Genomic DNA, 72,089 nt, shown 5'->3' with positions numbered 1-72,089 from the left:
AATATACTTGTTATAATACAAATATTCCTCAACAGTTTTACTGTCATCCTTTAAGAAAGAGCTGTGTTTATTTTATTTCCAAAATGTAGTTCAAAGACTCTTACTTTGCATGCTTTGTGTACATCTGGTTGTGTAGGTGGTGCATCTGTGTGCTGCAGACCTGGCAAGCTGTTGTCAACAAAGCCAAGGTGACAAAAAGAGCCCTCAGCCCTTTGGTGGCTGACATGTTTGGTCACTGTACTACCGAGCCCAGAGCTGAGGTGTGAGCAGGCTCTGCCCCACAGAACCGTGGCAATGCCATCAGAAAGTTTGGTTGCTGTACCTTGTCATTTAAAAATATCATCCATCTGAGGACAATTCATTCCAGGGACTTTATATAATATGCCAATACTGTGAAGGGAATATTTTTAATGTAGCTGCAGTTTGCTTGAGTATCAGAGAGCAACAGGAATGTCTTAATAAGCTGCTTTCCCCCACTCCTGTAGTCCTACTATAGGCACAGATAATACTATTCAAGAGGGAACAGAAGGTTGTGTGTTCATTTGGAGTTGGCAAGTGGCACATCAGTTCCAAATTTATGAAGGTGAAAAGCTGTACAAAAATAGAAAAAAAAAATCTGCCATATTTACAAGAATAAAATGCTGCTGCTAAGTGCCTTGGAAACAAAGAGAAAGAAATATCTCTGTAAAGAAATCTTTCAGGCAGCTTTTGTGCCTGCCTGTATTTCTATCTTTGCAATGAATCTCAGCAGGTCATAGATCCTTTTAAAACAACAGCAATTGCAAAAGGATCTGGAAGACCCACAAGGATCTCCCTAGACCCTCTGGTTCTTGTCCTTTAACAGTGCAGTCTCCCCCTGGGTACCTGCTACTCATCAGAGCAGGGGAGTGAAGTTGCTGGCAGGCAGGGTACTGCAGGTGCTTTGGCTAGAGCCACTTGTCATTTCCCTTCTCACTCTTTGCAAGTATTGAAGTGGTGATGGCTACAGATAACAGAAGTAATGCTGAAGCAAAACTAGCACAATGAAAGTTGAGTGCAAAAATTAATAGCAAAGTGATCATCTCAGAGTATCCCTCCCTTTTGCAAACACAGTGACACGGCTGTAAAACCACACAGTGTGTAAGATGTTTAGAAATATTGGCGTGAACTTTGTTCACCTAGCAGAAAACAAAACTTATCAGATTCTCTAGAAAGTCAAGAATTTGCTCTCTTCCCCCTTTTGTTTCTATGTAAACAAATTGATTTTTCATTAGCACTAAAATAGATTGGGGGAATTAATTTTTACTTAATTATTGTCAGGTGTGACCAAGACCAGATGCCAATTTATAGTCCTGGCCTGGATCACAAACACAAAACAGTATTGGTTAGTCATGAATGAGGTTGTTAATGGTTCAAACACACCATGAGAACTTAATTAAACTTCCACTGATTGACAAATCAGCATAAATCCATCTCAACTCAGTCCTCCCCTCTTTTGGGGGGAGGTGAGGTGTTGCTAGAAGATGTACCGCCAATGCAGGAGTACTGCAAGGCCAAACAAATGCACGCACAAGAAGAGCAAGCAAGGAGTCTGTTGATGGTAAGCCATAGGGGAGCAAGCAGATGAAGTGTCCCTCACAGACTTGAGTGATGTGCAGAACCTGATGTGGGTCTAACGACGGCACTCCTCCAAGTGCTTTATTTGCTGTGTTAAATAGTAATTGATGTAAGCAGACAATTCCTTCCTGGGGAATGTGCACAGGACGAGCTCATCAGCCCTAGGCCAGTTTCATAGCACAGTGGAGCCCTGCAGAGCCTTTTTGCTATGTCACCCCAGTGCAGGGATGCATGTGGGTGTCCTGGGCAGCCCTGGCTGAATTCCTGCATACATGGAGAGGCTGTAACCAGTGCTGCCTTGCTCACCAGAGAGCTCCTGCTGCTGAACTCCTGGCTTGTAGCTACTTCTGATGGGAAACCTTGCATGCATTGTAAATGCTGGCCAGGTCTGGAGCATCTAGGCCTTGACACTGCTCAGGGAAGTTAGAAATGATGGTTCCCAGCCACAGGGGGACTCTTTCTGACAGCGCTGCAGGTTAGGAAAGAAAAAAGAGGAGAGGTGAAAGGCAAAACAAGCCTTTGCAGCTCTCTCTGCCTAACCGCAGATTGTCCCACTTGGTTTCCATTTAAACATTGGGCAAGGCTGTGGTGAGTTGTTCAGTTCCCTAGATTTTACAGTTTTAAACTTTGCACATACAAATTTCAAGCAGTTTTTTTATCATTTTAGTTTTTTATTCTGAGTCTTGCTGAGGGAATTAGACCATGTTAAGAGTTCTTTAAACCAAAAAAGGGACTTTCTTTTAAGAGTACTGGGTATGGAATCAGACCAATTTAAGTGTTTTTTAAACTTCACCTTGGGTTCCCAAACTACAGCCGTGCACAGAGGGGTCTCTAGCAGGTAGGTAAGCGTTGCTGTCAGAAACCATACCTTTACATGCATATGTTTATGACTTTGGAAACCTGATTGTGTTTAGGGTTACGTGTGTCTTCCATAAACTCAGTTTGAAACTTTCTAAAATTGCCAGGAAAACTAACCTACCACCAAAATAGCAAGGCTGAAGCAGAGAAAGGAAAGCAAGATCATTGTATACACACTCTGCCGTGTAGGGGGAAATTCCCAGGCTGTGTAAAGCAGACACGTTTCAGTGCCACTCCTGACTTGTGGCAAGTGGGTGCTGTGCTCCCGCAGCTGGGGCTGCACTGACCCCGTGGTGCATGGCAGGGAGCAGCAGAGCCCCATGTGAGGTGCAGGGACGGGGCGCTGAGGGCAGCGCAGCCCTGCTCACTGCCTGGGCAGCAGGAGCCAGAGAAAATCTGCTCCTGCTCCATCAGATACATGCACCTTAATCTTTTTTTCCTTGTAGAGATATCAAATATCGTTGTAAAGAGCATGTTCAGACCGTTACATGCAAGCGTACATGTGATGCCTTTATGAAATATGCAAAATATGATGCGCTGGGCTGATCTGCATGTGTATTTGAAAGCCTCTTCCATGCTTTGGTTCGGGTACTGAACATTTCTGACATTTTGTTTGAGGTAAACAGAGCCAATCTGTCAGCATGATTCACTACCAGCACATCTGATAAGTATGACTTACAGCAGGCTGGTATGTTTTTAGAGCACTTGCCTCCTTTGCAGTTAGCAAATTACTGCAGGGCAAAGCAAACACAAAACGAGATAACAAAAGGAATGATGGATTTGATCACATTACGGGGGAAGCGGGATGATGAAGAGAAGGCTTTACCTAGCTCAGACACCTGGAAAGCAGAACGTGTGTCTCAGCTGCGTCAGAAGTGTGATCCAGAAGCCCCATGCTGTGCACAGGCACTGTAACAAGAGGCTGTCATCACATAGTGTCCCACATTCCCTTTTATATGGATTTCCCTGATTAAGTTTCTGTTTTGACAGCTTTTGAACAGTAACACCTTTCTCTTTTTGCCTCTGAATTTCCTCCCTCAAAAGGTGCAAATTACGGTTTTACTGTGGCCTGTTAGAGGTGCAAATAAGCACAACATAGCCAAACAGGGACAGTCTTGAAGTAGTAAAATATCGGAGCTGAATCCTGTTGAAAGACATACATGTATATTTTGATGAGCTGGGGCTAAATGGTGGCAAATGTATGTGTGAATTTTCCGGGTGGTGTGAAGTGCTGCATTTGCACAGCCTGGGAATGTGGCAATGCCAGGGATGGGGAAGGGAAGAGCAACCGAAGTGTGGTTATATTTGGGGAACCAAACGGCTTTCGGTGGCAATTGCTACAAGCAAATAATGGCTGTATCCTTATTTCACTGCACTAGGACCAAGTAAATTCCTCACAGTGTGAAAGGTGAAACTCTACGTACTTGCTTCTGAACTTACTTTGACTTCTCGTTCTTAGTATTATAGAAGTTCTGTGCCTGATTCGAGCTGCACCGCTTGTACCTGCTGTTATATGGAACAGAAAACCACTTCCTTGACCGCAACTTATCACTAGCTGTTTATCACAAGCACACATAAAACTATCATTACTGTATGGCAACTTCTTGGTACAAAAAAGACAGAAAAAGAGAAGTGGTACCACATTTTCTTCTCTATTTTCTTTAGAGACTATTTTGGAAATAAGCTAAAAGAAATTGATGAGTTTATGAGGCTTTGTTTCTATATCTTTGCATTATCTGGTTTTGATTATCAAAACCAAAGCAATACCAGTTAGAATATAAGGTTTCAGTAAGAATCCATATGTTCTGATCTGCAATCAGGAAGGAACAAGCAGCCCAACACAACACATCCAGTTACATACTATACACGCTATTTCCACTTGCATGGAGACTGAAGAAAAAATCCCTTTCAGGGTCAAACTCTTGATGTTTAGGTGCAAGTAAAAGAGGATGATTGCTCTGGGTTGAAAGGAACATGTTTGCTTTCATTCTTTTCCACAGCAAAAACAGCAGGGGTTTCTTTTGTTCCAGAGCGACAGAAAGGGCTGTCTGACAGCACCTTGAACAGCGAGGTCCTTCTGTGAGGTGCCTGCTGACAAAGCTGAAGGGAGGCTGGACGGAAAGGAAAGGAAAGGTAACCGACAGGTTTTCTGATGTCTGTAAGTGACTGGAGTATGCTGCTTTTGCCTTACTTTTTACTGGGAAGTTTAACGTGTGATCAGAACACCTCAGAGAAATGTTTAAAAAAAAAAAAAAAAAACACCTCTGTGAAGTGGACAAAAATGCAGGCGCGTGAACCCTTCCTTGGGTTCAGTTTAACCTTACACTTGTGGGCTTGAACATGTGTCCATTTTCACTTGCTGGTTGGGGCTGGTCTAACAAAAGGTGCTGGCTCTGCCTGCAAACCGTTTCTCCTGTATTATCTGACTCCGGTGGCTGATTGTAACAGCTCTGCAGCTCCCCAGGCTTTATTACAGTGCCATAAAGTCTCTCTGCATGGTGGTGTCCTGTGCCCCTGCTCAGGACACGGGAAGCCCTGGGGCTGCGGCTGAGCTAATTGCAGGCAGGAGCCTGTGAACAGCATGGGAGAGCCCTCACAAGGAAACACTGCCACGTGAAACCCAGCAAAATAATGCCGTGAATGGAGAAAAAAAATGCAGAGTTCCTTCCCATTTCTACTGCATATGTGGGGCTCGAAGATATATTAGTCTTTCTTTTAAAAGAAGGGTTTGGTTTTACGATTTTCAGTTACAAATATAGCCTGACCGCACCATATTACTGTTTACTTCCAGCATTTAATTCAGCCCTTTCTGACAGTTCTGGGTACTCCCGGAGCAGGTATTTCAGTGATATGTGGGCTTCAGTGGTCAGCTGGGGCCTTTCAGGTATTTTTAATACCCACAGGGTTTTTTCTTCAAAATGCTGAGTGGAAAAACAAGCACGAGGCTATGTTTAATAGACAAGTTCTGCAATCCAAACAACATAAAGTAAATGAAATTAAATTTCAAGATTTTAACAATGAGTGTTTGAATGTGTCCATTGTACATTACTATAGCAGAAGTGAAGTGTGCATTCGGACATGTGAAATGCAGCCAAATGAACAATTTGCAGTAAAAAGCCTCCAATATCCCAAACCTTTTGAATTAAAAAAGCACTACTTCTGTTTGATTGTGTTTCTTTTCTCTCCCCTGCTTAACAAACTCCAGCTCCTCACTTCATAGGGATCAGATACAAGCGGGACAAACAGTTGTTTTGCTAAGGCAGCATTTCTGTGAGCAGAGCTGTCCCAGCTGATGCTCTCATAGACAATGCAGCAAATTCTGCTGGGTTCCTTGACTTGCTAGCTATTTTTAATTCCTTTCTTTTGTTCACTTTAAGTCTGCTTTGAGGAAGCTGCTTCTGCAGCCTGACACCAGGTTACGGAGCACCACGTGATGTGATGCATGTTGACACATCCAGATGCAGCACGATGCATGTGTCACAAGACATGAAGCAAAGCAGAGACATTTAATTTTTTGGCTTCTCAGTAGACCACCAGATATCCACAGGTGGCTGAATCCTTCCCCCTACATGCCCCATTGCCAACAAGGCAAGAAGAATGGCACCCCGTGTCCTGCTGGGGTTTTACAGCAGTGACTGCAGTGCAGCCCAGAGCTCCAGCTCTCCAGCCCCATTGTGTGTATTTAACTTGGTGCCAGATGGAGGTGTGCATCGCATTAGACCAAGGTGGTGTCAGAGGAGTTATGTGGGGTGCCAGCACCAGGCAGACAAGCTGTCACTGTCCATGATGGGTGCATCAACGTCTTTGGGCATGTTGGTGGCTTGGTCCTGAAGCTGTGGGGATGGAAGCAGGCAGGGATGGGGACGGGCAGGGGCAGGCACAATTTAGTTGCTCTAGTTGTCTGTGCTGCCCCAAACAATATAGATGTAGTCTCAGCACTTTGTTGCTTCCTGCTGTGTGGCAGAACCAATAGGAGTGTGTTAAGACAGAAAAACCTCTACGTAAATTTTTCCTTCAGGTACCAAATTTGAAGCTGAGAGGCAGAGGTGAAAAGTGCCAAGTGGGCACACTGAAATTTTGTTCTTTTTAATAGAAAAAGTGAGGCAAAATAAAACTTTGTCAGCATTTGAAACTTGTTACCGAGTGTACAAGTACTGGCGATATGAACAAAATCATTCTGCAAAGGATGAATTTGCTGTATTTGTTTCTTACTGAGCACACCAATGTTTTGAGGGGAAGGAGGAGCTTTTCCTTTTGCTTGGATGACAGCTAGCAGAAGTCACAGCATGACTGGTAGCCAACAATTTACTCCACTTTCCTTTCCCCATGTGGGCCCTGAAGTACGAAGTTGAACTTACCAGCAAGTGAAACCGGCAATTTTTGTTCATAGCCAGACGGCTGCACTGAGGCAGAATGGAGTGGGAAAGTGGTCGCTGCTGCAGCACTGTGCCTCCTCTGTCCTCTCCAGTCATCTCAGCAGTCCCCTTCCCTGCAAACCCACAATTGTAACGCCTTATCACAGAACTTCAGTATGTACAGGAGTGATAACAAAGGCTGTTACATTTTTCAAACTGAGGGTTTGCCTGCTAACACAGCCTGAGCGCGGCCAGCCTACATCTTCCTGCTGCTGTTGCAAGCAGGCACAGACCACGACGGTTTCACTCAGGAGGTTGATACCAGGCCTGGATCTTCTGGAAATTGTTTTTGAGGTGGGGTTTTTGTTGTTTGCTTTGTGTTTTAAAGGCAGAAAAAAGCAAACGTATTAACTGCTATAAAATGAATGACATTTGTTTGTGCAGGCGCAAGGGGATGTGTATATATATATATATATATTGCTGTTATCAGTGATACTTCATCATCATATCCATGATACATTTGTTGTTACATTTTATTGTTTATCTTTCAGGAATAATTCAGTCACTTAAACTGGAGAGAAGGGGTAAGATTTTCACTGGGACTGAGATTCTGAGTTGTTAAGATTCCAGGTTGAGAGCTGAGAAGTTACTTCATGTCAAACAGGGATTTTAAAAGTCATTTTGAAGAGCATTTTTTCCTTTCCGTTATTCCACATAGAGAACCTTGAACCTTGTTATTTGCTTGAATGATTCTTTAAAGCTCTGTTTTCCTGGGACATGCCTGGGTGGCTGATTTTCAGGGAAATTTGATCTTAACCCAGATTTTTAATCAACTTCTTAAGTCATTACTGTACAGATGTTAAACCACAAAGTCAGAGCAGAAGACAGCTTGCTACCTTGTGTTTGTTCTTCATATAATAAAAAGAGGCATGGAGCTGACTGTTATTTTCTCACCATGAGACCATTGATATGTGTATAAAATTAGTCAGTTTGCAAATTGGATGACCAGCAATTGGCTGAAAGAAGTGAGACCATATATCAGCTTGATGTTGTTTTTCCATTTCTGTCTTCTCATCAGCTTAGATCTTTTTGAGGTATCATGAAATTAATTTCATAGAATTTATTTGAAAAGCTAAATAGCTTGAAGAGGAAAGAGGGACATCCTGCAGATGAGGTCAGCTGAGGGGAACAACATCTCAGGCTGAGCATGAGTGCCTGGCAGGGCAGCAAGTGGCACAGGGAGCGTGACCAGCAGACAAGAAGCTTGAGCCCAAAATTCACCTGGGGCCTCTAAGCCTAACAATAATGCCAGATTGTACCCTGGACCAAGTTGTCATAGAAGCATGTGGATCTTGATGGTTTGGCCTAGTATGAAAAGATGAGTGGTAATGATAGACACTGGGAATCTTCTTCAGTCACTTCCATATTCTCTTGCCTCTAGTCTGCTGTTGATTTGAGCTAGGTAAACAGTTTTATTCCATGTGATTAAACATTTCAGTGCTACAGCAGAGGAAGGAAGAAAAATGATATAATCTCTGGATATAATCTTTGTAACAAATTCAAACAAACCCTACTAATTCCTCTGGAGAAAGAAAACTAGTCAATAGATGTGCTACAGTCAGTACGGAAGTCTAATGAATGACAAGTAGGGACAGGAAAAATTACCCGAATAATACAAAACTTTGGAAACAAGTTAAAAGAAGAAACCTATATTCCAAAATACCAGGATGACTTAGATGGCTCTGCCATACTCAGACAAGAGCTCCGTGATATAGCACAAAAGCAAAGCCTTTGGGTTAGTTGAAAATAAAACCTCTAACCTGAGCTGAAATGGAGCAAAAGCAGCTGTTCCTTGACTTTTACAAGGAGCAGATTTGAGCCCACTTCAGAACAGATCTGAACAGGTGATATAAATACCGTCCTTTGCTCTGTATTTGAGTTGTGAGTTAACACAATGTAACCTATGTGTTATTTGTTAATACAACAGACGGCCAAAGGAAGTTAGTGCAACATGCTATGCACGCAGTGAATGCAGTATATTAGGAGAGATTTAAGAATGATTTAGTGGAATTTTAATTTGTAAAATTTGGCAGGAATTGAGAGGGAGCTCCAAAAGGTCTTGAAGCACATGTTATCAGCCTCAGATTTAAAACATTTCCTTTGGAAGTTGATGATCAGCAGTTAGTTGATAAGGAAAGAGCCATCTTAACTCTGTTGAATTCAGCAAGCTTTCTGTTGTGAGCGTTCCTTCACTGCTGTTTGTGGACAGCACCAGAAACATTAATTTCCATTTTCCTGGATTTTATTCACGTGTCTGTAGAAGCATTCTCTTCCCTGAAATTTTAGCAGATTATACCCAATACACCCTGGACAAGGACAAGTCCTGTAGAAAGGATTTTCTTTTTATACACAGGAAGTAATGTCAGCCTGCAAATCCCTGCTCTGTTTTCAGACATGTTTCCCATATGTATCTGAAGACATTTTAATTTCTATATGGCCTGACATAATTTCTTAGTCTCTGATCCAGGACATTGATAGCACAGACAAATGTTAGATGGAATGTTTATACATTTTGGTCTTGTGAAATGCTTCAAGTGAACTTTTATGTAACAATTCAAATTTTCTCCTTTGCTCCCAATACATTTCAATTTAATTTAGTGTACCGGCTTCTTTCTGGATTAAAGTCTTCTCTACGTTACTCAAGGAAACATTTCAAAGTTCATAAATGAAATTTTATGAAACTTGTGCTTCCAAAAGTATTTCACCCTTGGGGTTTTGGCAGGAAATTTATCTGCGTAAATAATCTTAGAACATTTTTATAGACAACTATATTTTGAATGATGAAACACAAATACCAACACAACAATTTCAGTTATAAGGATCATGTACTTCACAAGGTTTTAAAAGAAATGAATGCCTGTCAAATTTTAAATGAAACAACTAATATACTGTGCTTGATCCATAGATGTAAAATGAATTGGTAAATTATTTTGAGCAACCTTAGAAAAATGATCAGGGAAATAGTCTAACCATACAAAAAATGTTCAGTTGCAGATCATAAGATGAAAAAGCCATTCTCTTCTTTTAAAAAGGTGTTCTGGGTTGATATCAGATTTGGTAATTTATTAACAAATCTGAGCTATTTTTGGGACTATGTTTTCGGAAAAGTGTTTGATATTTTGCCAGACAATGTCACAGCTGTTGAGAGGAAAAAAATAAAAATAAAAATTCAAGACCCTGCGTTGGAAGTTTGTCCAATGGGAACCAGAAAGGTGAGCAGAGGTGAAACAATCCTAGGACATGTGCCTTGATCATAATCTGAGATCTCTTGATAGTCATATGAGAGAATGACTTAGGAGATGATACTGGGGAAAAGTTGGCATTTGAACAAATTGAGATGAGTGATGGCTGTGATGATAGACAGCTGTAGAAATCTAGTTGCCAGCACATGGCATAAAAAGATGGATCTGAATTTTGAACATCCAAAATCAAAGCAAACTCAGAGATGAAAATTAGCATGACACAGCACAGGTGCTTTTCAACATTGAAATGCAGAGCAAGCTCTTACTTTCAACAGAGATCTTTTCAAGAATGTAAGAATCATCTTCATGCAATAAGATAGTCACAACTGTAAATAAATCATCACAAAAACAAATAATTAAGTGGACATAATTCATAAATTGAAACTAAATGGTGATAAAATTCCTCACTAACCAAGGAATGACCTTCTTGCCAATCTGTGCTTTTAAAAGGAACCAGAGCATTTCCAAATGTTTCCTGGAACCTTCTTCTGCTTCATATGTTGCTCTGTAGTTTGAAAGGAGCCTGTCACCTCCATTGTCTTTTTATTTAAGTAGTCAGAAGAGCAATATCTCAAAAACCAGTAATTTCATTTTTCAGTTATTGATCCATTTATTTGTTTTCTGCTTCTGAACATGAGATGTCTTTTAATAATGTATGTTTTATAAAGAAGGGATGCTGCAGATGTACTATCCCAGTGTGGCTTTCTCTTGGAGCACAGAGAAGCTTAGGGGAGTAAATAGCAAAGACTTCTCCTGCATGTAGACACATCTGGTTTCTCTACGGATTCCCAAGGCTGTTCTGTTGGTGGCTCTGGAGGTGCCCTCAGGCCTGTTGTGTGATGAAGCCACAGATGGTTGACTGGGCTTCTTTAGTCTCCCAGTTACAATTTCTGTCAGTGTATCCCATATTCTGAGGAATTTAAACACTTTGGAAAAGAAGATATGTTTCATTTTGCTATCAAGAGACATGTTTTTGTTTTTAAAAACAAATCTAAAGGTTGCAGCTACCAGGATTTCAAGAGCTGACCCACTGAATCCAAAGAAGGTACAGCCACATGGAGCTCATGGAAGAGATGACAGCAGCAGGGAAATTGAAGCCATATTCCTGTGCAAGTTGTGTATGTTTCCCTTTGGGTCAGGTATGTGATATGTCCTGTCCAAAATGTGCTGTGCAAAAGAGTCAGGGTACCCACAGCTCACACACAGTAAGAAGCTAATGCTGCCTCTCCAATTCCAGAGTCTTACAGTCTTCATCAAGACTGGGGTAGAATCTGAAGAAAAGGAGCAGTTCAGCTTCATAAAAGACAGCTTGACTTTTTCAGAACCTAAGGAAATGTTTGTTTTGAGTTTTTTGTCATGCTTCAAGTTGCAACACTATGGCGTCTGTTCAAAAAGCAGCTCCACACATTCATTATGCCATTGTGCACTCTGCTGATAAATATGCAGAGAAATGCTATCTGTTTAATCTGTGTAGGCATTCAAACCTTGTGTAATACTCGGTAGAAATAACTGGGCTGAATAAAGATTATATTTTTATACTGCAGGAAAACAAAGCAATTCTCACAGCAGCTGTTGTAATCTTGGTAGTAAAAGCACGAGAGTTTGTGCAGATGCTCCAGTCTTGGGAGCCATACAGGCAGATGTATCTGAGGAAATACCAATACATGGCTTTGCATATTTTGTTCTCACTAATCACAGCTGCAGTAGCACCTAATTTTCTCTCCATCACCCTTTTCTTTCACTACAGCTTCCTGTAGTGCATCAACACCAGCCAGCTTCTCCCTTCCATGAGCCGGCTACACTGTACAGTAACGCAACAGTGCTGACATATATCCACATTATTCCAAAAAGTGATTTTTTGCCAATGAATCTTTCTTCTTGTGAACAGGACACAAGCAATTCCGTTATCTCTGCACCATATTTGTATCTCAGCTAAAGAAATAGGCTGGGGGTATGTGTTGTAATTTGCTGTAGCAAGCAAGACAGAAGCAGCTTCTTTGAAGCAGCTTCTTTGACCCTACTTTGAATTACATAGATTACATTAGTTTCACAGGTCTGGACTAAGGTATCAATACATAGAACCTCCAAATGATGGCATGCGTTGGTCTAGAAGTGTGTGCATGAATGACTCTATTCATTTCTTTACCTTAGGATGTGTTATCTTTCAGTGAGCAGACAGGAGACTATTAAATAATCAACAAAATAAAATTCCCTGTTGGAGCTAGACACAATTAATTCTTTTTCTCTAATCTACAGTAACTGATAACACAAGGAAATTATTTATTGTCTGACATATTCTGCCCCCTGATTCAACTTGTCACTTGTAATGTACGCACCTCAGAAAAACTGCATTTCAAGACAAGAGTTTTGAAGATGATAATCCAAGTTAACTCCAATCTCCAGGAGAGGGAGGAATTGTAAAAACAAGAAGCATATGGAAGAATTCACAATAAGAGAACAGTGGGAGAGTAGAAAGTGGGGTAGGAAGAGCAGAAGGAGGAAGATTAAGGAGGAGGGAGGACAGCTGATCCTTGCCAGTGGGTAGAAATGATTGCCATGCTCTCATCATGGTCCAAATTCCCATTTCACTCCTGTGATGACTTCTCACACGCTCTGTGTTTTATTCACACATTTTGTAAATAGAAACAGTATTTAACTCACTTACAGGAAAATGTTAAAGAAGAAATGGCTGATCCCCACTTTCTTTTTTGAGGTGAATTTTCAAAGCAGATTATACAAGTTTTAACACCGTGCCTACCACCACAGTATATAAAAAAGTCAAAGCAGTGTACTAAGTAACATGACTAATATCTACCACATGCTGTTCTTTTTGTTGTTTTTCTCTCCCTAATGGAAAAAATGAGTGCTTGGGAGTTTTCATCCTTTTTCTGTTGAAACAAAACTCGTCCATCCTACTGGGTCTGTATTAGAGGAGACAGGTCACAGAGTTGCACTTTTCTCCCAAGAAGAGGGCAGCGAGGTCTGCAGTGGCTGTTCTGCTTGATGGGGATTTGTCCTCTAATCTGGGGTTACTCAGAGCAGCTCTGACTTCTGCATAAGTGAAATTTTGCCCTATGGTAGAGATTTCTGCAGTCAGCCTCAAGCCTCTTCCTGGGTTTTCCAGAGAGGAAGGGACGGTGTAGAGAGGGGAATAGGGTCCCTGGGAAATGAGTGGTTAGGGGACCACCCTCCTCTGCTCTTTGTTAATGTTTCCTAAAGACTCGCAGTTTTGTGCTCAGACATGTTGTTATTTTCCATGCAGCTAGAGAAGAAGACACTTATGCAAGGTGAGGCCACCATTTGTCAAGGTGGGACACGTTCCTTCACCAGCCAGAGACAGCAGAAAGTTTTACTTGAGTGGCTTGTACAATGATAGATGTAATCACTAACTAATATGCTTGTACCAGTAAAACACAGGACTGCACCACATCTGCAAATTCTTGAAGTATCTCCTTCACAGATCAGTGACACCTCTTTTTCTGAGGTCCATTTTCAGACAGCTATTTTTGGCCCATCATCTGATCTTGTCCAACACTGAGACCAACTGAGACTGTTGGTATATTAGATATCTTTTTGTTAAATCGTGTTTACAGGAATATTGCTGGTGCTTGCTGTCATGGCATCTCGTGTGATATCTTTTGGGCTGCTTGAAGATATTGATTTGGGCTGCTGAAGACACTGGTCATCGTAAAACTGTAAAAATACTCCTGCCACTAGAGTTAGTGGTGGGTGAGCAATATGATGAAAAAAGCAACACCTAAGTCACCTGCAATCACCTAAAACTGGTTTACTTATGGACTGGATTTAGTTAAAGGATTATTCAAAGTGAAATGGAAGGTAGAAATAAAAATTAAATCTATAACATAGCCTTTGAAAAACATTGGCTGTGAACTATCAGTGGATGGGAAGATTTTCTCAGCAGAATTTGGGGGAGGTTTCACCTGGAAAATGGCGAGATTTATGACATTCATTGAAGACAGTTTACCAAGAGTCAGGCTGCCACGGTTGGATTAGCCCAGAGCAAGACTCCAGCAATCACCTCTATTTGGAAGCTCTACAGGGAATTTAACAAATCCTAGGCTGATTAAACTGTGCTGAAAATTTTCTGCTAGTTTCATGGGAAAAATAATTTTGTTCTCCTTGATCACAGTCCTGGCTCATACCATTTTTACCAGGGAGATGCCCAGATCTCCCAGAAAATGAAGGAGTAATGCAACGGAGCTGGGTGGGCTGGAAAGCAATCTTTCCTTGTGTGTCTTCACTGGATAAACTTGTCCAGTACCATTATTTCCTGATAAGAGTGCATGAACCTCTTCTATGCACCCTGTTGAAATTAGCTCTCAAACAGCATTACTCATAATATAAGTGATTCTCAGACTTTTTTTTTCTTACATGTTATTGTATTGCCCAGTGCTAAATCTACAGGGGAGAGCACACACCTGAGCTGCTACATCATTATGTGGAATGACTTCCAGAAATCTGTGTTTCCAAGAACAAGATAAACTGGCGTGCCAATTTTTCAGCTGTTTGGATAAGTTTTCTGTGATGTCTTGGCTAGTCACTGATTGAAGAGTAGTGCTATAAAAATATACATCATTGGAAGATGGCACATTAAAAAGGTGTTTTAGTTTGTCATAAAATATTGTGCTTTTTCTTCTATTCTTTTCAAATGCTTTCTTAAATCAAGAGCCTGTAATTAGGTAAGTTAATGTAATGCAATGCAATGGAATAATGAGATGATGACGGTCTCAGGCTCATAGCCAAAGCCTATAGTCATAGACTATATCTATTTTTATTTCAGAAATGACTAACAGCTCAGTTCATGTCTTTCCCAGCTGTGGTTGTACAGCTGAATGGGGATAAAACAGATGTTCATAATATAAAAACTTCCTCTGATAGTTCATGAACTCACAAGTGTGGATGGTAGGAGAGTTGCCTGTTTCTATCACAAATAGGAAATACCACCAAATACAGCTGGAGACCCAGGCCAGAAACTGTTTTACTGCAGAACTGTTCTAGGGGCACTTCCCAGCACGCGGGCAAATCCCAAGACATAGGATCATATATTTCTATTCACGTTGAAGCTGGTATGATTTTGCTTTATAAAAATATGTTTGTAAATGACAGTTTCTCTTACACAGCTCACTAAAAAGTCTGTGACAGGGTTTTTTAAAAACTCAACTGGATTGCACAATTATTAGAGTTGTTATTATTATTGTTCAGGTGCAGAAAAGGAAGTTGGAATTAAAATGAATTCCCTTCCACATCACATCTTCGTATATGCTGCCTACCACAGTCACTTGCATGTAAAACTCAGTGATATGAGACTTCACAAAAGCGAGCAGTTAACAGTGGCACACTGTCTAAGTAACATCAGCCCAGACTCAGATATATGACTCATAGTCATCGGGTAGTTACTCTTCCTGCTGACCTTGCTCACTGCTATTTGAAAATCAGAAAAAATGACATTATTTCTGTTCTAGTGAAGTGTGTTTGCAACAGAAACTTTTCCAACGGTAGAACTCAGGTGATTCCACCAGGGCTGTTTTGGAGACTTGCTCAGGCAGGAGCTGTGGTGCTCCTGCCCCAGCTGCCCATACCCAGCCACTTTTCTCGTGTGGCTTCCAGAGCTATCAGCTAACCACAGAGCCGCAGGTTTGCCACCGCAGGTAGACAGTCTTTTGCCAGTGTGGGGATGTTCCCTGAGCCCCAGCATCCTCCTCAGGGTACACCAGTCTCCACATGATGCAGTTATTCCCCCGCCACATTCTCCTGGGATGCCTCATGCTACTTTAGGTTTCCTGCTACAGATATCAGACATACTGCTTTTCTTTAACACATTTCCCTTGGTTCCAATTTTGGGTCACTTTTTCCTTCAGTACCCCTGTTATTACAGCCTAATTATTTTCCTCCTACATGACACGTCTAATGCTTTACCTAAATGTTTCCCCACACTAAGAGGGTCTAATCTTATTTCCAGCTTCCAGTTTTCCAACTTTGCTGTCCTGACAGCTTTGCTGTGAGTTAAAATGGCATAACGCCAGTGACTGCACATCTAACAAATCCTTGAAATCCTTGACTGAAGAGAGACTGAGGAATATAGACAAAGATAGGCTCCTATTTGGACCTAAAATGTGGTTCAATTTCTTTCTTTAATTCTCCTCTAAGTTTAGTTTTTCAGGAGAGTTAAGTGGAATTTGAGTTGTTTTTTATTTGTTCAATTTTTTTTTTGGCTGTAAAACTTTTTTTCAGGTTTGTTCTAAGTGGCTTGGAATCTCTTCACTTTGCAGAAGTTGCCTCAGGTTACTTCAACCCAAAAGGTTGAGGAGGTCTATGTGTTTTAAGCACTGACACAGGGGCTGTGTAGTTCTCCAGTCTCCCCTCACCACCTATCACTCCTTGTCATGGGAAAGGCAGGGCAGAATTGCTCAAAGGATGCCCAACCTACCGTTGTTTTTCAGTCAAGCGTATGAAACTTCCTGCTCATTTGTGTCTCTTTAATTATTATTCATCACATCTGCCACCCTCACCAGTTTCAGTGTTACCAACACTTTAATGATCTGTCTCCAACAGGGAATGTGCTTGCTAGTGAAACAGATATTTTTATAGCCTTAGATTGTATAACATGGGAAAAAGATCAGCATGTTAATAACATTCTTGCTTATTGACTTCAAGAAGCTCCTTCTGGATAGATTACCCTGACCTCACGCAGTAATAAGCCATCTACAAAGTCTGGATACACTTCCATTCCTCCAAGTGAGTTGGGTTAAAAGTGGCATCAACTGGTAAGACAGATATACACTAGTGTAAAACTAGAATGAATTTGAAAGTAGATGGACAAAATAAGAGAAGAGTTTTCAACACAAGCTAACATCTGTTACTGTTTAATATTTTTAAAGGAAACTGAGACAGACAGGTTATGCTTTTTTTTGCACAAAGTACTGCTTTTAGATAATTTTGGTTAGGAACAGCATGAGTGCTGGTTCCATAACTGTATGACTGACCAGACTTGTGGTCTATTGTATACCCAATATTGGTCTCCAAAATTTGTCTGATCAGGTAATTGCTAGTTTATCAAGTAGACAATATAGTCTTAAAAGGATTGTAATTGCATCATTATCGTCCACAGTGGGCTATGAAAGAGCTATTATGGAATGAATAGTCAGTGTTTCAACCCAAGGAAGTATGGATGCTCCTTTATTTACAGAGAAGAAAAGAAAAAAAAAAAAAAAAAAAAAAGGTTTTAGTGTTTATTTGCGCTCAGCAGCCTAAAGAGATTTAAGTGGGTGTCAGTTTAAAAGAACCCTAGGAGAGAGGACATTAGTTTCCCTGCATGAATGCCTCCTAATCCCTGTGTTGTTTTTTTTCTGATTTTTTTCTGTGTGAATTAGGGTCCTGTTCTCTACCCACATGACAGCAATTGTCAGAATAAGAAATATGGAAATTTAAAGCAACAAAAGCCCACACCAAGACAAAGCTCCAACAAAAGCCTACTAAATCACACAGTGAAACCCTCCGAGTTATGAAGCATGGATTTTATGTGTACTTAAAAAATCATTCTCTGTCTAATCTCACAATGAATGCCCCTTCATCTTCTTGCTAAATTGAACATCCAAAGGTTGGAACTTCTAATATAGAGAATAACTTTGGAAAATTCCTGGTTAAAAACAGTAGCACTGATTAACTCAGTATACAGCTATTTGGGTTTACTTTACTTGTATACCACAAATGTGGTTTCTAATACAGAGCAAAAACCCTACACTGATTGGTTCAGCTATTGTGGAGTACATAATGGGCTATATGACTTGGTTTCTGTTAAATAAAAACTCTCTGTAAAAAGTTTTATTGTTTCTTCATTTTAGGAATTTATATCTTCATTCAAATGTGAATGTTTATGAGCTTTAAGCATTTATTTTTAAAGATATTTCACTGTCACTCTATTACTATTTGCGGCTAGAACTGAAATTTTCAGAAGAATGTGTGAACAGATGATCATGTTGTGTTTCCTGTATGTCCCGAGCCAAGGTACACTGAGATCTTGCAAAATAAATAAATAAATAAAATTGTCTTTTGTGAAATTTTAGAACAATCTTACACATCACAGAAGATGTAAAATTGCCTTAGATTTGATCGGAAACCCCTGTAATCAGACATCTATAACTTTCAATGTTAATTTGTTACCAATAAAGATCTAGGATTTGCATGCTGTCTCCTCTCAAAACTCTGTTGATCTGAAAAGCATTTTAGTTTTTGTGGCATTTATTTTGCATGGAACTGTATCAGCTTCTGGGTGAAAAGCAGAAGGCAGATACGACTTCTGTTGGTTCAGCTCAAAAGAAAAATGTGAAAAGATCTGTAGGAGTTTGACTTCACTAATCCTAGAGAAATGTAGGGATGAAGGAAATCCCACAAAATAATGATCCAGGCAGATGTACTGTCCTATCTTTGTCTTTGGATTGGTTGTGGATGTGTGATGCTGACTTATGTAGATAAGAGTTCTCAGCAGACTCTTTTAACCAGAAGAGAGAAGGGCAGGACGAATTAGGGCTGAAACACACTGCTCTAACGCATTGCTGCAAAATGCTTCAGGTTGCACCATTACTCCTGCTGCAAGCCTTGAACAACTAGTCATAAATGTCAACTACTCAAATGATATTTCATTCAGCATAAATTTATTCTACTTAGAAAATCACTGTGATGGATAATGGAAAATGAACCATTTGATTTGGGGTTAGTGTTTGTCTATTCTATTAGACTGGTGATGATTTATATAAGAAAACAAGATAGTGCCAATAAACAACACGACTGTATGCATACACACTCATAAAAACATATTTCTTTGAACTATATTATATATACCCATGTGTATATACTGTCTAGTATCTGAGGAAAAGGAGAAAAATGAGAAATATTTATTCCAAGAAAAAAAAAGAGAGCATTTGTTTCACTGGGGAAGAAAAATAAAAAATAAAAATGAGCCAATTTAAAAAAAAAAACACACTTTTGGAGTATGAAAACATGGTACAAGAAGCTAGAAAGCTGGCAAGCAGGAAAATGTTAAAAGTAGCAGAACCAAGAATAATCTTAAGAGCCCTCTCACAACATTACTCAAACCTGGCAACAATGATCCAAGAAAGGCAGAGCTTGACAAATACTGCATTAAAGGTAGGTATAGCCCTTTGATAGCTAAGGGAAATCTTAGACACAAACATGTTGAAAGCAGCTCATCCAAATAACCTCTGGTGAAGATTTTTGCAAGCAAGGGATGCTAAGTGGCCCACAACTTTGAGGTGGCTGGCAGTCTGGAGCTGTTTTGCTTGTTCTGGCTCTGGAGGGCTCAGGACTGAAGTGGGCTTCAGTGAAACAGCTTGTAGATCTCTAGTGGGCTTCCTATTACATTTCTAATTGCTCATTACATTTAACTGAGGCTTATTTCTTAAATCCACTCAAACAGACATTTACCAATGCTGATTAAACTCAGTAAGTGTTAGCAAACATGCTAGTCAGTCATGCTGTCTCCACTGAAGGATGCTCAGTTCTTCCCTTTCTCTCCCTCCTCCTCTGAGCTGATAGCTAACCTTTGCAGATGGCTTTTTCTCATAATTTACACAGGACTTTTTTCAGTTACAGTGACCCTCTAATTTCATAACAGCTTTAAGGGTGAAATATTGAAATCACATAGCCGCAAGCAGAAGTGTTATCATACTCATAGACCGAGACTTAAAGAAAAGAAAAAAAAAAAAGGCTCCTCTTCAGCCTTCTGGAAAATGTCCATATTGTCCCATTACTTCAAGAAACCTGATTTCAGTCTCTGACAAACTTAAAGATGTGGCTGGTAAGTACATAAAGGTAATAAACTTCAATCAGACTTTTGGCATGCTGTTCCTATCGACATCTATTTGTTTAGATTTGTCTAATAAAGCCATCTAATATGTGATTTATTGATACAGTAGAGCATTAACTTTTCAGCTGAGACTTAAGCAGGAGGGTTTTTTTTTGCAGGATTTACAAGGATTTGTACCATTCCTATCAGTACTGAATATTCACATCAACAAACTGCGAAGTGTATATAAAAACATGGTGAATAAAATTTACAGATGACAGAAAGATGAATAGAGTGGTGAATCTTAAAAAAGACAGGCTTGGCCAGCTGAAGCAAATATTCAAATACAGCTAAATGCAATGTGTGTCTAGGGCCAATGAATGCAAACCACGTACACAGGATAAAGGACTATTCCTACAGAACAAGCAGTGACTTTCAAGGAGAATTAGGGTGAAAGTAGACAATCAGACAGTGGACAACCCTTAAGCTGTCACCGAATACACACGTGGGGGAAAATGAAAGGGAAACAATTTTAACTGTGAATCTGGTGTTTACAAGGTTGATACTGAAATGATTAATTCCACTTCGGTATCCACATTTTAAAAGAATACTGAAAGCACAAGGAAAGCTACAAGATGGGATGCAAGAAAAGTTGCTTTCCAATGAGAGAGGAAGGAATTCAGTCTGTTCATGGAAAAGGGTGATTTGACTCCCATGCACGTGTAGCTGCCACATAAAACCAAGAAATTCATATCACACATTCTTTAACCTAGTGGAAAAAGCCATAATAAGAACCAGTGCCTGGAAGCTGAAGCCAGGCGAATCTAAATGAAGCATGCTAGTTGAACCTTAGATGAACATTAGATGTTATCTGATGAATCGCTAGGCTAAATTGCCTTTGGAGGTCATATACTTATAGTCACGTTTCCCTCAGATGAAGAATGGATGATCTGCAGGAGGATAGGCTTTAGTTAAATGCAAGTTACATATTAATACATCTCAAAACCTTTGGTAAACAGGTTTTTAACAGGTTGTGAGAGAGCAGTATCTGATGGTCCTTTCTGCTTCAGGCTCCATGGATACATAGACAAATTGGAACACAGAGACTTGCTTTTTTAAAATCTACTTTCTAATAATTTTTAATTGATTCCTTTTTAAATATTTTCCGCCGTGTCCAAACTAACCTAGCAAAATATCTTTGAATGTGCTACCGTAGGATACAGAAACCTGGACACATAACAAATGTGTAAATGCAAAAAATAAAATAAAATAAAATAAAATAAAAGTATTTTTCAAGATCCAGAGTTCACTATAAGATCTTTACAGAAGGCATGAGAGAGGAGGTGTGACTTTCTAGTCATTAATACTGCATTGTTCTGGCTTACCACACAGAAACATACAGCATAGAGGAACACCTAAGGTAGGGAACTCTTGCTAATTCATTCTAGACTGTTCCTCAAGCTGAGGCCCTTATCTGCATTTATATATTACTTCTGAAAGGCGAAAAATATGGATTTGTGAATTTTAATAAAATATTGCATTCAACATTTCAAGCGCTGTAATACTTGCTCTCACAAAGCAAGATGATTTATAGGTGCACTTCTTCATGAAGAATAGCAGAGGAAAGGCTACCTGTGAGATGAATTCATCATAATGTCCAGGAATTGCCTGACTGAAAGGACAATATGGTTTTCTCTAACACATTTCTGAATTGAGTCCTATTTCACCTGGCTTTCACAAAAAGCTTGTACTTGAGGGAATTTTATGAATCTTCCCTCATTCCCAGTCCTCCTTTTGTAGGACTGAAAGTCTTTCAAATACATCTGTGTTGCAGCTTGCACCACTTCTTGTCTTTTCCTGTGCTCCTCTAGGTATTAACAAAGATAAATTCTTCTCAGTCTATAACTACTGCCAGAAATGATCTGTATCTGGTTATCTAAAAAGACCTTTAGTTTTGTTTCCATAGGTTTCAGTATGTACTTTCACCATTGCAAAGATTATCTGTAAAATCAACTGCTATACTGATACTACAGAAAACTCGTATTAGGTCAGTATGTTTCCAGGAGAGAGTACTCTGGTCTTCCATAAAGTCATGTACATTTTACGTGCTGGAAGGGACACTACCAAGTAACCCAGCTGCAAAGATCACAGATTCCAGGCGGTACAACACCAATTTCACATCACACTGAGATGCAGGGAGACTGTCCATACTATGCAAACTTCCCAGCTGGTCAGCTGTTTGTGAAAGTTGGTTTAAGATTTCCTTTCTTGCTGTCCAAGTCTCTAGTTCCCAGAGCAAGCCAATTCCATTCACGATTCTCACCATTTTCCCCTTGGAACTGGGGCAATGCTGCAGCCCCCTCCAGCACCCACAAAATCCTCCCCTCTGGGCAGTGCTGCCCACTTGGGCTTCCAGTGACAACCTCACTGCTTCCCGCTTTGTCCAAAATACCCACAAGCATCCACAGACTCCCTTCATGTGGGTTTTGAATTCCTGATCACGAGGTCACTGTTCTTCCCTAATCTATCCTGTCTGCATTTAATACAGGCTGACTCACACTCGCTTATTTGAAGTCGGTGTTCTGCCATGACCATCTGCTTCAGTATTACTTTCTTCTGTTTCATAAAAAAAAAAAAAAAAAAAAAAGAGAGAAAAATAACTCCAAAAATAACTCAAAATGCAAAAGGAGAGGTTTCCTCAGATTTGTCTATAAGGCTGATCATGATATATTTATTTAAAATAAAAATTTAGGGCCATTCTGATTTCCCATCTCCAAAAAAAAACACTTTCAGGACAATGCTTTAACACAACTGATAATAGAATTTGCACTGGCTTGTATTAATTTATATTGGTGCTTGACTCAAATATACCTTAAGATTTAGCTTACTGCCTTGATGACCTACTGTCTGTACCATGCTTATACTGTCTCGATAACAACACACTTTCTGTTCCGTAGATGAGTGTTAACGTTAACATGATTAGCAGCATACTTGTGTTATAGCATGTTTCAGGGGCATATATCTGTTTGGGGTCACTGATGCCCTCAGGGCCAGAATCTCCCTCACTGTAAATGAGAGCTTCACATCTGGCCCTACTGCTGGACGGGGTTGCTGACGTGGAGTTTTCCCTGTCCCCTTCTTTATTCCCAGGGGAAGGGCTCTGGTGTCAGCAGCCTGGAGTTGCACAGGAGGGTTTTGGGAGGTGCTAGAGATTGCTCAGCTGAACAGCAAACCTGTAGCCACAGAGATGTGCCTGCAGTTTGTGAACCAAGAATTGAATATCATGGGTTGTTCTCCCCTGTCTCTTCTTACTAGAACAGCTGTGTAGATTGTCACTAGGGGATTCCTAATCATGAGGGAGAATCTGATTTTCTACTTATAAAAAAAGAAAGTATGCAAGTACGGTCACATTGCTGATTTCCAGGAGGCCCTGCAAGAATTTCTGTTCAGGATGGGAAAAGATTAAAATGCCGTTTACGTGACTGATGCTAAACCTTCTATCTTGTAGTCTTGTAAATGAATTTCTGCCTCACAGGCACCTCATGTTATGAAAACATTTTACATTCAGATGGAATAATTGTACATTTAACTTCAAAGTTACAACCTGCCTCAGGTTTTAATTTGTCAGGTCCACACTAGAACTGTAGAAATGTTAAAAAAAAAAAACGGCTCAAGACAGAGCTGTGATGCGCTGCAAACTATTCCATCTTCCCTGAATTCTTTACTTCAGATGCTGAATCAAAATTTCTCATAGTTCAGGAAAACTCAATACTTGCCAGTCACTGAAGACCATTTAGTCTGCTAGAGCTAGACTTCTGGGTAGTATTATAAGATGAGGAGCTATTACAGACTACCACTGCCAGCTTGCTCTATTGCTTTTAAATTGGTTTTGTATGCACAAATAGCTATGGAGCAGGATATATTCCTCATACAGACAGTTATTTAATCTCTTTTAAATTAAAAGAAGGCTGTGAAGTTGGTTTTATTTTTGAATCACTGCAGTAATAAATGCTTGCAAAGAGATAACAGCCCTGGTAATACAAGCGTGTGTAATGCCCAAGTGATTTCATTCACGGACTGTACAACGCTCCTGCCAGTTATGGCACCATTTGCCATCGAGATTGTCTATGCTTTGTAGGGTCTACTGAGAAAAGTGATAAAACACCTTAGAGTATGTACCATCTTCAGATGTTTGCAATTCAAAATCAGTGAAAAAGTGAAAATGTCACTAATTTCCTTTTTTAAAAATGATTATTATTATTTTAATACCAACAATCAGAGTCAGATGATAACATGTGGGCAGGTTAGAAAAGCAAACTGAGCTAATCCATATAAAGTTACACAGCACCTGGGGACAACCTCCTTGAATTTGCTGAAGGCTTTGCTGTTCATAAGGTTCAAGTAGCTATCTCTTGGTTTGGCAGGAGCTATTTCACAAAGACAAAGGCTGTACAAATAAAACTCATCAAATCAAGTAATGCATTAGTTTATACATTATTGAGTCTTTTGATCATGACAGAAACTTGGTTCTGCATAATGTGTTCTGCAGCTGAAATAATTTGCCGGAATAAAATACATGCAGAGAACTAATATGAAAATCAGTGGGGAGGTGGCAGTTGATTCTTGATATTTACTGAATAGTAATTCAGTACAAACTTCCTGGAATTTGATAGTGTATCACTTCAAATATATTTTTATAAGATGATCCTTTAAAATTGTGGTGACATGGGATTTGCAGCTAACTTTAAATTGTATCTAACCTCTAAAGTAAACTTGTTAATTTGTTTGTTATTTTTAATGCCATTGTTTCAAAGTTATTTCATTTGTTCAATCTTTGCATTTTCCAATTGTATTTATGTTTAACATTTAACTAAACGAGCACTTTTTAACATCCTAACCTAGATTCAAGGAGAAAAAGATGTAATTGTAATTCAAATCTGGTATTTCTGGTTATTTCTATATAGCTCATACATAACAACTTGGAATTACGCTTGAAATAGCTCTGAAATATTTGTGGGCTAAATATCTCTGAAAACATACATTAAACAGGAAAGTGGTGCTATCACCATTATTGGAGTAAAACGTTCTTGCTAAATCTTTCCAATAAATCAGTCAATGAGGCGGTTATTTCATTTCTATGATCTAATGTCTTCTGCTACTTTTAATTAAAAATGTATCTAATCATGTAAACATTATTATGAGCAAAACATTTTCTACTTATGAGTTTTTAAGTGTCAGCAAACACATCTGGAACTTTGCTTAATAGATAATAGAAAAAGTGTCCAATTTTGCCAACAACAAAAATATAGACAGCAAATTTCAGGAGAAGGATGGGGTCTTGCGTTTATTTGAAGCAGCCTGTAGAGGTGATGGATAACATAATGAAGGCTTCATTTAACCACCACCAGTAGGCCATTAATTAAACAAGGTAAGTATGTGCTTTTAGAGAAGATGACATGCTGGAATTTCAAATGACCTGGTTTCAACGTTTTCAGTGCTTTCTATAAAAATGTGCAAACAAAAACTGCCATGTATGATAGTATGTAATGACTGCATCTGCAGCGAATTGCGCGGTTATTGCTCAGTCCACCAAATGACACCAAGTCAGAGGACGAGGCTGACTTCCCACAAGGTTGACTAACTGCTGTTGATTCTGTTCAGTGACTTAAATGTGCTGAAATGTGCTAATTTGCGAGTACATTCCAGTGGGATGTTAAACATTCAAATGAAGGGAAAGAAACATTTTTTTGCCACAAGTGGTGTGCATCAGGGCCTCAGCTCCCTGCTGTTTCCCAAGTACGGATAAACAGGTGAAATCAAGAGGTGGGAGCTGCCTGTTGTCAAGGAGCAGCAGCACATTTAAATCAAAATGACCTTTCATCTGGCTCTGCTTCACCTGGAAGGCTGACCTCAACCATGAGCGGGGCCATGGATCAGTCCCACTCAGCACTAGGATTTTGCAGGAAGCTCGTAAATGAGGATCCAAGATGCCCTGGGCTCTCTGTGCAGCTATCAGATGAGGGGCATGTCCAGGGTGTGACTGAACTAATCCAAACCTAAGCAACTCTCAGGATCTGCAAAGTTGTATTCACATGGCTCACAAAGAGAGGATTGAAAAAAAGAGATACATAAAATCAGGTTCCTAAACCTCTTTTCAATTTTTTCCTCCATTCTTTTTATAAAATCTCATGGAAGTTAGTGTTTCAAATGTGATGTCTTTCATCTTTCATCACCTAAGGATAACAGCTTTGATGCCATTTAAAATTTGCCATTAAAAAATAAAATAGGCTCAGTTAGGGTCTTTAATACAGTAAGAAATATTTTGAATGGACTATTCAACATATGACTATTCCATTAATATATTCCCTGTCAGTCATTCTTTCACTATCCTGCATAGAAAACCTTTTGCTCTTAGCTCATGTTAGATACATAAAATTTCTGCATTCTTGGTCTGTCTGTTAAGAAATTAGAGGAGACAGCAAGAACAATAATGAGATAGATCCAGCAGACATAATAACATTTGCATTTAGATATCATTCAGGCTGTCTATCTGTAGAGTGGTGCTCTATAAATGATGTTTAACAGTTAGCTATATTATTAACTTTTATGAAATATCAAAGTTGGATCCTAAAACTCAGTGTTTGAGAAAATCTTCCAAAACACCATTTGATTACCTGCAATTATATTCCTAAATTAATAATGTGTTAGCACTGTTTTCTGGTGAAAAGGGAGCTTTGTTCAATGTGCTGATAGACAGCAAGGTATCGTGGATGTTGTCAAACCTAAAGCATGCAACCTTATCAAACAGAAAGTAAAACTCTGTTGTTCCTGCCCTGTACAGGAATGTCTCAATGGGAACCTTTGTTCAGAGAAAGCCATCTCAAGGGCACCAAGAGGGCTTTATACACCAGCATCAAATTAAAGCTGCCTTTAATTTATAGACTTGTTTGGTTTTCTAGAACAGCTGCTAATCTGTTTCTGTAGGATTGTTTTCTGGTATACTGCAGAGTGCTTTCAGCCCGCACTAACACGTCGCACTTATGTTCACAGCCATGATCGAAGAAAAAGCATGAGGATGGCTTAGGTTTTGCTGACAAACAATGAAATTATATTTTGGTGTTTGTATGGGTAGTTGGACATTGACACCAATTTGTAATGTAAAATTTCAGCTTCTCTGCAGTTCCTGTGGAGTGCTCTTCAACCAGGTAATGACAGTCCTGACCCTCCTGCCTGTCTCTAACAGGAACCACCACCACGCTCTGGCCCAAGAACTGCTGAAGGGCTGCAAAGGGAGTCAGCTCCCACGTGGTGTTGGTTTGCCATCTAGATGATCTGTGCTTGTGGGTGCATGCCAGAGCTGTGGACTTCACCCAAGGGACCTTCCCCGGCTTTTGGGTGTCCCTAGTTCAAATGCATAGGCCTCACAATTAGCCTCATTTGGCCTAGGCACACTAGTGTGCTCCCATGAGTTGCATCAACAACACAAATATTTTGACTTAGTTTATTTCTTCTGAGGCACATTTCTTCTTGTGATAAACAAAAGGTATCCTAACAGCTAGCATGACTACTTTTCAGTGAAAGAGATGGAAATCAGGGGCACACTGTTGTTTGCTTTGACCTTATAGCCCTTGAAGTTTCATTTCAGCAGGGAGTTAAAAGCAGGCAATGCACACCTCTGCACTAACTCAAAAATGAGCCTACAGTCTGACAGATATATGTGTAACAATTACCTTATGATAGACAATCACAAACTTTACTCAAAAAGTGTGGACAAAGTGTCACCTTGTCCACTGTGGACAGGAGGAGCAGGAAGACCAGGGGACCTGAACAACCAAAAATCTCATTGAGTTACTCCTGTTGTTTGCTATGCAGATTCAGCGCACAAGTAAAGAACGATGCCAAATCTAGTCTGCTTCAACGACAAAAAAAGACATCAGAAATACAGACAGCACTGGATTCCTTTAAACTGAATTTAAATATAATTGCAACTACAATATCTATGAGTTTATATTTGGGTAATTACATTCACAACTACTAACTACAAATTATATATATGATTGTTTTTGTTTGCTTCATCTAAATAATAGAGAACAGTATACTGATAAGTAGCCATGACTTGATGAGGTGAAAAAGAACATATTTTAATTTTGTGTTTTGCTACAAGTGGTCTCCTTGAAGTTAGCTTATAAGTGCCTGACAGTGTGTGCTCTCGATTGGTAATTGTGCCTTCAGTGCTTTGAGCCGATAATATACGGATTTTCTAGGAACTTTTACTACAGTAAATTGCCATATTTAGCAGTCTCATCCTCTCAGATTCTTTTTCAAGCCATGGGAATTATTTCTTGCTGTGCTAAGGCAGCAGGACTTTCTCTCTTAATTTTTATCGTTCCATTAAGTAAACCCGCTGAGCAAATAGCTGTTATTACGGTAGTGTAGATTTTCCTCTGCTCCATTAGAGTGAAAATAAAGTTGATAATTGACCAATATCTTATAGCATTTATCCTATGTCCTAATTTCAGTTAGTCCCTATTCAGGTATTCTGTTCATTGTATATCAACATCAGAAAACCGATCAAATACATATCGGTAAGAAATTCTGGTTGAATGGGAGTGAACCACACAGGCTGTGAGTTACTAGACAGCACAGAACAACTTTTCTCCAAAAGAGTCTGATTCTTACTCTCTGTGTTTCTATTTCTGGATTCATCTCTATGCTGTTTCATTTATTTGGTGTATTTTTACATTGCTGATCATTCCATGAGTGTACAATGAGGTTTTTAAAGTAGTGAGATAAATGCATGTGCTCAAATCCAACTGACTACACGACATGACTGAGCTGTTAAAACTGTTGAAAACCCAGCCAGGTTTACCTTCTAAATCACATCCATTTAAACTTGAGCACTTGGTGTTTCAAGCACTGATATTTTCCTTGCTTCTCCTTGATTCTCCTCGAGTCACCAAGAAATGCTAACTCAGAGTTTGAGCTCGCTTGAATGAACATGTCTGTCTTCATCTCGATATCCCAGCTCTCCAGAAAGAGGAAGAAATCCAGCTTATTGTGAAGAGTGCAATGTGTTTTATGTTGCACGCAATGCCTTTTATGTTGCACCCTGGTCTTCCCGTGCAGAGTCATTGCATTGCAGCATAAAATTCCCTGTCCACATTCCTCACCCAACAGTAAGCTCTGTAAGAGATCCTGCTACCACAGGGGCTGTTTCCTTGTATAAATTCAGCTGTTAGGAAGGATTAACATTTGTAATGGCAGCATTTGCACCATCTTTTCAGTACTAGGCCATGGATGTAAATCCCTTTCCTGAAAAGTTGTCAGGGTAAACTTCTCCGAAGATCATCTTTCAAAGTCTCTTCTTCATTCAAATCACATCCTGTAAAAGGGAGGAGGCTGCTCTCCTCTGACTCAGATGTTCCTTTGTGATGGTCCCTTTAGAAATTCAAAGATAATCAGCATGCTGGAAGAGGCATGCACATTAGAGGAACAGGGAAAATTAAAACAAAAGCAAACCCTTAGCCTTATCTAAATCTTCATGAATTTTATCAAAGTCTTTGGGTTTAGATGCCTGAAGTATAATATTTTGGTTTTATATCTAAAGGGACAGGAGACGAACAAAAGAAAGCAGAACTGGGAGAATTCAACATTAAGAAATGGACAGCATTTCAAAATGAGGGTAAAAAAGGAACTAACTGCAGAGCAAAATACAGGCTGACCCCAGCAATGCAAGAGGCATTATTTTTATATAGCATATAGAGAGGACATGGAAAATTCTTTCCATAGTCCATGTTAATGGTCACTTCCTAAAATATCCAACATTTCAATTTTCACATCACTGCTTCAGTCAATCTGAGAAGAGATTAAGCTCACCTAGCTGCTGTGTTTAAGAAAGTAATTGAGGCTGGGAATGTGGTTTACTTTTTCACCTCCCATGAGTTGCTTGGGGTTCTGTCATTCTTGCTGTAGCTGTGTTTTGATCAGAGGATATTTCCTGCTCAGTCCAGCATAAAAGACCCACAGGGACTTTGTGAGTTCAAAACCTTGGTCTCTTGATGAAAAGTTTCTATTAATTTTTCATAGAGCAATTTTAAAGTAATGAGTTTATGTTCAGAGAATAAGTAAAAATAACTCAGAGAAAAAAGAAATATGTGTTGAAGGAATCATGAAAGTAGTTTAGCTTTTTCCTTTCTATGTCTTGGCTCTGATCTTTTCTCAGTGATCAAGATAGCTCCCCTCCACAGCATTGAATGTGTCAAGGGTTTGTAAAGCCCCCTTTCCCTTCTTGATCATAGGTTATTCTTGTATACTTTTTCTTTCTTTTTTTCTCTTTCTTTTTTTTTTTTTTCAGTTTACTCACTACTTATAGTTCCCACATTCAGCTATGGGAAGAAACTGAAGCCACATCCTTTTGCTACTCTGCAAGGACTTCAGGGTCTTTCTCAAAACAGAGAGTAGCTTGTGTTTTTCCAGTTAACATTTTCCTTTTTTAACATGGGACTTCCTGTTACTAAAGAATGACTTGTAGAAGGAAACACCAAAGCAAATGTTCAGCTCATTAAGACTGCAGTTTTTGTAGGGCTAAATTGATTTTGCTGTGGTTTGCTGTCCTTTGGGAGACTATTGACTAATCCATAAGAAATGAAAAATAACAGTAGTCTTATCTGGATAAGGTAGAAAGTGAGCTACATATGGAAATAACAATAAAAGTTTTTACATTCCCCTCACTTACCAACCTTACAATGTAATCTTAACGCAATAGATGTATAAGAATTATGTTGTATTTGCAACTCCGTTACTGCTATCCTCTCAGCAGTGCACACACGCAGAGGCACACACGGCTGCAGCAGTGGACGTGTGTTACCAGTTGATCCTGTAGACAGCATGAACACAGATAAGCCTGAGTTCTCAATGAGGAATTGGATCCAGAAATGTGGCCCAGACATTACAGGGTTGCTTCGTGGCTTTTTGGGTATATTTCTTTGTTGTTGTTCATTGTTTCTTTGTTTTTCATTGAGATTTTTGCTTCCTCCTCTGCCCACCAGAAAGTGCTGTGGAGTCTTTTTGAACTTCAAATATGGGGCATTCTGTATTTTCCTTACAATGATTGTACAATTCTGTATTTTCCTTACAACGACTTAAGACTGCCAAAAAGTTCAGTAGAGAACTACACAAAGCAAAACCTCAGTGCTTGTGTTTGGTGGGTGCAGTTTTACTCATCCTTCAGCATTACAGGAAAAAATGTGGAGTGAATTGCAGTGGAGACCAACTGGGTTGAGCAGGCTGACTGCGGCAGCAGGGTCTGTGCCATACTGTCCAGTCATGCAGCGGCGTGTGCCTGCGTCCTTGCCCTGTCCTCAGGTATGAAGCAGAAATGCACAAGGGATGTCACGTGGTCCACCTATCCAACAGCTGTGGTTGGGAAGTCTAGCTCCAAACTTCTGACGACACAGAGTAAAACCATACCAGTATGTTTGGCAGGGTCTGAATTTCCCACCCTGTGGATTGTGATTCCTGAGGTGATGACAAAAGGCTTCGCAGAGGGTCACGCAGGATTTTATACCAGGTGACTCGGCAGCAGTCCAGCTCTTCCATGGCAGAAGAGTGAAAGCAGGCCCTAACTACTGGCAGTGAGTCCAATTTCCCCAGACAAAGCAATGCTGTAGCTGCTGGAGGCTAAGCAGCTCCTACAGGTATCTCCAAGGTTGCAGGGGCTGGAGAGAAAACCCCCAAAATTAGGCACAAGTTTTCTTGCCTCCTCCCTTAGCAGCTCATCTGATCCAGAGATGTCACTTTGGGTCCCAATGGTGACCAAAAAGAGGCTGTGCTTTCTAAAAAGTTTGAAAGTCCCTGATCTAGTGCAATCTCATCTGGCTACCTCAGAAAGCTTGCCAATGCTTTTCTGCCTTTAATTCTGTTAATGTTTCCGTTCAGAAATATTTGCATTAGACAAGGAATGTGAGATCAATCACGGCCTTTTAGCGTGGCAAACTCAGAGACAGGCAGCAGAGGTTTGTGAGCTCTTTGTTAGATAACACATGCCAAAAGTAGAAAAAAAAATATTGTAAATGCTCTATTGAAAAACTAATATTTAAAACTTCTAAAAACCATTTATTTTAAGCACAAAAAGTTTATGTAGCTTGTGGGAAATCAGTTTTTGGGACACTAAATATCTGTTTCTATAGTTCTTTTATGTCATTTATGCCTTTTCCCCTACCACCAATAAAACACAGAAATGCCTATAAATTAGCTGGTAGAACCAGTAAAATAACTTATTTCCTTACAGAATATGCTACATCCAAGTGTCTTTTATTTTTTTTTGTAACACGTACTGTACTGTCTGTCATGCACTAGCGTGTCTTCTTCCCATCGGTGGCAGGAAGATGTCTGATCCAATTCAGACAGATCATCAGTTAACTATTTTTAAGAGTGGCATTGTTTTCACATGGACAGCATTGAAACCATATGGTCTTTCCCTTTCTTGTCTCGTGCTTTCATCTAACAGATATTTATGTTTGAAAGTACTGGAAAGCATTTAGCTTTAGAATCTATCCCTTCCTTCTGGCACTCTGCTTAATTTCCAAGTTTTAACATCAATGAAAGCAGTATTTCAGCACGAAAGATTTTTTTTTTCTGTTTCTTTCTCCTTTCCACCTTTCAAGAGGAGTGATCTGTGCTATTGAGGAATTAAACAGCTGAGGACTTGCTGAAAATTAGCAGTTTTATTTAAAAGGTTTTAAGACCTTTTGTGTGAACTAGTATATCAAAATACTTTTTTCAAATTAATGCATTATTTTAATAAGTTCTATGCAGTAAAAATAATAATAATAAAATAATAAAATAAAAAAAGGAAGAAGAAGAAAATTAAATTGTGTACTGGACGGAAAAAGATCTAAAAATACAAATTTGTTTATCTGGAATAATTTTGTACTTGAAATAATTGAAAATATTTTTTGTGAATAAGCATATGACAGAGTCTTATTCAGCAGACTACTTCAGTACATGTATGCACATAACTGCAATTAGTCTGAAGAATGAGAGTTACTCTGGGCTTGTTTACTTGCCAATCCGATGTGTCATCATCAGTGTTTTCTGAGGCTGAAACAAAGCTGATCACATCCCTCCTTTTCTGAGCCAGCAGCTCCTTGCATGATCTGTGCTGGGGATGTGGTGATTCGTGCTTGGGGTCACAAGGGGATGAAGCAGAGCCCTGTGCCCTAAACAGAATTTAATCTCAGTTCCACCCGCCTATTTGCCAGCCTGCAGGTTAAAAAAAGTTCAAGGCGTGGGCAGTGAATGAGCACATTTAGGGAAACACGAGTTGAACCATGATCCTTGTTGTGTCGATGAATGCTTAGCTATACGTTCTTCCATCTGCCTCTGATAATCATGGTCATGCATCATTAGGGATCTATGAAGGGGCAAACATGCAAGAATAAGTTAGTCCCTGCCTTCTTATCTTGTGCATTACATTTGCTTTGTTGAAATGTACACAGTCCAGCCCTGCAGGATCAAGCTCCAATTACTTCCTTGTCTTCAGAAACTTTTATTTCTTAGATTTTGCACATGGGTTGCAAATATTTTTATGAATGTCGATAGCTAAGTTTTGGGTGTTAAATACAGGAAATCCAGTACGCAGTGGTGCACCTGAGATCTGAAGAGGCTGTGGGCCACCCAGGAGTAGGATGGAAGTTTGCAGGGGAAGTGAGACACACCAGACAAGCAAACCAAGAAGACCTGGCAAGGCATTTCTTGAGTGTCTTAGCTGACCACCGCATAGCAAGGAGAGTCTCTGGATAAATGAAAAGACAAATAAAAGGAAGAGTATGCGTGGAGGTAGTATTCATCATCATTTCCAGCTTCAAAAGGGTTCAGGAAGCTACATTTTTGCGTTGTCTTTCCACACAGCTCTGGCTTGTGACCTTTTAAGATGCTTACCCATCACCAGTTATATACTTTATTTATGTTTTAAATTGAATTGCCTTTCTTGACACCAGGAAAAGCTAGCTTCTTTCCTATGAAAGAGCAGCAGAAGCAAATTTTATGCAGAGGAAGTCCAGTTCATATGCACTGTCATTGTTACTGTCACTACCAGGCCACTTAGCTGGCATGACGAGCCTGGCCAGCTCTCAGAGAACTTTGAGCTGGTGCTGGTGGCATGAAACAGGACAGCCGTACTGGAGCTGCCACAGCTTTGGGAAGAGACTCCTGCCTCAGCCTATCTAATATTGCAACTGGTTGGTTTCATGTAAATGCAAAAGGAGGGCATTTAAATAAAATCAAGACCTTAACAACTAACTGCTCTATTTGGAAGCATTGCACGCTGACCCCCAGAGAAAGAGAAGGATGCCAAAGAATCAAGCTCTAGAGAATCTTTTTCTTTTTTTTTTTTTTTCAAAGACTTGGTTTTAAAAGAGCTATACTGAGCACATTAATGGCAGAATACAGAAATAAATGAAAATAATGTACTACTAGCCTATTAGATATGCACAGATACATACAACACTAAGGAAGTGGAAGCATACTTCCAAATGCCCATTGGAAATAAATCTTAGCCATGCTGCAGAAGTTAAGATGCAGAGAGTGAGAGTGTCTACACCTGCGGGCAGTAAGCTCAGCATGAGCATGAGGTCAGTGTCAGAAAACACCAACCTATTTGTCACCAGTCTTTGGAGAGATTAGATCTGAGACACAGCCTACCTTTGTTACTCTGGGGTTACTGAATCATGGGGGTCTCGTTCCCTGATGACAACTTTAACTATCTGTGGTTAAAAATACACTGCTGTTATATCCATGTCTCTGTTACCTTTTTCTTCAAGATCTCCCTTTGGTGCAACTGAGGATAAAAGCTCTCTCCTGTGTCATGGGAGCAAACCTCGGGGGAAAGACAAGAACAGCCTATGCTGCAGGCAGAGCAGGAGTGGGCTCTGGCTCACCAAGTGCACATGCGAATGGCTGGGTTTTGCGAGACCCTTTTTGATTATGCAGATTAGAGATTGTATTATATGTAATATGTAATATTTGATTATGCAGGTAAAGATTGTAGAGAGACTGATCTACTATACATTTCTTTCCAGGCTGACTCCTGTTTTCAAAGGTGACTAGAAGTGTCTAAATCTTGATTTTACAGATAAAATGACAGAGACTATGTGAAGATGTGAATGTTTGTGTGTTCAGGTGTTCCTTTCTGGAGTTTGCCCGAAGAGCTGCTAGAGCTTCCCCGTAGAATCACAGGGCTTGAAACTGGCTGAGTGATGCCAGAGAAAGATGCTACCTTGCAATGCAGAGCCAGAACGTTTCCACAGTGAGGAGAAAAAAATAAATAAATTGCTAACAGTTTGGGAGGCTTTTTGAAACTCTTTCCATATAAAGCTGTTTTTCAATCTGTCATCAATCTGCAGTAACCCAGTGAAGAAAAAACAGAGCTGTGGTATCAGTTTGGATGTCAGATCCAGTTGTAAAAAGCTGCTAAAAACATGCAAAGCCAAATTTGGAAGATCTCAATTTCATATTCCTGGAAAAGGATACATTGGCAGAGATGTGAGCAGAAGTTTTAAGTTATACAAAGAGACTTCCCTAAAACATATTTATGCTCCTCATTTGACCAGTCTTTGGAGTTCAAATTATCCTGTCTTTTTGCCTGAGCAGCCAGGTTTGCTTTCACAGAGAATGAGAACTCTTAATCTGCCACTGGCATGGTTAAATTCAGAAGCATTTCACATCTTGGTTTAACATATCCTGACCGATCCTCTCATACAATTACAGAGAAACATTTCACAAAGTAAATACTGGGAAACTCTTATGACTAGTGATTAAAAAACTTCAAAAGATTTAAAAGCCCATCTTGGAGCCTGCTGTTATGGACACTTTTCAAAAGCTTCCATAAAAGCTTTTATAGACTCTTTCTACAGTAATTTTGTGTTGGCGTTGCCTGCCTGCAGTTTTGTCTTCTCAAATTAAATTGATTTTTCTTTATTTCCTGATCATATTTCCTTCTTCTTACAACTCTCCAGATAGCCCCTTCTTTTTCTTCCTATAGTACATCCTTTTTTAAATTATTTATTTATTTTTTCCCTTGAGGTCGTAGAAACTGGATCTCAAAGGAAAAAGGCCTTTTTGTCACATGGAATAGATTGTTAGAAATACAAATCGTTTTCACCGAGCTCCAGTAATTTCAGTGGCAGAAGAGGATAGGGCTTCCACTCCTTTTTCTTAGATACCACTCTTCCCCAGAACTTCCTCAGGTTGCTGGTAGAACCTCTGACCTAGCTGATGGCCCCAGACACAAACACACACTGTCAACAGGGGAAGAGCAGGAGAATGCCTCTGCACTGTTCCACAGATTCTTGTTCAACACTTGGTTACTGCCCCAATCCCATTTAGAGGCAATTTTTTGGTCTAAGCTGACAGCTTCCTATCATCTCAACTAGGAACCTTATGTAATCATGAGTGTAATACCTGGGCTCTGCTTATTCTGTACAGAGCATTAAAAACTTTTGCTTGTGTAAACTGCCATGTCTACTTGTGAATAACAAATTAATATTATGTTCCCTTGTTTGTGAAGCATTTCAGTGTTTCCAGGTAAGTCTCTGATTTTATCTGAGTTTATCAATTATGTTGCAATACAACCCTACTTATGCTGTATCATAGGGAACTCACATAGCATCAAATGCAGCAGTAAAAGATCATGCAGAAGTCTTCCTTTGGTATTTCCATTAACACACTGAATTTCACACCCACGTGTAAGCCTTGGAATATCATAAAAGTGTCACAGCTGCTGTTAGACTTTTAAGCTTAAATTTCAACATCTGAAGAATCACAAAGTCTACTGTAAGATGATAAACATAGATGTTTAGATGTTTGGGGCATATGGAAGATATGCATTTTTTCTTTTATGCAGTCCTAAATATACCATCTATTTAAAAGGTCATCGTGATGTTAGAAAACTATGTCTAAAAAGAATGAAATAAAGTGAATAAAATATATTTCTGGTTGCTCTTGGCTCTTTGAAACTGGACAGTAAGCCCAATTAGTAAGTCTTGGATAAAAGCAATTGTTAAACATTTACACGTGTTATAGTTCGGATTCAAATCAGGTAACTGTATCTCCAGTTCCACTTTTAATTAAAGAATAAAGTTCATATTTTACTGTCACAAAAGGAGGATTTTCAGAAGGGTACATTTAACCAATTTTCTTGGTCTTATAGCTTTCAGAAGATAATATTTTTTCAGCCTTCTCTGAAGCTTCTGCATGTAAGAGAGGTCAATGCAGATGCACAATGTGCTCTGGGCTGCTGATCCTGCTCGCAGGTTGTCCCCCACTCATCTCCACCTTGTAAACTGCCTGGAGGCTGTGTTTGCCACAGCAGCAGTTCTCTGGCAGACTGTAAGCCCTTCTGTCTTTGAGAAATGTCTCATGCAAAACAGCATTGGTCAGTGGATCTTGTTTTCAATTATATCACGAAAATGAAAATCTGGACAAGGTTTGGGATAAGCTATTTCTACGGATTTCTAAAATTGCAATGTAAAGAAACAATATTCAAGAATTTTGGAAGGATTATAAATCCCCATGTTTGCATAACAGGGTTCAAAAGAACTGTTGAACAACAACAATGGGAAAAATATTTCTAGCCAACTTTAGGAGGACTACAAATTTTCCTGTACATTTTCCTAAAGCAAGTGCTATTGTAATCTTGAAATTTATACTATTGTCTTTAATTATTTTTATTGCATTACTACTACAAAATTTTGTAAGAACTAGCATTAATAATTATACAGAGACAAAAGATAAGATTTCACTGGATTGCAAGTTTGCAGAGTGGCACCATCATCTCTGGCTCATTGTAAAAGGAAGTCAGTGGAAGTGAAGAAGCATAATTCAAGTATATTGGATTTCTTCCCAGTTCCTAATTTTCCATTTCTATTGAGTCTGTGAGAATTGGTCTCAATCCAATTCCCATGGTATTTAAAGAACTAGCTTAAATACAGATATATTTGTGAATACATATTATGATCAACTCACACACACAGAAAAGAAGGTGCCCCACAGGAGATTATAAAAACTGGTTTTCTGTGCCCTTCTTGAGATCAGAAGCGGGAGTCTTTGGAAGTCCAAACATTCAGCATCTGCTCTCCACATAGCAAACCCGTGGAATTGTAACATTGAACAGTACTGTAGATTTATATAAACACTGAGAAACTCCCTACCTAGACCTGAAGAATTAGCAAAACCGATGAGAAGAGCAACTGTCTGTACAACAGCCAGAAGATAGAGGAATGGCCACAGTGTGCATTTTGTACTTCAAATTTGTTCTTGTTACAGTCTAAGTCTGTAGTGTATTTCTGTCATTCAGTGATGATTTTATGGAAACAGAAGCAGCAAGGAATCTATGTAATAATCACTCTGCACCTTCAGTGCTGCACTCCAAGCTGTGCTTACATCCATCCTTGGCTTTATTTGGATGGAATCACAGAGGCAACAGTGCCTTCAGGATCAAAAAGCTTTAAAAGCCTCATATGTGTGAAAGCACAAATCTTGCTCCTGTCACAAAAACCACCATGCTAGAAACATGCAAGAGTAATATAAGACTCCTCTCAAATACCACATAAGAAATGATCTAGTAATTCTAAAATTGAAATTACTCTATATAATAAAATTATTCACTTTTACTATTAAAAAATGAAATTATTCTAAAAATGAAAATATATAAAATATAAAACTTCTCCCTGTTCAGTTGAGAAGAAATCAGAAACTTGTATCTGATGTTTCTGAATGAACTTTGAATCTGAGAATTTCCTCTGTATACAGTTGGCTAAAGGAAGAGCTATGAAACTGAGCACAAGAAATAGTGTCACACGTACCAGTTTAAATTGATTATATTTTTGCTATATATATATTTTTTTTAATAAGCAACAGCAAATTGAATATGAGATGAGGACCTCAACGATATGCCTGAAATTGGGACTTGAGGATGATGAGGTTAAAAGCAATTTCTTCTGTCTACCCAAAATGGGGAGGCAGACTCTCTGAGCTGTGCTCTTCCTTACCAGAGGTATTTATCATGAGAATCCGAGAGCAAAGTGAACATATGATAACTAATGAGCTGCAAAATACAGCATGCCAAGTAGAAGAAAGGAGAGAAGAAGCTATGTGAAGATCAGACTGCTTTTTTGGAACACTTCATGCTGTCTCAGTATCTCTTATTTTTATGCTGGTATATTAGATCTAACTGCATGAGTCAAAGTGTCTGGCAGCTCTCATGCCAAGAGAACTACAAGTGGTTTCATGGAAAAGAAAGAGATACTGATTCTGTTCCTTTCTCATTGGTATCTTTTATTTGCAATGGTAAAAGCAGCAGCAACGATACTATGAGATGCTCCCTTCATACAAGGGAAGTAAAAGGTAACAGTGACAGGGGGAGGGACCTGAACATGCAGTCCTTACAGTGGCAAAAGCTGCAGCCCAAATGAGTGAGCCCTACCCTGCCCCGAAGGGATGGCAGAATGGTGCCAGCACAGTCCTTACTGCAGAACCACAGCGCTGCCTGCGAACAAGGAGCAGAGCCTTTGGAAAGCAGGCAGTTTTTACAAAGAGGCACGTCCCACAACGCGGGAGCTTACATTTGGGTTGACAGTAACCCACCCGATTTACGGACACCCGCTGCTGTGGTGGTGTCTGTCAGTGGCAGTGGAGGAGTACCTGGGTTTCCGAGCAATTTATGGTAATAGAAATAACCTGTTTCTTGTGAGTACTCACCGCCCTTCCATCTGCTGAACATTTGGAAGAGAGACTTTCCATCCAAATTGGATAAGACACTAACTGCGTTGGGCACAAATGAAATACTACAGCCAGCTATTCCTGCCTTGCAAAATTTGTCCCAGACAAAGCATGAAACCTTCCTCCACTTACGACATTTGACATGCTCTGTTTGTTCTAGCAAAATAGGTCCTGTGTAATGAAATAGAGGATTTTGTAAAGGCTATTTGTAACACCACTCAAAACCCACAGCTCTCCGTTTTCCTGAAGCTAAGAAAATCATGAAATTGCAAACACCTTCAGTGAGAAAACAATGCAAATATTACTGATAGTAACAAAGAAGTATTTACAGGATTGCAAAATATGCATTTTAGCCTATAACAAATTTAGATGTGCTCTAAGGAAATTTTCAACTGTCCCATTGTAATTTAGTCTCCGAAACTTATTTGTGGCAGCCAGACTTTACAGTAACCCCCTGATTTTAAATGCAGGTTTTGCAGAATGCAAATAGTGCAAGATGCTTCTCTACACTCTCCACACATTCAAGTTCATCTATCTTTTTTAAGTGCCAGTTTCCATCAATAAACTTCTGTTCATGAACTTTGTGTTTCTGTCTAGGTTATGTAATAGCTTTCAAGCCTCCGACAATGTATATAAAAGTATAGCATGCTGGTTTTCTCAAAAATTGACCTTTTTAATTATTACTATTATTTTTTATTTATTTCTGCACCATATAACATAGCTCTGAGATCTATGTGAAGGGTGCAGTCTGTCACACTCTGGTATTCCTCAAGGTGAGAATCACAGCTTTTAAAACACATGGAGACTTTTAGTTTCTTTCATAAATAAAGATTCAGTAATAGCAGCTAATTTTTTTAGGTACTATAGTGAATGAAGATTAAAGCCTCTCCTAATAAAGATGCATATTTACTTTTTTTTTTTTTCCTTCCCTGACATCCTTTTGTTTTCTAGTCCAACCTCTTGCTTTTCATTAAAACTTTGTAGAAAATGTGGTCCCATTATGCACCATTCACACACATTTTAGTATTTGTAGAAGTACAGCTCCAGATAGGCTCTCATGATTGATTAAGTTGATGCTGGGACAGAAAACAGTGTATTTTGTTCCAGTTATATTTTTGCTCTTTCATTGAGTTTTAATGCAAAACATGAGATTTTGAACATTAATACCTGATGCTGTTTGAGACCCAGCTGGCATATATCTGATGGAATGTATCTATTGTCCACTAATAACTAACATGTACAAATATTAGGTACTTTCTCATGATTCAGTACCTCAAGCAATCAAAACATGATACTATTTTTTTCTTTACATGGTAGAATCAGAAACTATTTGTAGGCTGGTGCTTTTTTTTCTATACTTGATAAAAAAAGTAGATTGATGAGGTTTGGGAGTGGCTCAGGAGACTTGGTTGGTTTTTTAGATAATTGGCACAGCATGTTTTCTGGGGCAAAGAGTTTTCTTTTCACTCTACTTTTATTTCCTTCCTTGCTGTCTTGGGGCAGATGTCATTAACAATGTCTAATTCCAGATGACTTTCTTAATGCATCTTACTTTAATGACCAAAAAAATATACTTTGCTACTAAACATTCACAAGAGCACACAAACAAATACCCATATTTTCACTTTTTGCAATTCTGTAGCACTCTCATTGATCTTGTACTAAATATTTAAATTCGCTAACTTTTAACCTTGTCCCTACTCTGCTTCTGAACAAAAAACTTTAGCTCTCTGGAAAAAGCAGTTTTTCGAGGATGCTTAAAATTAATTTAGACATTTACAGCTCACTCACTGCATTCAGCAGTGTTTGGTGATTTAACAGTGTGGTTCCAGAATTCAAGTGCCAAGCTTGTTTTTCTTTTTTTTTTTTTTTTTTGAGATAATGGAGATATGTATTTCTACTTATTCATGAATGGCTTAAAATTTAAAACTAAATGTATTAATCTCTTCATCTGACTTACTTTAATAATATTTTTTAAGGTTCCATAAACCAACTAATTTTGGGAAAAGGTTATTGTTTGTTAGTCTCAAGAGATCACAAGAAGGTGGAGGTATAAAATTAACTTTTCAAAGGGACACAAATAAGAGACAGAACTCTTAGCAACTTATGTCACCCACCAATCAGCAGTAAAATACTATTCCTTTCTGATAAGTATTTCTCCAGCAACATCAGGCCTTCATTAAGAGTTTGATGATAACAAATGACCCTAAGGAGGACTCTATGGTTCAGCTCAAGATCTTTTCTAATAATCCACAGCTGTTTGAAGAGTGATGGTGGTGGGAGCTGTTGGGAGCTGCCCTGAAGGAGTTTAAATAGCTTTTCAGGTGGCTTCTATGGTTTCTTTGTGGTAAGCAGCCTGGTGCATCAACTCAGCTGTAGAGGCCTGTTTCTGGTTTCTTCTCAGTTCTTGACTGCATATTTTTCCCATTACCCTCATGAAATTAACTCTTCCCATGGAAAGAAGGCAGGGAGGTAGGTAGGTGTACTGCTTCAAAATGATGCCAACATACTGCAAAGAAGATAAGTTTTGTGAAATCCAATAGTTATTTGTTTCCCTCTCTGTTATTGGTCTCTCCCTCTCAAAAGTTAGTTTTTATCTAACTTCTGAGATAGAACAACTGTTTGATGCTGTTATGCTATCTTGTTAATTTATGTAGAGCATAAAAAGAGTGGAATGAAGCCTACTAGTAATGATCCTTAAAGTGAATTAGGGATTTAGCTGGTGCATGTAATCTAAGAAGAAACGACAAGGAGCATACTGAAGTAAAAGAGTGAAGAATATGGTTAAAGATATTAATTTTTTCAGCTTAATGCAAGTGTTAAAAAGTTGGACTTAGTTATTGAGTCATAAAAATATAACAAGTGATACACAGTAATTTTTCCATATAATTATGTGAGAATAAGAACACAAATGATATGGCTTATCCTAGAAGGACAATATTAAAGATTCATGGTTACACATCACAGTGGAAAAGTGTTGCTTAATTCATATTTTTGTACAAAATTAAATCCATGAATACACACAAACTATGTGTTGTATACAGAGCCATAGAAAAAAAAAAGGCCCAAATTCTAATTTAGACTCCTACTCCATAGCATGTTGTTTAACCTGATAGTGAATTCTTTTGATCTGTTTCTAAACTGGCCTGAAAAGGCAGTGCTATGAACAGGCTAGAACTTCTCAGTCTTTGGCTGACCCTGTTACTACATAACATGACCACACTGTTGCATGAAGATGACTTAATTGCATCAATATTCTCATATGTTGTCTATTTATTGTTACTTTAATATTGTTCTAAATGGATTTAACAAACTGCACAGCATTTATAAAAAAAAAAAAAAAAGCTAAAAAGCTGCCCCCCTGCCCCCTTTTTTTTGATTAAGTTGTTAGCCAGCTCATATATCAACTGAGGGGTTTAAAATCCTGCCTGTATTGTAGTTAATGCAATTTCAATTAGACCAAAATTTCCCATTTATAGTAGCTCTTGCACTTCACTTCATATAAGTTATGATGGCTGGCAGGAGGCATATTCCAGATGTGGTTCAGGTTTGCCTCAAAAAAAAAAAATCATCAGAAGAAGCTACCCACAGCATGGTTCCACATTGCCAAAGGACAAACTGGGGCCAAAAGCAATTTTTTCCACATTTACTTTAATCAACACAAAGAAACTTGTTTCTAACAGGAGAAGGATGAATACTTCTGCCTGGGATGTTATTTTTTTTTTGCCCCAAATTACCAATTTGAGTTGAACAAAGCATTTCCTGAGTTCATTTTGATCATTTCCAGTGAAGAAAAACAGAACTCCAAGGCCATCCAATGTTGAAACATCTTGTTGCAAAACTAAAAGCAAAGCATTTACACTATCAAAACAACTTTGCTTGTAGAAATTTAATTTCTTAAGTAAAAATAGATCTATGTTGTTACCTTTTAGAGACCTAAAAATATATATTTAAAAAAAAAAAAGCATTCTGTGTAAACATCAGTGAGTATTTCACTGTTTAAAGAAATTGAGTTTTCCTTTTATTTCTTAATTCCAGCTTGTCTTAAATTATTTATGTCCCAATTCACTCAAACACATTCAGCTATTCATAGGGCTCTGATTCTAGCCATTTGCAATTGTTTCTCCTGTTGTTTGCAATTAGGGGATAGAAGCCAAATCATAGAGGAACAGAACAAGATGGAAAGAGGGGTTATAAAAAGGAAAAGGCAGGTTGGTGCAATGGAGGAAGAGGCCAGGGAATTCTCTTGTCAGATGATACATCAGCAAATGTTACTGGAGAGCCTGAGAAAACTGCCAGGTTTATTAAGTAGTCCATTATTTAATGTACAGGTGCAACGTGGAGAGATGAGCTGTCTGTAGAAGAGGTAAGGTCAGAATTCAGATCAGTGACTAAATCCCTTTTATTTTTTCCCCTTGTTCACAATTCACAATGTGTTACCCATGGGCCATTCTATATCATACAACTCCAACATCGGGTCAAATAGAGAGAGACTCTTTTGGCTCTGGTACCAGTTAGGCTAGTCAATGATACAAACTTTGTTTCAAGCTGCTTTAATTTGGAGATAAAGCAGCTACATGCAAGCAACAAAGGTGTCTCCATCCACTGATTTTGAGTGGCATGCAGCTAGGCTGGTGCTGCAGGGCCATGCAGAAGGACCTGTTGAATTTTCCAAAGAGCTGTGGCACCTCCAGCTTCTGGGCAAGCTGTAGTAAGTAAAGATGCTATCAAGAGGTAAGTAACAGCACCTCTTCTTTACTCCTCCTCCAAGTCCTGCTGGACTCCCACAGTAATGTTTGGCTTGGAGGTGGTGGAAGAACAAAATATAGCAAGCACCTCACCCTGCCAAATTGTTGCCATTTTCCTCAGTCAGAGCAGGGTTCACCATCTCCTTGAGACCTCCTGTCCATTTGAGTTGCTCTGACTCTGCTACTTGCCACCCTGAAATGCTCTTCCCCAGGAGAAAACAGAGACTGTAGCAACCCAACATAAGAGAGCTTTTTAGAAAATGAAGAGTGGAACAGGGCCAGGACCTGGCTGCTTACGTAAAGCTTTGACCAAGGTAGTGTCAGCATCTAGATTTTCCTTAAATTATGACATAAGGAAGTGTCCTTTCACAGCTTATTCAGCTGGGGGAAAAGAAGAAACAATAGCATGACATTTTCTAATCAGATTTTTTCCCACTTTTCCAAAAGACAGCGTCCATCTGTTTTAGCATCTGCTCAGTGTAGTTTAAAATCCTACTAAAACAACAAATAAGTGAAATGGCTTCACTGCCTTCAAAATGTCAAGATCTAAGGATTTCCTGGGGGGAAAAAAGTTGCACATGTTGTCATTATTACTGCAATAAAGTGTTTCTGACCCCGGTCTCTTTAAATGCAGTGTGCAATCTCCCCTTATTTCAGCAAGTCTGAGAGATGTTCTTCATTCAGTTTTGATGTTTCTAAACACAAATTAAAAAAAAAAAAAAGTGCAAAAATTTGCCCTGCTCTAGACTCATGATAAAGGTGCTGATCTTTCATTGTGCTTTCCTTGGAGCAATTACAGCAATAATGAAGGAGCTGACTATGCCCTTGAAATGAAATACCACTTACAATACAAAACATCTGATAGAAAAACTTGAAGTCATAAATCAATCTGCACACATTTTCTTTCCACATATCTTCAACAGAAGATGATGGGAAGGCGTTATTTGTAAAAGGCTCATGCTGGCCATCTTTCTCTCATTCTCTCTGAGTGCCCACTGGCCATACCCTGCTCTAGTGAGTTCTAGTTCCCCAGACATGCAAAGCAGATACCTTCACTCCTGCTGAACACTGAAAACATTAAATTTTCCTGTCACTTTCACTAATATTCCTGGGAGGGCACTTTCAGGGTTACATTTTTGCCCTCAAGTGTACTCATTCTGCAGTTCCAGTGATCTAGGGCACTGCACAGAAGTAATTTGATCTAGATATTCATAAAATAATTTTAGTTGGAAGGGACCTTTGGTGCTCATTCAGCAGTTAATCAACTCACATGCTATGTTCATAAAATAATTTTATCTCAGTGCTCATAACCTGATGGCATATCAGATGCATGTCTAGCCGGCACATGAATTTCTGCTGAGTGTTACATTTATAAAATCATTTATGTTTTCATCCCCATTTCAGAATGTTCTGTCAGACTGAATTTATCTCTAAGTTGTAGTTCATTGAATAAGTATTGTCTCTGGATATGACAAAAAAATATTGCCAAAACGTATCGTTTCAGGCAAAAGAAGTAGAAAGGAATACACTTAGAACAAAAAACACTTTAGTTTGGGATGTCTTTTATTCAGTGTGACTAATTCTAGGAAAATTTCAATACTTGTGTATGTACGCTTTATGCTCAACTTTTAACTGCGTCTTACAAAGTTCCTTTAAGGAAAGGAGCATGCCTATCCTAGTGTGGCAAAAGACAGATACAGCAAAATTTCTTATTGCATCTTATGTTCCCTAGTCTCCTTCCTATGTGTGCTGACCCATCTTCTGCCTCATACGTTATGGATTCCAAAAATGATCTTCCAGCTTGTGTTTCTATTGTTTCACGTTGTCAGTCTGATAGTACCTGCTTGAATGAGGAAGGGTGGCCCAGGTCCAGCTTTCCTGAAAGGATCAGCCAGTGTCTGACAGATATTACTTGAACGAGGTAATCAAACAGTAAACTACCAAGAGAATTGAAGGATTTCAGTTTCACAGATTCTCTGTGGGAGACAGACAAGGTTCCAATTGAACCAGACAATAATATGAAAGGATACTTATGAAAGAAAGAGATTTTTTTTTTCCTCAAAAAATGGAGCAAATAGATTTCCAATCAGAATAACCCTCACAGCCATGTTACCTGGGGGGTTCGGAATTAAGGAAAGAGATCTACTCCATTGCCTTTATTAATGCTGAGCTATCTGTCCATTTTGTTGAATACCAGTGGTCCATACTTAGTACATCACAGCAAAAGATAAAAGATTTGGTTTTGCTTATGTTTTTACCACTGAGCAGAATGAAAAGTCTGCAAGTAGGGAAAGTTGTTCATGCACGTGTACTGACATCTGCATTATTAAGCAATGAAGTCTGACTTCTCCCACCTATTTCTGTTCCTTCCTTTCCCCTTTTACCCACAGTTAAAGTTCTTGCTGGTTCCAATTAGCATTTGTACATTTCCATGAAAATCAATATATTAGAAAACAAGGGGTTTGGAAATAGTAAGAGATAAAAACAACTGGTGACTGATAAATTAATTGTGTTAACATTGCTGACAAATGTCAGGGTGGATAGTAAAGCATGGTTAGAAGCAGCAAGAGAGATGAAATATCATGTAGAGGTTTCAAATAATACCTAGTCATGGTAATTTCATATCGAAACAAATACATCTAAATAGCTGACCTTATTTATAGAAGGAATGGCATTTATATGGCAAAAGCAATGGAATTTAAATTATTGTCTGTAAATGGCAGTAATTAAAGATTACAAGGCTACAGCAGTCTTCTGCAGAAATAGATGGATATCTGATAGCATGAATTAGTGATGGAAAAGCCTCTATTCTTTGTATAACTCTCATCAGATTTTCTTTATATGAAAACAGTGTTATAGCTCTATCATCAGTGACTAAAATGGAACGAATTAAAATGTCATCTGGAATTAAGTCTATCCTTTTGTTGTTATTCATTTTATCTACCAGTGGAATTTTTGCATGAGGAAGGAAAATATTAGTTTATCTGATAAAGTCAGTTTTACTAGCAGTTTCAGCCTAAAATGATTATTGTTTTCAGTAACTTGATTAAAACATGAGCTGTGTTAAGGATTCCTGCTTTTTAACTATATGGATAAATTCACTGAATCAAAAGGATTATACTTGTTTTTGAAAGTGTACAAAAGGTAGTCTATACATAGGTTTTGGCGAGAAGTACAAGCAGCATAGTTAGCTACAAATTTTAGTGCAGATTTAGTTTAAAATAATGTGAAAAACTTATTTACTGTGGTATATTAAGTATTCTTCTTCTTTCTCTTTTTGTACAATAAATTCTGTGGAAGCTGGGCTCCTTGGTTGGTTGCTTTGAAATTCACTTTGTAAGTAAATAATGAACTTGGGAGAACAGCCCATGGAAAAATGAAATGTCTTTTACAGATTATGTAAGTGTTAATATCAAACCAGGAAGCTGGGTTACAGCTGAAGTTGTGAGTGCAAAATGTATTCCTTATGCAGATAGCAAAAAGGATTTATCCATAGATCAGATTCATATATGTATAGATTTTTAAAGAAACTCCCATTTCTGAATATTAGTGAAAGTAGAGATAATTCTTTCCTTTTTAACACAACTTTGTGACAACAGAAATATGAATAAACTCCCTTTTCTAGCTCAAGTTCTACGGCCACAGGAGCAGTTGTATTTGTTTCTTATACCCTTTCATTGCTTTTTACCTTGGAGCACTCTGAAAGCCATTGCTGTGAGTTTGCTAGCCCAGCAGAGGGTTTGCATTCAGAGGGGACTTGCAGCAGTGCGTGTCCTGGGGGTGGCTGCTCCCCTGTCACTGGCAGTGCGGAAGCAGGACACAGTGCTCTGGAAGTGCAGTAAGGACAATGCTTTGCTCAGGGGATCCGACTAAGGAAGCGACTAAAGCTTTCTGTGTAAGGAAAAGGCTGCTTTTAAATTAAACTACAGATCTTCAGTGTGTTTAACTAATCTTATAACAGGAAGGAAGAAGGAAAGCGGGGAATATATTTGAATTTTTCTTTTACATTCCTACTAAGAATAAATCAAGGAAACTACAACAAGGTGCCAGTTTTGTACATCCTGGAGTGCTGTGCACTGTTCTTTAGAGCACCTGGGAACTGCTGCTTCTGGACCCCAAGTATGCAATCCCAAATATTCTGCATGAGTTGTTTTAGGGGACCTTATATACAGGAAAAGTATCCAATAGTGTATTTAAACCTAAGCATAGATGAAGTATAATGAACAATCTGTTAAATGTTAATGCAATTTATCCTTTCTTAATTTACAAACATGACATATTGCATGTATTTAGTGTTAATCTGTTTTAGACACTCATTTGTTTTGACCTATGTCCATAATATATTATGTACCTTGAGATATTTATCTTGTCACTTTGAAACAAGATTACAATTAATATGACACACATGAGTTTAAATTAGTACTCCAACTAGAGATGTGTGAGTAATGAATTAGCCACAGTCTTGAACTGTTGGCAGACAATTTAAATTGCCTGCCTCTTTCCGATGCACGATCTGGAATTGCTAAATATGTACATGGTCTTCAGTCAGCATGTTTTTTAGATCATTGACTATTTAAACACTTTTTCTAGTAGAAATTGACCAAAAAAAAAAAAAAAAAAGTTAGTTTGGGACTGTATAGTCAGATGTCTGACCGTAAACAATTCTTCCACAGATTTATTTTGTCACACCACATTTGGTTTGCTATTGTAAGGTCAAGGCTAAAAAGTTAAGTGGTTGTCTATAGGAAGCAGGACTGTAATTGTGATATCATTAGAAATACTGAATTGTGGATAATACTTTATATTTGTACTTGTCACTTGTCTGGTTTTTGACAAGAGGAGGCAGTTTTGATGGGCTTCCTGTGGTCCTTGTGTTTTTTATCCTGTTATCCAATTTTCTGCTGCACTGCTTTCCTTCTGTCACACTGACTGCTAGCCAGCCTTGCCTCCTTTGCTGGAAGGGCATACAAAGCTTTTCACTATAGTGGACAGAAATAAAGGGAGAGGCAATAACAGGGCTGAATTTTGATAAGTACCTTATGTCCCCTGCCCAGGGTAAGTCATACATGATCTATGTATCACCTGAAGGTCTTTCAAATATTATAGAAAAAGTAAAATTTATGGAATTTGTGTAGATAACCCAATATATATCCAATATATACTTTTTGAAATTAAATAAGTCCCGAAGAGTGAGAAAACAGTATATAACTTCAACAGCTATTTGTAGGTGACAGGGAAGTACTTAAGTGGAGTGATCCTGTATTCTTTGAAAAAAAAACAGAAGGAAAAAAAAAAATCATAATGTAAATCGTAGTACATAAGTAAGTGAATACTACCCACTAAACCTTTACTCTTTATTCAATTTATAACATCCACTAGCCTTTTGGATATGAATTTCCACTAGGTTTCCATTGTTTATATTTGGAATTTAGCATGAACAAGATCAAACATATACAAGGTTTATACTCTTTGCTCATGCTTGCATGCTGATTTAGATGTATCTTGTACAAAACTGCCTTAGTCTTTGCTAACAGCCACATTTGCTCCTATTCACTGAAAACAAGTTCCCTAACATTGTCCTTTCCCAGGTTCAGCAGTTGATGGCACTTTAATGCTTTCACCTGTCCCTCTGAAAGGTCATGCACACATGTAGGCAGTTTGCATCAAGCTGAACAGCAGCCTCCTGAGTGTCCTGTAGTGTTGGCCCTGACTTTGCATGAACCCCTGGCTTTTTCTTATGCTTGTTGTATTTTAATACACTTATAAACCTCAGGACACAGGTGTAATTATATGAGCAAGATATTGAGGCTCAGTCTGAACTGGCAAAGCTTGGAGTGCTTTGCGTTCCTGCACTCAGATTCATGCTTCATTTGGCCTCTGCCATGAGGTGAGGCAGAGCTTGCAGGAGCTGCCACCTCCCACCACGCCTGTCTCCTTTGGTAGGGATCTGGTCAGCAGGGGAGTGGTGGCACACATCTGGATACCCTGGAGACAGGACAATTGGTGTGCCTTGGGATGCGTCTAAACACAGCTCAGGAGAGCTGTTTCCTTCCCAATGCACCTACTAGCCCAGTCTGTCTCCTCAGAAGGCTCCCGGGTACATTGTTTCCTTTTGCATAGCTGAGGTAGGAATGCTCTTGCTACAGGCTATTTTGCCATATACCATAGACTGCCAATACTCTAGCCATTGCTATAATACCATAACAGATAATGTAGTTGATATGAAAATTATGAATAACCTTTGTTTCCTTCTAATAAGGATACAAGAGTAGACTCTTACGTTTCTTAAAATACAACTTGATAGAGGGGTGTGAGCTACTGGAACATACTGGAATATACTGGAACAAAAGGTCCCAGATTTTCTCCACTGTGAAAGAAATAACAGACAAACATTATTGTAGCTGGACAAGCTGTGGAAGTTTGAAATGCATGCTGCTGTTTGCACAGCCCAGGCATTCATGTTTTCAGTTAAGTGGTCGCACTTGCTACATTCTGCCTGCTGTGGGTGATACTTGCTAGAAAGATGTTAAATGGAAAAAAATAGGTTCAGTAAGCTAGCAGCCATAGCTGTGTTACCGAAAGAAAGAACAACTATGTGCTCCCTTCATCATTGATATGTATTAAGAGAACACATTCCTCCTATACTTTTAATCATTAAAATACATTTTCCGCACAGGGAATTTCTGGCTTATGTAGAACATTTTTGTGTATGTTATTTTCTCTATTATTCCTCTTGTTATACTCAATATGAACATATACTGTGAAGGAAGAAATAATATCCCTGAACATTGGGGAAATCTTGACAATGCTGTTTTTGGAAAACAAGGCAGTGTCCCAAAGAAGCATCTGAATCCTTGATAGTCAGTACTTTTAAAACTAGTTTGAATAATGCAATAAGTTATAGAATTATAAATGAAAACACTACTTTAATCAGAGGTTGAGCTATGAGTTCGTAGATCTCTTTATAACTTTGTTTTAAAAAGTTTTGGTTTTTTTTTTTTTTTTTTTTTTTTTTTTTAACGTGCCATATGGGGTGTAGGATGGAGCTGGAACAGATTGGTACTCATTAATCAGTAATTCATACTTCATACAGAGCAGAATTAGTGTTAAAAGTAATGAATTCTCTAAGTTAACATTCTCAGTCAGGGACAGCAAACACAAGAATAATGGTTGCTGTCCTTACAGGGTTTCTTCCGCAACCTCCTCCTTCATTCCCACAGTACAGCAGGGGTGTATGCAGTTTTAGGCTTGGAAATGAGTGGCTGCAGGAGCCAACATTCATGCTGAGGTATTAAGAGGCAAAGGTGATACAGAGAACCATGGACTGAGAACAGTCAGTCACACCACAAGCACATCTGGGATGAGACAGCAGGAGTTACATGATATCATAAGAAAACTGACCACATAAAAGAAACTTTAAGGGCATCAACAAGATCTGATAAGCCAAGAAAAAGGAAATCAGATCAATTTAATGCTCAAAGGTTTGGTTAAAAAAAGAAAAAAGTTGGACTTATATCATATACCGGAACTAGAACTAAAATGGACTGCCCAATATATATTTTTATCTTATTTTATACTATTGGTGGTCTTAAGAAATCTTGCTTTTTGTTAGACCACTTAATGAAGGGATGCCATCTGGTACCTCCCATGCCCAGGACTGCAGTCAGTAGAGCATGCACAATGGAGTCCTCTGCAAGGTATGGAAGATGCCCAGGAAGTGCCTTCAGGCAATAAACTGGAAAGTCTCTGAATTCTTAATTACTGCTGTGACTTTCTCCCCTACTGGTTTTATCCTTACATATAATAAGGTGCCATCCTATTGACCTGGTTGTAGTGGTACATCTCTTTTACTTTTATTCTATTCCTTCATATATTTTGTGTGTTTCTTCTCATGGGAAATAAGCATTAGGGTCTTTTAAATATTTTTGTTTTACTCCAGGCATAAATTTGTGTGCAGACCTGTGTTAAAATGTGTTCTTTGGGTTCAGGTACAGTATCACAAATCCTACTAACTGGAAAAGCTAAAGAAGATGAACTTAAGCCAAAATAGGTGCTCTTATCCTTAGTGTGCTGCAGAATAGCTCTGCATCCATGCCTGTGAAAGAGCTCTTATGAATTCTTAGATTCAGTTAAGTACAGGCTAGATGTCCTGTATTTATTTCTTTTTATATCAACAGGCAACATAAACAGGCATAAACATAACACAGGCAACATAAAGGTCTACTTTGTTCAAAAGCTCACCTATATTAAGATCATGCTTTCTGTTTTAATGTTTCTCATTTTAAGGTGGTTTTTATAGACTCCCGCGGTTCAGTGCTGGTAAGTCATATATGACTGTGGCACACGTCTGAACTTCTGGATACTTATTCATACTGAAACTCCAGATGTCTTATGTCTTGTGGTTTTGTGCCACAGTAAGATGGTGCAAGGCGCTTCATGTTGTCACAGCTCACCTGGGATGTGAGCAAAATGTTACGTATCTGGATTTGAACAGCCCAGTTCACAAATAATCGGGGCTTTTTTGGCCCAGTGACTACAGTCTAGTAATTTCAGTAGCATTATAGCTGTACACTCCCTGGACTCAACCACCATAATAAGGTTTTGAGTTTCCTTAGGAGTAAATGATTGCAAGAGACAATTCCTCTTCTAAACAACAATTAGAGCATTAGCTGAACAAAGAGCTTCATCTGGCAATTAGTATTCCTGTGGTGAACAGGGAGAGAATTAGTCAGAGATGCAAGAGGCTCAGGCTGCAAGAGCTGGAGCAAAAGGCTCAGTGCGCAAGCTTTCTGATGCTCCGATGCCTTTTCTCCTCCCAGTTTGAGAATCTCTCGCATTTATTTTTCACAATAGGTTAATGCTCTCATGTTGAAAGAATACATTATGGCTCAAACATTCATCTCTGCTTCAAAAGATAGGCAACAGCTACTGGAAGCAGCAGGGCTCTCTGCTGTGTTTTCAGTCCTGAGGCTGATCAATAAACTCTGGTGACACAAGGGAGGAAGGGGTAACGCACTCACACACTGTTCAGCCCCAGGAATGCAGAAAGGATGAATAGAAAGCTAAATGTTTCTTTAAGGAAAGAGACCCAAGCACAGATGGCACTCTGTATTCATGGAAGGCTCCCACATGGTGCAAAGAATTAGAGCCTGCAGGGCCTCGTAAAAATAATGAAATCACCTATATTCAAAATCTTCAGCCTGATTCACTCTCAGCTACATTGCTGTAAGATAGTAGGAGTGAAGGTATTAAAGTCATTGGATTAATGCACTCTAACACTGTCCTTACAGCTGAAGCTCACACCCACTGCGCAAACTGGTTATCTAAAGGGCTTGTAGTGACTGTGTCATGAATAAACTAGTCAAGAAACCTAAAACTTCATTTTTAGCCCCTCGGAACCAGATCTTGGATACTATCTGGGGCTACTGATACTCCTGGTTGAGGTGGAAACAACCCAGAAATCTAGTTTAGCAGAGCAGGTGGGGATTTCACAGCAGTGGGAACTAGCTCTTGCATTAGCCATTACTACAGTGCTGTCTCTATATTTCTTTTCTTTAGCTTGAGTAGTGTGAAGTCATGAGGAAAAACAAAACAAAAAAGAAGAATCTTGCTCTTTCCATCTAGTAATCATCAGATGTCTGAAGCTCCTTTAGGAGAAAAAATGAACTAATGTCATTCTTTGCTTTCTAAGTTGCCAGTCAGAAGAACAAATTTCCAGATATTCCAGAATCTCAGATGTCCTGGAACAGATTAAAATCTTGGTTCTGTAGGAACATAGCTAATTCCAGGAATCTGTACCTTAAATGGAAATGAGCAGAATTTATCTGGTAAACATATGTAGTGGATACAAATAATCCATGCCACGTAGAGTCAAATATTTGTATTACTTTCAGCCAGTTAAGTCTTTCTACCATTTCTGGATCACTAAGTTCACTTGGGGTACTTATTTCAGTGCCACAGAAGACATAAGAAGAAAATAAAATTGTCTCGATTTTGATTCAGTACAACGGCTGGTGGTTTAGGTGTGTCTTTGCGATGTCCACTAGTAGGTCATTTAGCAAATAGCACCACTTCTTCAGATTTTAGGTCCTGTGGGTGTGTCAGTTCTGAATTCTCCCTTGGTAATGGGAAATACTATTTAGATGTCAGTACTGTATTTGCTGCCTACTTGTAAACGAACATGTATTTGAACTTCTGAAACTGCAGAGCGGTGAAGTTGAAGCAATCTGTGGAGACAAAACCTCTTTATCAACTCCGCTGCACACCCAAATCTGCCAGACTGCTCTCAAGGCAGCCAAGCAGCGAGAAGGGTGATGTGGCTGTGTCTCTAGCTCAGGCAGACACCAGGAATTGTATCTGTTCCTGCCTGAGGAATCTTCCTTGCCTGAGATTCTACCAAGGAAAGGACAGATGGAAAGGAACCCTACTCACCCCACACTGTACGTCTTCCCAATCTCCAACTCCTCAGCCATGAGTGAATTGTTCTGTTGTGGTTTTCTGCTTAAGAAGGCCCTTTGGTCTGGGACATGCCTTGAGCTATGCTCCAGCAGGGTCTGACCCAGGGAGGGCTTTGGGAAGTCATGACTTGCCATAAATCCACTGTGACTGGACCTTGAATTTCTGGTAGAAAGGGTTGTTGGTGAGGTAACAGCTGTAAGAAATGTGTGGTTTTGAAATACACAACTGGCTTTGGAGGGAAAGAAGCATTATCAGATGAGAGTCAGGGCCCACCGCAAATATTGCCAGGTATGTTTTGAATGTTTGAATTTAGGATAAAATTGGAGACTGAGGAAGAAAAGATTGTTATGTGAATGGCAATAGGATTTTTGCCATTTATAAATAATAGTGTGTGTTTCAACTACCGTGTCAAATGGAGGCACTCTCACCTCTGTACGGCTCCAGAGCATCATCCTGCAAGCCCTCATCCTGCCTGGCCACGTATTGGCCCTTAGAAAACCACTCTTTCAGAAGCAGGAGGCCCCTCAGCCTAGAGAGGCAGCCTGCAGCATCCCTCTGTGCCACTACTAGCTGCAGCTGTTGCTGCTACAAGGACACTTAAGTACAATACATTACTAACCAGTCAGATTTTCTTCAGGTGCTACAGTTTCCTAGGTGGATGCTAGGTTGTTCGTTTGATGGAAACGCATCCAAGAGCAAAATTAAGTGTAACAGGTCTGTCTGCTTTTAGGCATGTAGCTTAAATGCTTGGTTTTAGATACTTGAGTGTGGCTAGATTAAGCACTGCTGAATTTGGAGATCATAGAAATGACTATCCTACAAATATACATGCTTATTAGGCATTATAGAGCCAGCACATAAACTAAGTTGGAGTAATTAAATAAGAGGAAGGCGAAGGGGTGAAAGAAAACACCATCTGCTAACTCTCGATCAGTCACTTATAAGCAAACTGGAGTATAATGAAGACCATTGCATTCTGATCATGAATGGATCCTTCTGCTCGCCTTGTGTTATTTTTCCTCAAAAATAGTGCATATGTTTTGTCACAGTTTGGTAAACACATGAAAAAGGGAGGAAAAAGAAAGCTAAAAAACTCTGTTGAACTGTATGAAAAGCAGCAATTTGATGCTCCATAACTTTTTTATATTTATTTTATAGGCATTTTAAAGAACATTTACAATATCAATAGTTTGATTTGCAAGCTAAGGGCTTGATTATCCACTGTCAGCAGTTTCACATCATCATAAGATCATTGCATTTGACAGAGTGACTGTGATTTGTCCAGATCAACACTCATTCATGACCTTCCATTTCCAGTTATTTATAACCGTTAACTCACACACTGATTTTATTAGCTGGCTGTTAAATGTAGGGTATTCATGGAATCTCCTCTAGGGTTGAAATAGCAATTGTTTTTTAAGTGTGTGCATTTTCCAAAATGAATGATGACTTTCTATGCTATTAATATAGAAGAATGATATAAAATGACATAACCACCTGTTGTCAACTACTCTTAGCCAATAACATATGTTAACACAAGGCCAATATTCTTTAATAGTTACAAAATGAAAGAAATCAATATTTTGATTAGATGCAAGTAATTGAATTATTACAAAAAGTAAGCATTGTCATGGGCATTCAAATCCTACTCCCGAAACACTTAAGCAGATGAATGGCTTTATATGAGAAGGAACAAGCCACAGTGTGTGGGACAATGTGTATGAAATACACTTGTGCTTGCTTGGGTTTTTTGGAAGAGATTATATTGAGACATGCAATCACAGATACAGTCTTTTAAGGGGGCTTTAAAGGCGAGGAACTCTCAGCCACACCTGTGGTAAGGTCCAGTGATGTTAGTTCAGCTCAGCTATGTAACTGAGAGAGAATCTCAAGAATCTTTTCAGAAATTGTGAGGTTGGTTACTTTAAATAATATTGAAAATTCAGTGTCCCTAATAAAGGATTTCTCATTTATTTTTTTTATCTGGAGAACCTTTTAGTCAGACCTCATCAGAAAATAAAAACCTCTAATTGTGCCAGGAATCATCTGTTTTCATTGCAAATTTCATTTGAATGGAATTTTGAAAACCAGCTCATCATTAGGTCATTTAGAATGAAAATACTCCATGCCATTTTCACTTTTGGAAGTTGATTTTGCTTTCCGCTTAAGCTCATACTGTGCCTCTTCTGACATTGCCAGAATACAGTATGATGAATAGCAGTGTAGGATCAGTGTCAGATTCCTCATTGTTTATCTTTGGGTCTGGAGTTACCAACAATCAAGTCCTTGTTCTTACGAAGTCTATCAAAGCACCCCTTTGCAGGGAAGGCAGACTCCTACAACTGTGGAAGGTCCAATTATGCCTGCTGGTGTAATGGGGCTGTACAATCTGAGGCTGACAAACTGCAGTGAAAAGATGCCTGGGGGAAATGTCCAGTCTGCCCCTAAAATGCATGTATTTTCCTGCTCACAACTTCTTGAGGAAAGGCAATATGTTACTTAAAAGTAAGGAAAATAAACCCAAAACATGGTGTATGTACACGAGGCATTAATTAGGACTTCAAAGTACTTGAAACACTTGACTCGGTGTTAAGAAGAATTTATATGATAACCGTTATGTTTTGCTGCTTGCAAGTGCTCTTCTTCTGGCCTAATTTCCGTTAATGACCTTTAACTGTGAAAAGCAAACTTAAGAGACACAGATACAATTGTGCTTGAGATGTGTTATTAATGTTCTCATTAGAGTCAGCATGTTTGTGTCTTTGCCAGCTCTTAGAATGCTTTTAAAGTTATGTTCGTAGAGATTACAAAGTCATTTCAATGCATCTCAAATTGGTTTTAAGGCTGTTAAGGCAGGAGGATTAAAGCACGACACTTGTTTGATTGCATTTCAGCCCAACAAACCAGGACAGATCAAGCTCACATATGAATCAGAAGCATGCCTGCCTCTCTGTGCACTCATGTAAAATTGGAGGACTCCAAAACAGAGAAAAGAAAAAGTCCGTCTAGAGAGCTTAAGGGAATGGCTTTCTCCAACAGCTAATTCTTGTTTCTGGAATTGTATTGCCCGCTTTACACTCAGGGTAGCATAGCTATCACCAGATATATTTTTTTCAACTGATGGGGCTCTCTGAGGACCCTTTCCCTAGCTCCAAAATTATTTGCCTTGCAACATCCACAAAAAGAAATGAAAAGCACTACAGGGCTCTTTAAACATGAGTCTTGGGGAGCTGCTTTCTAATCTGCAAAGTACAGTAGGAGAATGTCAGAGCTACATGATGATAAACGTGCAGGGGCTGAGTCTCTTGTTTTATCATAAAGGTTTCTTTTTCCCCTATATTTAACTTACATCACATAGTCATCAGGGACGAGTGGGTGCTGTGGAAGAACTATGTGGGAGCAAATTCCATAGCTAAACTCTTGGGTATCTTATAACTTAATACGGAAAATGTATCTTTGCTGTGATTGTACAGTCTCACTGGAGTTATTTTGGCTTAGCTGAATGCTACAGTGAATTCTCTGTTGCAAAATAACCCCCCGCTTGCCTATTTGACATCCAGAAAGTTGAAGGGGGTTAGTTGCTGCCTTATGTCATAGTCAATTACTTTTTAAAAGACAATTTTACCAGTTGGCACCCAGCTAACTGACTGTAGCTGCCCTTTCCTTGGAGGCAGTCTCCCTAGGTCAGTTCTGAAGTACATGGGGGAAGTATGTGCACCGTATCTGTGAGAAATAAATAGACATCTCCACTTAAGGAAAAATCTGATTTATCCTGTTTTTCTTATGCTGATTTATATAAAGGCAGGGATAGGAGGTTTGTAGCTACCCCTTATTTCACCACAGAGCTCCTGTTATGCTCCCATTTCTATTAAAAATTGAAAGGAGGGAGGGAGGGGGAAGTATATTTTGGCATCATGAAACACACCATTACTTGCATATCATTTCAAAGCAGAAGAACCATGGTCCCTGTCACACATTTGTTACTGGGAGAAAAAGATAGGAGTCATAGCATAGTCAGCCAGGCCACAACAGTGATAATACAAAGCTGCCTTGCCCTTAATATTTAAAAGTCCAAGAATGTTCTAGAAACTGAAAAGGAACAAATTGGCTGAGTGTGGTTTAACTGACCAGGAAGAGGGGCAGGAAGATGACGCAGCCCAGTAAATGGGATCCTCCAGATAAAATAAATGAATAACTGCTCTTTCAGAGGAATTATAGAATCATTCAGGTTGGAGAAGACCCTCCCAATATCATCCAGTCCAACCTTTATCCTAGTACTAAAGTCCACCACTAAACTAAGCTCCAAATCTACACGTTTCTTGAAAACCTCCAGGGATGGTGACTCAACCACTTCCCTGGGCAGCCTACTCCAAAGCTGCACAACCCTTTCAGTAACAAAATGTCTCCTAATATCCAACCTAAACTTTCCCTGGTGCAACTTGAGGCCATTTCGCCTCATCTCAAATGTAGGTGACATCATTCTTGTTTTTAACAGGAACACACGAGGCATTTCACCACTGTGTATTCTTTCCTTGACAGTATTGGTCTAAATAACTGTTATGCACTGAGGTTTGAGATGCATTTATTGATGTTGTGCTTCTTTAACAGTCCATGTCCTCCCCTAATTCAAATCTATTTGTTCTCCTTTGCGTAAGTATCTAATATGCTTTATAGGAAATCATTCTTGTTCTAAAAGAAAACAATAGTTAGGTTCTGTTCAAAGAAAAGAATTATGAAATATTTTTTTGAAAAGCAACTATTGCTACATGTGGCAAAATGCAGAAAAACATAGTACTTCTTTTCTTTCCTATGTTTTAGGGAATGGTATGGACTATTCAGACTATATAATATTTAGCTAGGTGAGGAACATTAACAATTAACCTTTCTCTGGTATGTAATTGATGTAGCAGTTAGCAATGAGTACTCAGATAAATTTGCTTGCAGGAAATCATCCCCTTTCCTCCTTTTTATTCTAACAAAGGGTCGAGATTTAACAATCCTTAAGTAGACCAGATTTAGAGCCAGTATCCTCTGTAACCTGACTTCCACACATTTTCATTTTACTAACTCTCATAAATGGTTTATATTAAAGAAACTGAACTATGGAATTTCAAGTGTTTTTGTCCTACCAGGTGTTAGTAGATCAAAAATGAAAAATAAAAGTATGAAAGAAAATTGAAGAGAGCTCCATAGGTGTTTTAGACCTATAACCAGACAACCTTGGACTGTATTTTTGAAACTGAAAGGAGGAGCTCAACACAATGAGTTACAATAAGAATCTCCTCTTGAAGTTAATGGATACTCCCTTTCCTTTCAACATCTGCAGAGGACTGCTGATTAACATCTGCTTGGTAAATTCGTAAGAAACGCACACATGGTCCATCTAGCTTAGTCATCTGTTTCAAACAGAGGCAATGGGAGACTGAAATGGAATTTAGGCAATGGGAATTTATGATTTAACTAGTTACTTATTTAAAGGTAGAACTCAAGCCTGGCCTGTTTGTGGTGTAGTCTGTCAGTATTCTCCAGCAACCAGAACCGTTGTGTCAGGGATATTAGGAAGTACACCCCTCCTCAGAACTTCTACTATTCAGCTGTTGATGAATTTATCTCATCCTTTTTTAACCCTGCTAATAGTTTCTGCTTTTCTATGGCAAAAAGTTCCAGAAATTCATTATCTGCTGCATGAAGGATTTTCTTTTTTCTGTTTACAGATCACTTTTAAGTTTCATAAAAACAATCCTATCTATTTTCCTCATTTGAATATATTACCTCTTCCTACATCTTCATGCCCTGCTTCTTTCCATGCAGAAATGCTGTTTAGATGCATGAAGGACACACACTGCTCATTTTTCAGGTTACTCATCACTGTATTGCAATTTTCTGCATTTGTTTTACCTAATCCTCAGATGCCATGCACACTTCTGAATGATTAAGCTGCAAACAATATGTGATGGACAGATTTTATTTTCTCAGAATTTGAAATACTGTAGATGCTCTGAACATAGACTGCTCCTACTGATGAGGAACCAAGGTGGTTCTGCAGTTTCAGACTAGAGGTGTGTATTTGCTGCCTCTCAAAAACATTATACATGGCTTGCAGCAAGAAGATCTTTCTTTCATTAAAAAAAAAAAAAAAAAAGCCTTTTCGTATGTAGAAAAACATAGATGTAGGCTGCTGGCACAGAAGGATTCCTGTGCAATTTGGTATATAAACAGTTGCTTTAACTACTTGCTCCTTTCCACCTCACCAATTAAGAGCTTAAATAAACCTAGAAAGTGAATCCCTGCTGCGAAGCAGACATACACAGACAAAAGATTAAGAAAAATAATGAACAGAATAGACCAAGTATTTTTAACAAAGGATTTTATGTGGAGATGTAAAAGGGAAGCAAAATGTGATGAACGTAGCTGTGCAGCAGTGGGAAGGTAAAAGTTTTATCTACTTAAATTTTCACAATCTATCTTTGACCTGTTTGAGTCAGAAATATAACATGCTGCGACCTCCACAGTTTCCCAGGGGAGACTTCTGTACACCACAATTCCCCTACTGTTCTTGGCATAAGGGACTTCTCATGAGCAAAGATGTAAGCTTGTTCAGTGTAGTCAAAGACGATATAAAATGATTTAATCCCATAGGAACTGTGCGGTTCCATACATTGTCTGTGAAAAAAATCCAAGCATCTCCTTCACAAAAGAAAGATCAGGAGCCATCCTGTGCAAGCAGGAACCAGGAGACTGTCAGTTATCTGTTATGGTGGTTTTTGTTTGTTTGTTTCTTTGTTTTTCCTATCTGTGGGATTGCATGGAGCAGATCTGTAACTCTTGGAAGGCCCCTTTGAGATGCATCTCAGAAGTGGTGTAGACACAGGTAGTTTTCAATAAGTATGAGCATCTATTTTTGACTTAGAGGCTGGGTTAACTCCACTGGGAACTGGTGGCAGCATGCAATAAATAGGAAGAAAAACTCTTAGGGACTTACAGCTCTTATAAAAATCAGTGGAAATTATATGAATCCCATAGGCTATTCAAGATACATGCACAATTTCAGACCATTTCCACCTCCCCAAATGCAGTGATTTTGAATCCTGCGCTTACAAGCCCTGCACTATACAAGACAAAATCCTGAGCTCTAACATTTAAAATGTTTACACAGAAATATATGTAAAGATAAACAAGCTTTTAAACATGTATAAGTAAACCACTTAAATCTCTTTCAATTCACCTTAATTTCATTTAAAAACACTTAATGTGGATGAGAGTATACATACATTGGAAGTTTAGGTAATGTAACTAACTGAACTCAAATGCAACCTTTAGTCACTTCAGGTGAATCTTTTTGTGTGAAAACAAGCCCTGAATTTTAACTAATACATGCAAGGCTGCCCTGTGAATCACTTGCCTGACTGTTGGAAAGCCTGAGAGCAGATGAAAATATGTTAAAATAAATGAGTTAAAAAGAATACCTACCTATTATTAGAAATAGTTAGGATGTACTCCTCATGGTATTCCAGATAAAAGTTTACCATCACTGTATTGATGGTTTTCAAAGTCATTCTTGTGTTCTGTGTCATATATTATTTTTATAATGATATGCTTTTTAATATTATTTTCATTTTCTACCTAAAAGTAATACACTTAAATATCAGACAAGAATATTTTCAGAAAGCATGCACTGCTATTTAATTTTTCTTTTTGTATACCTCTAATGCAACATTTTCCAAGCAAATTTCATCTCTGATAAACTTACACAGAAATGGGAAAATTCACTGAAAATAGCAACACTATTCAGCGTTACATGAGACTGCAGGGTTGAACAGAGTGACCTGCTGTAATCTCTAAACTCAGGGGAGTGGGAGTTCTTAAAAGGATGTGTAACCAAAGCCTGATCTGTGTTTAATTAACAGTTCCATAAGTCTGGGAACTTTCTGAAATATATTCTCATTTAGTTAATGCTTTGTATGGTAAAGACGTACATTTTAATGACAATGAGTGATAACAAAGCATTAATTTTAAAGAACATATGAACTAAATGAAGTTAACATTGTTTTGCTCATAAATTACACATATTATTAGAAGTAGCCATACTGGGTTCATATTTAATATCTGGAATATTTTAAGAAAAAATTAGGTACATTCAAGTACCTTTTATCGTAAGAAAACAGAAAACCCAATTTTAAGTATTCCTTTTCATGTTATTCATGATTTTAATATGCCATAACACATTCTAGAGTTCCTCTTTTTTAAGTCTACCACATAGTCACATAGAAAAAAAAAAAATCTGTTATGCATAGCAAAAATCAGTCTGTATTTTTTGGTGGCATACAGAAATATGCACCTCCTTTGTAGAGCTGTATCTTAGTCAATATTTCTGAGGGAGCTTTGTGATATCATTAAAACAATAGCAAAATTATAGAACTATTTCAAGTGTCTTTGCATTTTCTTCCATATTGATATTGCAGCTGGTAAACCACTAAACCAAGTGTGAGATATTTGCCAAAAAAAAAGATGTGATCTCACTGCCGGTCTTAAAGATGGTTTCCAGCTGATGTTCTCAGCATTGCTGCCTTATACTAACAAATGCAAAACAAACAAATGGAGATTAAAATGACAAAAGTCATTATTAAGAAGTCACATCTATAATAAAAATGATTTTAAAGTACTGCTATATTCCTATGATCAGGGACAAATTGTGAAAGGTAAGAAATATCTGTAAAGTTATAATATGAATCACGTACTAAATGCTACAGTTTTTTGTTAGTTTATGGTTCAAATTGGAAGTGTCATTGTATGTGATAACCATACATAAAAATGGGCTGATTCTTTTTTTCCTGAATGCACCACGAGACTGTACTCTGTAACAAGTTATTCGATACGGCCTGGGCTCCAAGCTTGCCATTCTCACCCAAACCAAGAACTACAAGGCCTGAGCCGAGTTCCTTTAAATAGTTTCCTCTAGGTTTAGTGAACTTTTAATCAGATCCTTGGATCAGAACATTATGATAACTGTCACCACCTGCCTTCTCAAAAGAGATAGGATATTCGAAGTGAGTTTACGTATGCACCAGTTTTCAGTGGGTCTGTACACAGTTTATGAACACTAAAGAGTTCAGATTGCAAATTCTAAGATCATTCCAAGGGTTCAGATGGTTAAAATTTATTTTTAATAGAGTAACTTCAAGGGATACCAACTAAAACATCTTTTTTTTTTTTTTTTCTTTTCTCCTGCTTATTTTTGTTTTGTCTTCATTTTCCCAAGTGTAAGATTATATTGTGGAAATTAAAGGGAAGCACTTTCCCTGCATTATCCACTTGACAGTATTTGGTCTTTACTTTGTTTCAGCTGTTTCCCATCCTTATAGTGAAATGTTTCTTCTGTTTTGTTGTTGTTGTTTATTTGTTTTTTGTTTTTAAACTGCTTTTTTCCACAGCAACAAAGGCAGTGAAGAAGTATAAAAACAGGGCAAGATCTAATTGCAACAAAACCCCAGAAGTATTATAAATTGTTAAAGAATTCCAAAAGCCTAAAAAACCCTCTCCTGCAGCTCCACAGACTAGCTTCTTATAAGAGCAATAGAATATGTTGACTTTGGTGGAAGTTTATTGAACATACTGATTGCTGCAAAGTTTCTCTCATTGCTAAAGGGGGAGGCAGACATATTTATAAGTGTTTTTTTTTTCAAGGGTGAAAATAAATAAATGCCATGAAGATGTAAAGAAAAATACCTCAACAAACATGCTACTAAGAAACTTATGTCTGACTGGGGATTTCAAAATGTCAAACTTCATGGAAGAATTACAAAATCATGCCATAAAATTTGCATCCTCTTAGGAGCAGTGAGAAGGATGCAACATATTTATGACTCAGGATATTTACTTCTCCCAGAGGACTTTCAGGTGCAGGGCACCCCAACAGTTCACTTGGAGGCACCGTGAGCACTTCTTCTGCTGTTCTTCATGCTCTGCTCTTCTTTAGCCTAGAAAGAGGCTGAGTTCTGAGCACTGGAAATTTTCCCGAATAAAAGATGCCTCATTTACGTTCCTTGCTGTGCCTCTTTAGGCACCATCTTAGCATTACAAAAAGCCTATATAGCAGTTTAAATCACAACATTTAACAGCATAGTGTCACCAAAATTTTATTTAATCTCTGTTTTGCCATACGTTTTAGGTTCACACTGCATGAAAAATGTTGTAATGTTAATGGCGGATACATATTGGTTAATAATTGGCACATAAGCATCCTTAAAAAATCCTTGTTGTGCATGAAATTTCAGTAAGATTGTCTTTACAGTAGGCTTTTGGTGAAAAAAATAATTATGTGTATAAAAATGTGCAATACATAATTTGAATTGTAAGCACTGCCAAAGCGTAAAGGAGAGAAGCACGTTTTGGCCTGGGCAGTTACATGGAGAGTGACTAGTTCTGTTAAACAAGTCTGTAAGCAATCACTGAAGTAAGTTGGTAGTTGTATTAACAGTTTAAGTTCATCCAGAACAGAAATTCATAGTGTACCCTTGAGAAGAATAAAAGAATGTTTAACATCAATACATAATCATGTTTGCATTCATATGAATGAGTTTCATTGTTTCCATTAGCAGAAGCAGGAACAGACTGGGTATTTTAAATTCCTTTGATCAAAGTATATAAACAAGCCATGTTAAAATTATCCTGGGAGGTGAATCTAGTCAAAAGAAAACATGTAATGAAGAAAATTTTCTTCTTCTTTTGACTTTGAAGAGGATGTCTTCAGAAACATTCACAAGTTTTTTTGTGTTGTTTTGTTTCATTTTTATAGTCTTCACAGAAATAATAAATATCTCCTGGGAAAGTTCCCATATAGTAAGTTATGTCCAAGATGGATATTGAAAGAAGTCCTGCTGCGGGTCACTGGGAGAAAAGGATGTTTAGATGACTTTTATCTCCCATGGATCTATTTTTAGAAGGGGGGTCATTTAAAATTATTTTATGAAGTTTTTATATTATCATCTGAATACTGTGAGCCTCATTCTGAACACAGCACAAAGAATATAGGAATGTTCCTTGATCAAACTTCTTCTTTCGCTATTCTGTATTTTCACATGATAAATTTTCTCCATGGCATATAGTCTTATTCTTAAAAGGCTAGTCTCTAGTCTTAAAATACACAAGATAATTGTCATTGATCACTCAAAATGCTATGAAAAGGAGGCAAACTTGAAAGATAAACCACACATCAGAAAATAGTGAAAAGATAGTCAGAAAACATGGCATTAATAATTATTTCAAGAAATCAGTCTGCTTCCTTAGGAAATGCTTTTACTTTGGGTATCAGGGAAGGCTGGACTGGACAAACTCTTCTGGTGTAGCGTGGCACTTAAATGTAGCTACTGGAATAAATGCATAGAAATTGTAACTATATTTTGTAGTCCCATTAGAAGGGCTACAGAGATTTCTCATTTTTCAAGTGTATGTTTAAGCATATTAAAGATGTAAACTCATGGCCTGTACCCCTTTGTACCTTCATCTGCCCTGTTTTGCAGTAGTTATCTACAGTGCATGAGAAGAAAGCCAGTCAAGGCAATGGGGAAAAAAAGAGATTTGATGAGTTCATTCTGTAATATTCAATCAGAAGATGGAAAATTGCATCTTGTGTCCTTTTATTCATTTAATCCCTGTAAAATTCTGTTCCATACCCAGTGGAGTGTTTTGTTTGTGTTTTCTGTAGAACCCTGGGGGAGTATCTATCCATCATCCAAACATGTACAATACATAACTTGAATAAACACAAGTTGAATTCACCAGAAGCTTTGCCAACAATACAATAAAATATCATGACACATCTTCAGATACCGTTGCCGTTTCCTATGTATTTTTCTCTTATGATTTACCTTCTGGGGAAAGTAATATGTGATAAACTTGTTGCAGGTGGTAATAAATTAGTAAATGCAGAACTGATTCAGAGCAGCCACGTCCGCCCATCGCTAGCACAGATGTTCTGCAAAAGATTTAGAGACTGCTCAGCCGGCATTCAGCCCCTGAGGTGAATTAGTTGCATGCTTGCAAGGAAAAGTGGAAACAGTCCTTTTTTGCATGCAGTCCCATGATTATTTGCTTTTTCCTTCCTTCACACTCCTTCACAGAGCCTCTCCCAAGTACAGTATGTCCATGTGCTTAGGCTGAGGTCAGTTTTTAATCTGCAACACAGTCTTGCTTCTGGTGCAAAATTATCTTCCTTTAAAGCATCTTGTAGTATCTTTACTTGGACTTGTAATAATTTCAGTAAATGTACTCACTAGAAATGTACTCGTCAGAAAGTACTTATTTTTCTAAGAATTGTTACTAGATTAGAGCAGCACAACTTTTGTGGTCTGAAGGGCTGGTTGTTCTATCAGGTTATACTTATCCTATCATAACTAGGATTATAGTTACAGGTAAGGATCACCAGACTGTTCTTATGCTTAACTCCCACTGCTCCTTTGCTTAAGGAGGACCTCTGTTAGTATAATTTTTGAGAATGGTGGCTATTTCAGAGATGACGCAACACTGCCTTGTCAATCTTACTGATGTTTACTACATTATTCTTTTTCTTGGCACTGGCCTTTAATCTCAGAAATCTCATTTAGAATCCAAACAGACTGAGAAAGGTCTGTCTGGGCTCTCCTATGACAGCTGAAAAAGGTTAGATGTAATGTACTCAGATAGGTTCAGCAAAGCTGTCCCTCTCTAAATTCAAATAATTAATCTTTTCCAGATTGGCAGTAATTCAACAGTGAGTACATAGAAGCTCAAGCTTTGATATTCATGTGGCTCTTCAGCACTTCAGGATAATATATTACTAGGTTAAGGCACATTGAAGACGAATATTTCAGTCCTTGCAGTGTCATTTCCCTCATGTTGTCCTATCTTTAAACTAAAAATATAATGGTGACAGATAATGCTTACAACTTGATGTTGAACCTGCCTCACGATGTCAGTGGCATTTCTATCAACAGCAGACAGCAACCTTGCTGATCAAATGAATAAAGGCTACATTGCCTGGCAGAAATGGTGAATAACCTAAAAACACACAGCCAGGAGAACCTGGCAGTAGTCACACCCACTGAGAATTTGGAGACCCCGTGAACGACTTTTTCATCTCTGTTCTCAGAGGGCACCATGCCATAGAGCAAAGTAAGCTCATACAGAGGCCAACCCTACTTTACTGCCTGCTGTAGCTACAAATTAAGGCTCCGATCCGCAGAGGTATATAGGTGCTTTAAGTGCCTTCCACTTTAATTTCAGTTCTTAGACCTTCTTCGCTGAGTGTATTTGAATAGCTTTGTAGATGTGCACTAACTTCACTAAATGCAGGATCAATTCTAAAGTTACTGATTTATTTGTTATACATGATTTTAAAACACCTCCATAATTGCTGTGATCTAGCTTTGTATCTTTAATAACAGAAGCATCAAAACCAAGCAACCAACACAAAAAAATTAAAAGTAATTGCATCACATCTTGGTCTCATGATGTAAAATACCCATAGCTCACCATAGATTTACAAAGGTATGAATAAATCCTGCAAATGCAAGTTTTGCTCTTGTAAGACCTCACAGCATAAATGCACATACAGCGACTGCTCAGCCTGCTGCTGGATTTATATTTTTTGATACTTCACAGCCAGGGAACCACAGCTCTAGAGCATCCTCAAAGAGTTACTGTTATGCTTGGAGTCAAAAACAAAGAAAAAGCATGCTTGTTGTGGGGACACAGAAACCTGTTCTAGGTCTCTAGGTCTGTATGTTCTCTGCTTCCCAGTACAGCTCTGTATAGATGCAATCTGCAATGTTCTGCAATCTGTGCAGAACATTTATTTATTTTTATTTATTTATTTATTTATTTATTTATTTATTTTATTTTTTGCAGTTCAGGTGCTATTCCCTTACACAACTGAGCAAGCTAACCTATGTTAAACTCTGAGGGAGACAATTTCAGCTCACAGTTGAGCCAATTCACCATCAGACACAGAAACAATTCTTTTAATACCTCAGTTTTTAGTAGCATTGCATGCTGGGAGAGTCCACGAGGAGAGGTACTTATTGAGTTGTGTCCTGATAAATGTCACCTCTGCTTAGCAGGTGTCATCAGTGATGAAGGTACCTGGTACGTTACCTTTCACTGTGCACAGTGAACTGCTGGATGCTTCAATGGAAAAGGAGCCTGACTCCTCATTTAGCACCAGCTATAGGAATGTCCAGGATTCACGCTTTCATCTGGATGAACACATGGACTATCTAACCTGTCTTTTAAAATGGTGAGTGACAGCAAATATATCACAGTCCTTGGATAACTGCCATTGCTGATAACAACACAGGTTTTATTTTGGTCCGAGCTGTTCTGGCTTTAACGTCAGCTCTCTGCATCTGTTCCCTCCTACTTGGTATTTGCCTGTAGCACACTGACAGCATCTACAGATGTGAGCTCATATTTGCAAGTATGAGACTCCTACCCATTTTGCTTTGCTTAATGGTTCCATACTCTGAAAAATGTTGTCATAAACCCCTTTCACTTTTATTCAAGCAATCCTATTCTCAAACAGGTGTGAAGCACCAACACCTTTTTCTATGCTGAAATGGTCTGTAAAGTCAAGGGGAGCCCAATTCTAAGCAAACCTCCAACTACATGATCACAATTGAGGTGACTACCAGTGGTGTGTCCTCACTATCAGAAAGCTGAGGAGATCAGCGTCCAGTATAGGGAATTTTCTGAGGTGCAACCAACAGAGAGAAGCATCTCAAAAGAATCTGGCAGGGGCTTCCAGCTTCTGCTGAGGCACTGCTGTGCAGGCAGTGGGATTTGAGAGCCTTCGCACCCCACCCCCCCAAGAAGACGACTTTTTCATGTGCTGTAGGAGTGCAAACCAAGCTGCCCCGAGCACCAAAATGTCTTGCTGTCTGTGATATAGTATACTGATGCTAAAATTGCACATAATTTAATATGGCAGACAGCTTGTGATTCACAGCTGAACAGACCTACAAAGAATCATATTATTACGCACAGAGGAAACCATGTATGATATGAATGTGATCTGACACAACTGACAAAACCAGACAGTATGTATCAAGCTAATCATGCAGACAACAAATATGGGCAGCTTTCAGAGAACAGGTTTTTGATGTTTAGTTATTTTCCACAATAAGACATAAAAGCCTTTTTTTTCTGTTGTTTTGACCTTTTGCCCCTTCACTGAAAGTGATGGAAAAATCTTCTTTGATTTCATGGGTTGTTGGATCAGGCCCAGGGACCACAGTAGTGTAGCAATTTAAGTCTGAAGGGCACCATCAGAGTCGTGCAGAGGCAGAGGGTTAGGACAGTTGAAGAGATTCAGGACAGAGCTGAGATTCATAGGGAGAATCACCAATGTGAAGCTTGCCAGGACCTTCTCCCACTGAGTATACCTCTGTTTAGCAAGATCAATCACTCACTTCCACATCAACCAAATTTTTCCAAGATTAGGAAGATAGTAATAATAAATAATTAGCATTTACATCACACCTTTCATCTTCAAAGCATCTTACAAACATTCACTAATTAATCCTCAAAACAGCCTTGTGAGTTTGGAATTTTCATCCCACTTTTACAGCATTCATTAAGGACTCAAAATCTACAAAGTAAAAAAAAAAAAAAAAAAAAAAAAAGGGCAGCAATGCCCAAGCTCCCTCGTCCCTGACTACCCTGACTATATGAGTGTTTACTGTCCACCAGTACGTGGGAAAATGTACAAATGCACTGTGTCTTGGGAACATTTCTTTCCCAGTAATTATTGCATTCTCTGAAAGGTAAATACATATGTATCATAAGCTCATGAATGAAACATGGGGTAAAGTAAACCCTATTATTTTAAGAGTCTTTGTGATTGTAAAAAGTATTAAATACATGAATTCTGAAACAATTACACAATTATTTAATCTTTTACCAGTTACTCTGAGCATCAATTATGCTTTCCTATTATAGATCCCTGAAATATCAAGAGAACCTTTGCAAGTATCTATTAACTATCTATTTGTCAGATGAGTGCTGGGAACATAAATGCAGTGGTCCTAAGAGACTGTAAAGCAGCTGTGTTTCTCAAAGCAGCTAAAAGGACTCGTGAAATATTGCTTGCAGTATCTTTTATATCCAGTTTTACATTCATTCTGTGCAAGAAGAAGTTGCTAATGGGGAAAGGAGGAAATGTTAATGAATTCCATCCCTACCTCTTAATGCAGGTTACTTAGAAACAAATGCTATCTTCAAATCTTCTGGTTAGTATGCAGCATGGAGAACGAGTTATAGCAAAAGATAAAAAACTGCACAGAACTACAATGCTGGTGTCTCCCTGCTCCCTATTGTGTGTAAATCGGAATAGATCAACTGAAGGAGATGGGGCTCAGCTGATTCATGTGAGGCAAAAATGCGGTGTGCCTTTGTGGTTTATAGACACCCTTTGTCTTAGAGAGTCTCTCCAATAAGCAGCTCTGCATTTTTCCAAATGAAAAAGAACGTGCTGAGAAACTGCTTAACAGAAAGCCAGTTTTGCTTTGCAGTTGTTTCTTAGATCTTCATTTTACCCGTGGTCAGAAGAGGAAAGCTAAACAAGTAGCTTCTTTTTTGTTTCAGAAGAGATAGGATCGTGTACTTCTGCAGTATTCACACAAAGAAAATTACTACTACTTCAAGGTGAATATAGTTTCATTTAGCAGGTTACAAAGCTTTTCTTGCACTGAAACCTAAAAAGAAAACCTCATTCTTGGGAAACACATTGAAATAATGTTTTTACTTTGTATTCTGCTTCTACAGAGGCAGTTCATGAACTATTCAAGCTAGTGGTTTTCATATTAAAAATTGCTATAAAGTATGGCTACAAAAATGAAATGTTATTCACTGAATAGCTGCATCAGCTCAGATTGTGTTGGAGGTGTCTGGGGCTGTGTTGGTAAGAGCTAGTTTCTGAGCTGAATGTTAACTATCTCCAGAAATATCTAATCCCTTTTGTCATCTGTCCTCTCTTGGAAGTTATAAAGCTTCATAAATCTGCTGAGTTCTGCAAGTGACTCCTCTCCCTGCTTCCTTGCCTATCTGCTTAGGTTCAAACCTGTAAATCTTGCTTCCCTGCTCTCTGACCTCACCCTTGGATCTGCCTGTTCCTTGCCTGTTGCTCACCTCCTGTGCT

The sequence above is a fragment of the Cygnus olor genome, chromosome 6 (genome assembly GCF_009769625.2).
Source record: "Cygnus olor isolate bCygOlo1 chromosome 6, bCygOlo1.pri.v2, whole genome shotgun sequence".
Taxonomy (NCBI): domain Eukaryota; kingdom Metazoa; phylum Chordata; class Aves; order Anseriformes; family Anatidae; genus Cygnus; species Cygnus olor.
Note: the sequence above shows the minus strand (reverse complement) of the source record.